General features: G+C 38.4%; 2 long non-coding RNA genes across 2 annotated transcripts; both read right to left on the bottom strand.

The window, feature by feature from the left end:
- Nucleotides 1-22,996: 22,996 nt before the first annotated feature.
- On the bottom strand, nucleotides 22,997-44,463 carry LOC129783940 (uncharacterized). Its single transcript, XR_008746119.1, has 3 exons — nucleotides 44,209-44,463; nucleotides 42,488-42,632; nucleotides 22,997-23,108 (listed from the first exon to the last, which is right to left on the bottom strand). It is a non-coding gene; the product is annotated as an uncharacterized LOC129783940 (long non-coding RNA).
- Nucleotides 44,464-49,888: 5,425 nt separating this feature from the next.
- On the bottom strand, nucleotides 49,889-52,231 carry LOC114012814 (uncharacterized). The gene is made up of 3 exons (XR_003555522.2): nucleotides 51,637-52,231; nucleotides 51,362-51,527; nucleotides 49,889-50,473 (listed from the first exon to the last, which is right to left on the bottom strand). It is a non-coding gene; the product is annotated as an uncharacterized LOC114012814 (long non-coding RNA).
- Nucleotides 52,232-72,089: the final 19,858 nt, after the last annotated feature.

Below are 72,089 nucleotides of genomic sequence, written 5' to 3'. Positions count from 1 at the left end.
AAAGCTCCTTTCCTGGCTCAAGAAAATTGAGTAATATTTCATGTCTACAGTTATTTGTGATGATGAAAAGGAGTTCATCTGCTGACAACCTGTCCCTCATACATCAAGCACTTCTCTAACAGTGAGAGGAGGAAGACAGTTAAGTGTGATTTAAGTAAAAAGAATCAGGTCTTTGTACATCTTAAATTAAGGGTTGATTATAAAGTATATGCATATATGCATCCATAAATCAGTCAACCATAATTAAAACTTCCCCAACAATGAGTCTTACTCCTGACACCCCACAAAAATTTCAGTTTCAACACACCCAAATAGTAGACAAAAATCCCTAAGACAGGTTATACATTCAGCCTCATGAGAGCTAGAATTCAATTATATTTGCTCCTGAGAACCAGGTTCTTTAGTAGAATACACTTGTGAACCAGCACAGCAGCATTTTCAAATCAAAGGTGTCCAGCTTTCTGCTGAAAGCTGAAACTTGCTGTTTTCAGGTGTTTCATTTTTTTGCTAAGAAGTCAAAACTGTCTGTAAAAAGCACACATATCTCACATAGAAAATAATTTTAATAAAGAAAATAGTTTCAACAGAATATTCTGGGCCACTTCTACAATGAATTCATGCTGGTTTGCCTTTTACAAAGCAACAGCATGAAACCTCAAGGTTCAGAGCTAATCCAGCAAAGCAGTCTCAGTCCCACTGAATTTTAATCAGAGTGCACCCACAATGGCTACCCTCACATTATTCGTTGAAATCAACAGTAAAAAAAAAAAAAAAAAAAAGAAAAAAATTAAAATCCTCACTTTTTTCCTCTTGGTGGAGCCTTCTTACATTTGGATGCATTTGAATTACGCTGTTTTATCTCCACTGACAAATCTGTTATACCTTGGCTGCACCAACATCTTAGACACATGCTATTTCTTTCATTCATTTCCCTTGTGCTTTTACCTCAGTACCTAATGCACTGTCAGAATCAGAGAATCCATCCATAAGTATTATGTGATGAGTAACTGCTGTATATGCAAGCACACAGGAGAAATGAGCTTTCTTTTTTTTTTTTTGTTGCAATCATTTACATAGTGAATATGATCCCATATAAATTACTTCTTGTCATCTTTTTACATTTGATCAGCTGAAGGATTCTTCTATTGAAACTGGGGGAAAGAAAGAAAAAAAAAAAAAGAAAGAAAGAAAAACTACCAGCAATATGACACTCCTTTATACTTAGAGTTCGAAAGTTTGTATAGTTTTATATTCAAACTGCTATACTTTCTGATGGTTTCTCCCTTTAGAAGGGGATTCTTTTGATAGTCAAACAACTTCTATCTTATGCCTCCAGGATAAAACCCTCTATTTTCATGACTTCCTTTAGAAAATTAGAATTTCTGTATACCACAACATTAAGTGAAGAGGTGTTTCTTAAGTGGTTACGACCTGACAGAAACATCTTAGCTGTGGGAGAACTGACAAAAAAGCATGCTTCTGGAGGCTGGAAGAACACACAAAGTCTGCATTACTGACATACAGCTTCTTACTATAAATATTTTTCACATTAATATTGGTTTTCAGGCAAGTTCTCCAAGAATTTAACAGAGTCCCACCTTGACAGGATTCATCCTAAATCACATCTTTGTCTACATTTCTTAATACAAAAAAATCCACTTTGCATTAAAGTGACAAAAGGGTATGATTTAAAGTCTTAACACAAGGCAATTCACAGCTGAAATAACTGAGCAGCCTAAAATGTCTTTTTCTGTGCAGGTTTTACAAGGCATCCGAAATCAATGACTAATGTCAAATACAGAGTCCCTTCCATTAAAAAAAAAAAAAAATCATATTTCTAATGAATATTTTCCAATGTCTTTAAGGTGGGAATGTTGGGGGTGGGGTAGAGGTAGCTTTTCCAGTGCCATTAACATCTCTGGGGCTTTCTCAGACAAATCTGCCACAGAAAATGCACTGTCCTGAGATGTTTATAGAAATAATAGAACAGGTTTTGCTTTTGCTTGACACAAATTCAAGAGTCTTCTAATTACTAGTGACAAACAATAGGCCAAATTCCGTTTTACTGTACTCGGTACCATAAGTGGCAGAATTCAGAACATGAGTGCAGCGGCAGGGTATGGCTCATGACATTTTTCATTTTCATGCATCTGTGTGATCAAGATGAGCAGCTCTTAGCACACCACCAGTTAAAAAAAATAATTTTAAAATCAACTAAATTAAGAACATTTTTGTGGTTCTTTTCTACTTGAAGAAATATTCTTTAACTACAACTGACTACTTTTCTGTCCAAGAAAACTAGCTACGCTACAACTCCAGGAGGTTAAAATGTACATAAAATATAACTGTGCAAATAGCCTGAGAACGCAAAGCATATAAGTGGTCTCCCTCCAGACTGTAACAGCATCATCACTAGCTCCTGATTTTAGCCCCTCGTTCCTAAGGTGGAGGGGAGATGGGAAGGGGGGATACAACACACTAATCACTGAGAAAGATTATTCTTGCTTCAGTCATTACATTAAATCTAAAAGTCTACCTGTTTTTCATACAAACATAAATCACTCCTCACAGAAACACAAGCAGAATTGCGCGCTCTACCTAGCTTTCATGGGATGTCTTAAAAATTGACTTTGCAACACAGATGCACAAAGTCAGGTCTCAAACATGCACCTTAGTAGATCAGTGCAGTGTTTTCTTCAAGTTTACATATTATTTTTGAGTAGGAAGCCAACAGCTGAATGGTCAGGTTTGGTTGCACTAGTACTTAAGAGACAGAAGGTGTACCTGAAGTTTGCGAGGCCTGTTTTGAGAAAACAAAATCAGATTGGAAATAAAGGAGCTACTCAATTCCTGAGAGGGATGGGATAACAAAAGGAAAAACAAAAACCAAAAGTGCAACCTTAACAAGCAATGTAGTTCAAAAATGGCATTTTCATAGATCTAACGTCAAAAGATTGAACGATATTCTGAAGGATTCAATATCAGTATCTATTAGTTATGGAAGTGTTCACAACTTTTAAATACTGTTACAAAAATGCTGCAGGTTTTAATACGATTTTTTTCATCATCCAAAAAGGAGCATCTGTTACTTGTTGATTATCCTCTGATTTAAGAAAAATAAACAAACCACCAAGCTTTTGTATTAGGGAGCCATTTCATTGCTGTATGATCCAGCTGGCCAACCTCTACGCAAACATAAATAAGACAAGAAAGTCCAATGAAAGTGAAAAGTTTGGAAGTCCAACACTACGTGAATTAATCAAATTACCCAACAAAATCCTTTAAAAACAGAAAATCTCCAAGGTACATTAGTATTGGCAATTTGTTAAATTTTCTGAGCGTTGAAAGGCCTTGGTTTGTTTTAAAAAAAAAGAGAGTAAAGAAATTAGGTAACTTACTTGAGAGGAATACCATAACATAAAAAGCCGCTTGACTGCAGGAGTATAAACAAAATGTTAAAAGAATTGTTATGCTTTGCCAATCACTATTGCATCTACATTTTCTATTGTGAATCAGGATAGTAAGAAAATTTCATATTATCCTTTTATTTTATTTATGCAATTTATACCAAATTCAGCCATGACCTCCATGGCATTTCTACCATTAAAGGTATTATAGCCTTATTTAAATGTCTTATTTCAAAAGCACACTTTTAGGTTGAAAAATACCACATAAACAGAAGTCCTACATTGTCTTCACAAAAAGCTCTCCTATGATCTTCACTGAAGTAATGTAAGATCAGAAAAGAGATCTATTTCCTTGTAATTTTCAAGATAAACTGCCTTCATATAAAGCAAAATCCCTACAAACCTGTGGCCACTAAACATTTATATTACAGCTTTAAATCAACATTACTTGCAGATTAAACCCTTTGAGTGTAGGCATCAAGGCTTCTTTACAACTAAACACAGTATGAAACTCCCTCTTACAGGGATGCTCCAACACAACTCCTCCAAGGAGAAAGCATGCGTATTCCTTTACAATGCGCTAGAGAAATCTTTGGGTCATATATCTGTGTAACAATATGCATAGCAGAAAGTTTCACAGATATATTTTATAAAAACATACCAGGTTTGTTTTCTCAGCTCTGCCCAACTGATATAACGTGTCTTGACAGGCAAACTAATACAGTCAACTTTAGAGCAAGCTTCCCCTCTATAATTTTTGTCTATTGCAAACAGAGTTACAGATATTTCCCTGCTATCTCTGTTATATATTAGTTGAGAACAAAATGCAGCAAAAGATTGACTTCTGCTTCTTTAAAATGCAAGATTTCTAATTTTACACCTGTTACTGAGAACAAACATAACAAATCTTGTAACAGATACCCCTTACTGCTCACTTTTCAACACTGTTACTGTATTTGTTTTACTGCTTTTGTTATCCTCCTTATCTAAATTATTTGCCATTAAAATTCACATCCTCTCCTACATTAGGTTACATATCATCCTAGCTGGAAGTAGGCTGCTATGACAATCACAGACTTTTTGAGCAGCAGTGGCATGTCTTTGGGCAGAAAAAGCCTGTAAAGAAAAGTATGCACCAGTAGCGCAGCAGACCAGCTCACACACTGAATTAATTTGTGATGAATATCATGCATAGGCTCGTGCAGGCAGTCATGCATCCACCGTACTCTGCTCACCGCTTCCCACAGCCCCTGTCAGCCTTATTTAGGCGGGACATCTTAGGTGATGATAACATCGCTCAACATTACTGGTTTATGTAATACTTTTTTCAAACTATCTCTTTCTTGCTTCAAAAGTAAATCAGTGCAGAGGTTCCTGACAGACCAGACAAAGCAGCAGGGGGTGAGGAATGTGTTTAAACACTGTACCTTTCACACAGTTTTTCAGGTCCCGAGGGCATGAATAGGCCGTAAGGGCCCTGCCCATCTCCCAGGGGTCCCATTTCAGCCAGGTGGTCCCTAGACTGATTGTGGGTCCAGTCTGTCACCAGCCCAGCTGGGGCCCCAGGAGACTTGTGTCCTTCTTGTGCAGGCATCACCCTCAGCTCTGTCTTTTCCCTTAGGCTCAAGTACCTATGTGTGCTTTTTCACTACAACATTTGATAAACCAGAATTGTTTTAACAAGAGACTTTATCCTGGAAAACAGCAAAAATGTTACTATTTACAGAAATTTATTGCTTTCGCTACAAAGGTGTCACTGATAAAAGATAAGAGGTGAAATTTCTGGTCAAAATTGACAAAGCAGTTTCTACACTATTATAATCCTGAATTAAGCACAAGCAGAACTTGAACTTAAGGTTTCTGTATCTCTGACAAGTGGTCAAGTCACTGACACTTTATCTGTGCACGCATACCGATGCTCTCTCACACACACATGCTTTCCTGTTCAGGATTTTTTAACTGTGAAAATGTACATGGAAAGCGGATTTGATACCATAGAGAAGTTTTGTATTTTCAGGGCAGGTTTGGGTTGGGGGGTGATTGGGGTTTTTTTGTGGTTTGGCTTGGGGAGTGGAGCCGATTCTGATGAAAAGGTGGAGTCTTTGCAAAGTTCTCACAAAAGGGAATTGGGGAAAAGCCCTAATATTGGAGGAGCTAGTCATCCCACAAGAAGCCGCCACTGCCCAAAGCTCTGATTTGCCAACTTCTGCCTAGTTAGTGGACTAACAAATAGTCTGAAGGACAAATCAGAGGGAATTCAGGCATATTTCAAAAAAAATTAATATCTTGAAGTCATGCCATCCAAGCTGATCATTGTTGAAATCAAGCCCTTTTCCTTCATATGTTACATTCTTGACAACTTGGCAAATTCCAGTCAAGTAATTTTTCACTAAAAATAGTGGTCAAGGTCCTTTGAGAATTAGTAACGATTTAAGAAAAGTAACCTTTTTATTCACTGACTCATCTTCCATTCCTGCTTCTTGCCATGAATCTATATACATCTGCAAATGTTACTTCTTGGGAGAGTAGCATGGGGACAACCTTTCAGCTACACGCAATGCTATAAAAAGGATGGAAGAGGAGCCAGGACAGCATTAAGAGGATCCCAGCTGAATGAGACATCGATCCCCAGATTGCCATTTGAGAATTGCCATTTAAGAGAATATCCAAGCTGCAGCTGCATCCTTTGAACTCGTAACACTATGGAAAATATTCCAGGCTCCTCCAAGACTACAAAAGTAACAAGAGGTCTATATGATCTATTTACTCTTTGGTCTGATTTACAGAAATAGCTTTTGACAGGAGGCAAGTTGATAATAAAAAGTGAAGCTTTCCCACTCCTCTTTTAAGAGCATCTTCAGATGTTGTCTCTCTCTTCTCCCCCCATTAAGTGATAGATCTAAAGACTAAAAAGGAACTGAAGAAGTGGCAAGATCTAACGCCTGTTGGACTAAATACGTAAATTATGAAATCAAGTCTCAGAACTGGGAGACCTTAAGTCAAAGTACTGGTAAATCAAGAAAGTGATGAAAGCAGCATTCACCATTAGAAAGGGTGCTGATTTTATCTGTGACATTTCTAGCCCTCAGAAGTCTACAATATTTTTCATATAAGATCAAAGAAAATGCATTAATATTTGCATATGGTTTGCTGTATGTTTCCCCCCTTCTATTAGCATCTCTCTCACTCCCTAACTTCAAACACTGGATAGTACTGAAATCTTTAGTTTAAAAGAAACAAAACCCCCTCCACTTCAGATAACTAAAATGCATATTGATATTAATGGGAATCATTTGATTCCTTCCTGTGACAAAATAAAAATCAGACATTTTCTGGAAAAGAAGCATCTTTAATCTCCCAGGTGAAACATGAAAGTAGGGAAGTGTGATTTCTTAATGAAAGCCTTTTTGTTATTCTCACATTTTTCTGCATGCAATTTTTGCAGTGTTTGTTCGTATAACTATGAATTGGCTTATGTTGTATGAATTTCTTAACCAAGCATTTTGCTTATATTGTAATAAAGTTTTATTATAATTAAAAAGAACTTGTCATTTAAATATTTTCTTCATGATTGGCATTAAAGCATCCAATGTGAGGAATTAATGACAGTATTGAATTAAATGTGTCAAATGCATCCAATTTTTAAAACCTCGGCACAACAAACAAAGCACAGAAGTTATTTTGTTGGCATAAATGATGTTCAAAAGTTTAAAGCTGTCTTATTGTAAGGTGGGTTTTAAGATCTGAGGTAGGGTTACTCTTTATAGTATCTTGACTCCATAATAAACCTGCTCCTTTTATTGAGGTGACGTTTACATTTTCCTGTTTGTTCAGAATGAACAAAACCTGGGATGTGTCCTGCAACCATTTGTGAATGCAAGTGGCTCTGTGTCTGTGACTTCAGTTGCTTACCTCTACTTTACAAAAACGAAGAGGTCTTTCCCAGTCTAACTAAACAACTCAGTTGCATTCAAGTCCTTAGTGAGGCTGCACTAACACACAACAGTGACCCCACTTCTCTGCCCAGCCTGGCTTTCCTGCAGAAAAAAAACAAACCACGACCCTTACAGCCCCATTCAGCAAAACCAGAGCCGTATCTAACGATCAAGTACAAGTCCTACATTGCAAGTTATGTAGAAGTATCGCAAGCGTAACAGAGAGAGTCATACACAGAGGGAAAATACTATGATTTCTGAAAGGAAGCACAGCTGCAAAAATCTTCAGTTCTGGTCCACATAGGTTATTAATTTCTGAGTGTTACTGAAAATCCTCCCAAAGATGGGTTGCAGAATTAAAGTAATTTTTTATTGATTTAAATCAAACTCCGTGAGAACAGTCAGGCTTTTTACTTGGTCAGCTAGTTTCTGCCCATCAGAATAACGATTCATATTATTTGAAGTACTGCCCATTTCTCCTTACTGAAGACCCTCAGCAAGACTATCCACAACATAGTATTTCATATCTGCTTCTGAAAAGTAAATGATCTCAAACAGAAGGCAAAATTCTCATGACAGAAAATCCAGCCACTTCTTTCCCTTTTTTTACTGTAATATCGCACATCTTTCTTACTAAAAAAAGAATGTACCTAATGTAAGGAGTTAATAATTTGCAACTGTCTTATGGGAAGACCAAGGATCAATACTTACCAGTTCACAATCAAAAAGGCAAAGGGCTACATTAAGACATTTCCTACATTTTGAACATTTGCTGACCATACCACAGTCATTAACGACTGCAATGCACTGAAATAAAACTACATCAATTGATAACAGAAATAAAAATTTTCAGGCTAAACTTATTGGTGGAATTTCTATGCAAATAAGAACAAAAATACACTGTTTTACCCAACTTCAATGACAGATCAGGAAAAGTTCAAGTATAAGTTTTTCTTTTAAAACTCTCTCTTTTTTTTTTTATTGCACTGCCTTTCCAAAAGCATGGATAACAATTAATGCTTCCTGACATTAAGCACACAGGTTAAACGGAAAATCCTATTACATACCTAGGAAAAAATTAGCTGTGGAATAACGTAAGACACAGCCTTCAGCTCTTAACAACCTAGGAGGTGTTCTTGTTCAACCATTCAGAAAGTCAAAATTGTATATAATTCTACTAAACTTCAACCTTCTCATGAATCTCTCAAGACTTGCTCTCAGGAGACTGGTAAGGAAGCAGGGTCATTGGGTCCCTTTTTGATGTTACAGTAGGGACATCCATGGTAAAGTAAAATAGCTGGCATGACTGATAGTGAAGAAATATAATGGGGACTAATGAAGTACCACATTTTAATGTTCTCATTCCAAATTTGTTAAGCACAGCAAAAAACAGACTGTATGTTCTTTATATATGAATGTATAAAAACACTGGTGTAGTATTGGAATATTTCCTGTTATTTAATCAGTAAGTAATGTTTCTCTTCTAAAAGTTGATAATCTGTAACTCTTTTCAAACTCCGCATTTAAGACTAATCAGAAGCGTGTCATTCTGCAGGACAGAATTTCTCATCCTATATGACTTTGGCAGACAGATATTCTGTATGCACAGATTTAAGGACACAGCTGTATACAGAAGAAAGTTATGTATAAATATAAGAAGGCAGATTTTACACTTTCAAACCTATTTACAGAAAGCTACAGGGGAAAAAAAAAAAAAACAAACACCCAACCTTTCCATCTGCATTATAGGAGTATTGGGCAATGGGAGGATTTAATACATTTATTTAGACGTGTTATTTAACTAACATGCAGCATGAAACAAAAGTCCTGAACAAATAACCTTTTAACCACTCAAAGGTCCTTTAAGGCTACCTACCCTTGCACAGCCATCCAGAACAGGGATGTTGGGCAGGGATCTTGGCAGATGCTTTCACTACAGAAGGGCTTTTAAATTTGAGCGGTGGGTTTCCATGCCCCATGCTGCTGCAGAGCATTGTTATGCTGGAAGGTGTTAATGGTTGCCAGCAAGTATGCCTCTGATCCATGGGAAATCATAGACTTTGCAAGCTGATGTGCATGCTAGCAGCCCTTTGTTCAGAGAAATTAAGATCTTTAATAGAGTAAAACAGCTGAAACAACAGAAAGCCATGTGGGAAGGCCCAGGGGATTGATTGAAAATGTTGGCTCCTGTATTGACAGGAGGTAGATGTGTTGGTACATGTAAAGCAGAAAAACACCAGGATGCCAGAAAAACAGTTGTAGGCTCGGCCTTGAGAACAGAAGCAGACCTCCTTGGGTGCAGGACTGAATGGAAAAATAAGTTTAAAAGTTTGAATTAAGAAAACTGTCCATTATTATTCATTTCTGCTGCATTTAGGAAAAGAGTATAATTGACTGCAAATGACTAGGGACACTCCAAAGAAATGCCTGACAAATATAAGCAGTTTCTCCTTCCCCAGAAACAAACCATTAGAGCCTAGCTAATAGTAGCAAGGAGCTGAAAACAGTTTACAGTGTTCAGCTCACAATGGAAGAATTAATTTCTTTTAAGAGATAGAGGGATGGTTCCATTTCCCATTGCGAACACCAGCCACAACTGCTTGCTTGAAAAGCTGAAACCACTTTATTTTTGATGGTTGCTCCCACAGTGCAAGCTTCTGCCTGGAGCAGTCAGTCTGCTTTCAGAGATACAAGGGCTATGGTGCGGCCCATGAGCTTCCCATGGGCCCACAGGACAAGCACATTGGTCCTCTTCACCTGGCAAGCATCTATGCCACAGAGGTGCCACAGGGTGAGCGGCTGCATCTAGTCCACCATTAGTCACATCCCTGGTACCAGGAACTTGGAGGAAATTTTTAAGGACCCTTTGCAACCGCCTGTACACTACATCAGCCTCTATAGACAGTCAATACTCCGAATCACATGAGAATGCATCTTTCTTGAGCTCTGGAGTGTCTCTCTCACCCCACTCACTAAGCAGCCCATTTTCAGCTCTTAGTGGTCTGTTTGGCACCATCAGTGTTGCTGGTGACCAGGCACAGGCCCAGATATGGACTGTGAACTGTTCCGCTTCTTTGCATTTCAAAAGCAAAGGTCAATCTGGGTGCGAGGCATTGTGAATAGACTTTAGACAGCACAGATAGTTCAAGCAAAAAGAGAGGTCTCATTTATGCATACTCTTGGACAACCCAACAGTACAAAAAAAAATAAATTAAAAAACCCAACAAAACACCAAAAAACCAGAAAGCTGGGTAGCCACTTTTACTTACAACTTCCTGAGGGACCTAGGCATTCACCAGAGTCAGTATTACAGCAATCAGCTTGAACGCGTAATGTGTAGTAGGTACAGCTAGTTCTGCATCTTTCCAAGCCTCCAACACATGCTTGAGAATGCAGGCAGGCAACTGTAGACACCCATTACCGACTGATTAAATCCAACAAGCAGCCTCTTGACTCAGGTACGTGGATACTACACACGTCGACAGGCTGTTGCCTCACACCACAATATGATTTATAAATTGTAATGAAGATGGATTGTTCCTAAATCAAGTCCTACTGAAGGCATTTTCTATGTATGATTTAGGTGTTTGCGGACAGATTTAGGAAAAATTTTCTAAAGGAAGCGGGCCTCGACCTTCTGAGATACTTTCATAAATACAAGTATGGGCACAATGCTTCAGAACATAAATAAGCCACGGCAACTCGGCCCTTCAAATCCATGTTGTCATTTAAAACCAATGGGTCCTAAACAGAAATAAGTTACTACATTTTTTCAAAGTTGTTTCCCATGGATCTAACATATTATGTTTCTCTCTACTACTGTCACATGAAATACTAAAACCAGTAGCAACTAACAGTTAAACACTAAGCATATACATTTGTGCTGTAGTTATTCATACTTGATATGACCATAACCATAATGTCTAATCTAATGCCAGACAATTAATTTGATATTCAAAAACTTTACTTCTCTGTGGTTAGACTCACTGCAAAAAGGGAGGAGAGGAAAGAAAAGACACTGGTAAACCTTACACTGGGTGTATTGTGGACAGCACAAGAACATGTCTATTTTTGTTATTCCTTCTGGTGCTCATTATAAGCACCACACTTTTGGATGAATTATGGCCAAAGTGTCTAGCTATCAATAAAACATGGGTTTACTGAGTCTGCAGCAACATGAGACATAAGTGCAGTAATCTCCTGTTTACTGATGGCATGTTACGTGACATTATTTTTATTCAACACTGACTATTGGAAAATTAAAACAACTTTGATCACTTTTGGAGATTCTGGGCTAAGATTTCCATTTGTAACTATCAATTATTTAAAGAATAGTTTTAAAGAGTTCTTAAAGCTTTTTAAAAAATTACAGTAATTTAAGCAGCAACGGCAAATGATTACAAGTCTTAAGCCTCATATGAAATAAAAAGTTTGTATAAAATAGTCACATTGCCATCTACTGACAGCTCTTTATAAAAAGGCTTTTTCATTAGCTGCCTGACTATATACTTAATGCTCTCTCTCTTGACACACAGTAGTACAAAAAATTAGGAATGTACAATATACGTTGTTCAATACATCCCACTGCAATAATCCTGCTTCTCTTCGAATCCATTCCTATCCGTTCAGGCTTTCACAGTTATATACTGCAATTAGATACGTTTATTAATGGCATTATTGCACTGTATTTCATAGGAGGTAAAACTGTTTTCAAGAAAGTAGCTACAGAAGGGTATGTTAATAAATCTGTGCTACAATCACAGTACATAGGGACTTGCTAATAGGATTTCTGTAATAACAGCATTTATCTCACTGCACATTTTATAAAACCAGCCACTGTTAAGCACAGTATTGTTATTTTACTATGTGAAAAACAGGATTTCATGTTAAGGACACATTATATAGACTAAAACAGCAGCATCACTGATACACCTGTGTATTAAAAAAAAATTTTGTCTCATATTTGTACTGAAATACATTTTAGCCTGAGCCTTAATGTCCTAGTTATTACAGCAGCAACATGTAATTGCACTTTAAAACTGAATCTAGGCCTCACATCAGTTCTACCTTACTGCATCACAGGTCAGTGGATCCTAAAACTGACCTGTAAATGAAGTAACGCAATGCTTTTTCATGAAAGCAAATATACCAAGCTGGGATGTTCTCACCGTTACCCAACCAGTGCTATTAATCTTCTGCACAAACTTGAAGGCCACCCTTAGCTTCTCACTGCTTAATTCCCTGCTAAAAATTTTTGCATGCTCTCTGGTCCACGGCATATGGTGATTTTTCTTCACCCTTGCCTCCTAATTTTAATATTAAAGTTTGAAAGAAGAAAAAAAGAACTGAAGTAGTGACTTGTCAGGTACTGTATAACCTACCGTATTTGTGTCCCGTTTTTCATACCTCCAAATTTGCCCTTCATAAAAGAGTTTCTAAAGCTCTAAATTGTCTTTAGGGCTTCAGTTACTGTCATTTCTTACACTCATTTGAACATACTCCAGCATTTTACCTTTAGCGACTAATTATCTTGGCATACAGAACAGCCCAGAGATGGGGATACCCTAAAGGACACAGGGCATTATAATACCCTGTTGAGAAACTTTACACCAGTGATCTTCATGTGCCTTCTAAGGGCTGGCTCCTTGGCCAACCAAGATAGTAAAGAAACCTACCTCCACGTAGCACAGTAGCTCAGGATCACGTAAATTAATCCAGCTGCCATTCACCGCTCCGTAAGCGTGGTCCTTGCCTAATTAGTCAACAAAAGCAATGTTTTTTAGACAACCATTTAAAGTATCAGCTAAAACAAAGGAGTACCTCACCTACATCCCAGTTACTTTTAAAGTATCAGGAGACTAATAAGCAGACAGAAGCATACAATAAGCTAGAGTGAGAATTTACAGAGATGTAGCTACTGACCATTAACTCCTTTTGTGCTCTGAAAATTAAATAGTCTAAAAGCATCCACAGAAAGAGCCAACAGGAAATCTGTTGAATAGCTTACCCATGGTGAAACAGGGCACAAGCATTCTCAGACCTCACAGTATCCTGAAATCCTTTCTGGATGTCATTTCTTAGGACTAGTATATGTTTATTGTGCATAACCTAGCATACCCAAGTATTTTATTTGGCCTCCTTTTCTAGTTACCCAACTGCTTAAATCTTTTTAGAGCTATTGAGCCATATCTAATTATCACTCGCTCACTGATATATCTGTAATAACTAGAATAACTAAATGTCAAGATAGAATTATTAGTATGCGCACAGTATGAAGAGGAAGGCAGGCCACTGCAAGGTAATACTGTGTTTGGCTGAAATTCATTTTGTTTACAGATAAATAAACCAACTGCCAGATTTACCACTCTGCATCTTTCCATTCTGTCTTCTCATCCAAGGGTTGCTGGCAATAGCATCACCCTGAAGTCACCCTGACATGAAGCTCTTGCAATTCAATGAGTGCAGAATAAACTATGAAAGTCACACTCTTCTCCCCTTGTAAACACTGCAGGTTTTTTAGCAAACCACTATACAGAGCAAATAGAAATACATTGCACAAAATTCATAAAATTTCCCATGGCAATCATTTAAAGACAGCTTTGATGAAACTTGAATGGAGATCAATACTTTAGGAACAAAATAGTTTCCCTGAATAACAAAGCAAAATCAAAGCTGGCATTTGTTTCCAGAATAAGATACCTGCTATCCTAAAACTCAAGGTCAGCATCAAAGCTCGCAAGTTTACCTTAAATATAACCATCCTCTCAACTTCTCTAGAATGAGGATAAAAGTATTTTCACTACTGAGGCAACCAGAAAAACCGACTTTTGAATTTAAATGCAAATATATTTTGAGCAAAACCCATATAATCCTAGTGGGAAAACTAGAATCATTTGTTTCACTTGGATTGTGACTGAAAAGCACAGGAAGATAAAATATGAAAACACAGGAGATGTGTAGTATTTCTTCCCTTAGAGAGTTCAAATATGCATTTCACAACAGGTGTTGAAGGGGTTTTGGTGGCACTTGTTTGTTTGTTTTTTTAAACAGTGTACTGGTTTAGCTCTCAGAAATAAAACAGCTCAAGTAGTGGAAACCTCTTAGCCAAAGACAAACACTACCTGTTGGCTGTATGGGTTTCCTAAGCCGAACCACCCAAAACTGAGCTACTCCTCAAGCTCAGGCTCTGCTCTCCATATGAGAGGATGATCAGCTGAAACGGCCAAGAATATCCAAAGAATGCAAACAATCAACTAGTGCCGTTCAGAAGTGAATTTACTATGTTTGTGATGCAGAGATCATACAGCAACGATAAATTATTGCTTTAACATTGTAACAGCATCTGTTGCGCGCACAGCCTGCGGGACTACGATCTGGCCTTTGATCTAAATCACTCACATTGAACAGAACAAGGTAATCCCAATACCTGTAGGACTCATTTGCACAGCTTCAGAGAAGCTGTAAAAAAACCATACTCTCAAAGAATCATTGTTGTGTTTTTTGGGGTTTTTTTGGAGGGGGCGGGGGAGGGGGATAGGCTGTTTTGTTTTGCTTCAACAAGTCAGAATGAAAAAGTCCATCGAAGGAAGAACTTGCAAGCTGGTATATTTATTTTATGTTTGGCACTGTTTGTTTGCCACAGATAAATACATCCAAATGTACTCACTTAAAAAGCATGGCTGAACGAGGGAAGAAAACAGTTAATGATGGTGGACACAAACTTCTGTGACTGATATGAGTGAACCTTTCTTACACATTTCATTTTAGAACCACCACCGTATACTTAAAAAACAGCAAATTCCACGGTGTCAGAAGTGTCACTTCTGCAGTGCAGAAGGTCATGTCATTCAGCACAGCATCCTGGGAGAGCCTCTGAATTAAGAGTTTGGTCTTTCAGTACCTATAACTCATTAAAAACTAATTTCAAAGTCTTAAGGTTTCAAAGCCACCAAGAGCAGAAAGTAGAAGTTTGGAGAGTAGTTAGGAATGGTACAGCCCCAAGGGGCTTGTGTTCCTGCTTTTGAAGAAAACACTTGATCATTGCCCATGCTTAAAATTAAAAATACGAAATACTATTGCAAGATTAAGCCTTAAAGAATAGTCTCCATAAAGATGTTCCAAAACTCTTCAAGATATACATAGGTTTTACGTATGCCTCTAACGCCTGAATCTGCATAATCAGAAGCAAGAATCCGAAAGAGGCAAATGACTATTTTTCTTTAAGATGTTCACACACACAAAAAAAAAAATATGTAACTCAGCTTTCAGACTCACCCATACTACAGTATGAAATGCCTTTGGCAGTGAACTGAAGGCACAAGTGACAGAATGTGGAGTGTAACTGTCATCCTCAACATCTTATAACACCAGTGGCCAGTGCAAAATATCTTTGAAGGCTGCAGTGGGTGACGAGACACTTTAAGGACAGGAAAATCAAAGTACATTGACTGGTTTATACATTGTCATTGAGTAAACCAAACTTTGTTTGCTTGTAGGGTCAAGATACTTGAATTATATTAAGGGTTCATTAGCACAAATAAGCATTGTCTCTTACAGTGCTATAGGCTGATTTTTCTTTTTGAAGGTCTAAGAAAAAATAAAGCTCTATAGGAAAGCGGCACGTTGGACTGCCAAAAGATCTCAGCACAAACTATGCTCCGATGTCTTTGTTACAACAAAAACACTGCATATTGAGTAGCTAAAGTAATAAAACAAAACTGTTTAGAAAATGTTCTAAAACTGAAAATTTTCAAGTCCACACATTTTATACATTATTTTCACATATATTACATATAATACTTGTAATTATTTGAGCACTAATTATGTACTGGGAAAACTGGCCTTATTTTTCACTATAGACCTTGATCCAGCAAATATCTAATTTTAAGCCTGTGCTTAAGTGCTTAGAAAGCAGTTCCATCTGAAGTACCTAACTCAATTACTGCAGACGCATTCAAGTAAAACATTTTAAACATTTACACATTTTAAGTATGCAAAGACATTCCTAAAGCCTAGAGTAAGGCTAAAAGGCTAAAGTTTGCAATACTATCTTTTAGCAATCTTCTTATGCACCTGGCATACAGGGCATGAATTTCCTTATTCAGCGAGCACTCCAGACGTACTTATTGCCTTTTATTGTAAGAGTGTGTCACTCACACTAACAAACTGCTCAAAACCGCAACCGTCTGCAACAGATTATATTGTTAGTTATGTGACCCACTGTTGCCATTCTGAAATCACAAGTTTGACCCAGACCCAAGGAGAGTATCTGCAACAGGTACAAGTAAGGTCCCTCTGCAATCACCACGCTGTAGTGGTTGTACGCTCCCTGAATGAAAACGTGGTAAAAACCTTTTCACCTCACACTTTGTTGCACATAAGTGGCAGAATAATCTACAGCTTATGAGATCTATCCTATTATTTTTATAAATATGTCATGCTAAGTTTAGAGAAAGAGGTGCAATTGTATGACCAAAGTTGCCCTCAAATAATTTACTGCTCGTTTGCTCTAAGACACTGCAGAGCAGGTGAGATAATGTTAAAGGGGTAAGAGAAGGAGTTATAAATGATAAATGGGACAAAATTCACAGCCATTGGTTTACTGCATCAGCTACAGCCTTAGTCATAAAGAGAGGGGAAAATCATTAACAGACATAATTCATCATCCTCTGTTCACTCTGGTACCCAAGTTGTATCAATCACAATTTATTAAAAAACAGGAAAAAATACAAATTATGAATACGTCCTTTAACAGTGTAGAAAGCATCATGATCATAAACGACTGCTACACAAATCTAAACCCTAACTTTAGAACACTGCATATCTAACAAACCTAAGGTCTAACAAGGTCTATTATTAGTATTATTTGTATTACTACACTTTCTCAGCTGCGTAGTATACCCAGTGCAAATCTGTAAAGTGTAACCCATTTGCCAACACGGAAATCATGTATCTTACATCTTGAGTGCTTGGAAGCACTGGTAGTCCTTATGACAAGTTTTTAATGAAATAATGTTATGCTTGTCAGCAGAACTGAGAAAAAGAATACGTTAGACTGACATATATCTAATCATCCTGCAAAATGTTGCATCCCAGAAGTGGAGGTGGAGAGTTGTAAAAAGCAGACAGCATAATGTGCTTATTTGTGGTCTTGTCCTGCAATCAGTGAGAGCTAGTGTGTTTCTGCCCAGAGGAATTAAAAACACGGGGGTCTGGATAAGTTTACTGTAAAAATATCAAATAATTGCCCACAAATACATAACCTGAAAGTGTTTGTTCCCTATTTATTTCTACAAAATTGCAAACAGCTTTGATTTGTACTGCATTCCAAGCCATGCCAAGAAACACGATGCACAACAAATACGAACCACAGACATGTTTACCCTCTGCCTCTTTATGCTTCCAGATGTCTCCGTTTTATGTGCCAAACCACCTCCTCCTCTTTCAAAATCCTACTTCTAAACTTTTGAAAAGTCTATTTCCTTCCTACATTATTTTTTTTGTCGTGGAATAACACTGTGTTTGGAAGGCATGCTTCAGAAGTACCATTTCCAATTTAAAATTCAACCATACTGTTACAAACAAGAGCTTTTAAGCGTTTAGTAGTAAAAAGAACCCAAATGACAACAATGGCCTGTTAAAATATGGCAGCAATATTGTGATTAATTGTAATTCATAAAAGAAGTATATACGCTGTATACTTCCAAGACAAAGTAGTATGTCTCAGGATGTGATTAGACGCTTTCCTGTGTTAACTCAGGAGAGTGCTAGCTAGCAGCTTCTTAAGTCTGACATTTTAAAAATCAGCAGATTCAGATAACTGAAGTGTCTTAAAAGAACCAGCCAAGCATCTTTGTAGGCTGTCAGTGACTTCTGTCACTTTGCTAAAGCTTCAGAAGACTGAATATACCAATAGGACAAGATGGGGCTTCGCAAAATCCCATAGTAATTATTGGAGTGAAACATTGAGAAGAGCAAGAAATTAACTTCTACAAAGTCAATCCTATGCACAGTTATAACTCCTATGTACTGAAATCCAAAAATCAGTGTCTTGTGGTTTATATCAGTCAGAAGCAGAGACTGATGTTTGAATCGGGGTTCTGGTATGAAATGCTTGTTTACAAGAACGTATCAAATTCTGCTTCTTTAAACACAGGAGAAGTGAAGTGAGCTGCGACAATTACCTCTCACAGCACCAGAAATCTTTCATTCATCCTGTTCCAAAAAATTGCCTTGGAAGAACACAACTCGCATGGGCTCAGGTTGCATAAAATATTCCTTCGCCATTTCCAAGTTCTCTTCTTGCATGAGACAGTTCAGCCACACAAACATACCCCTTCGTGTATCAATAATCCACCAAACTTTCTTCACACAGAACATCTGGATTTCTAAATAGCTGGCTTTATTTTGAATGAAGATACATTTAGTTGTGTCTCACAGCTACCATAAAAAATATGATGGCAATTAACTCCACCAATTCCTACCAGATTAACCCAATTTATGCTATTATATTCTACTTAAAAGGGACTTTGTGGGATAGTGCTAAAATTAATGTTCATTGTTTTCAGTGCATTTTATATTAGTCTAATTGACAAGTGTTCCCATTTCTGCATTAAAACATTGCATCTTTCTAATCAGTGAAGGCACATGTAAAAATTTATTTCTTGAAATGACTTGGCTATAGGTATATTAAAAGCAATCGCATAATCAGGTAACAGAGGCAAAAGACCCCAAGGTTATTTAAATTGAACATGTTGGCAGTGCCGAAGTGCCACGAGCTCAGCTGATGCTCTCCAAAAGAGGTCCAGTTAGTGAAGCTGCAGTGCAGCGGCTCAGGTCTTGCACGTTAATTGTGTCTAATGAACACATAGCTGACTTTGGGAGCAAGAACTGAGCAGCAGTAGTCTTTAACTATCACAAGTTAACTAACTTAGACAACTGGAAGAGAAAGTGATCTGTTTCCACTTCCCACTTCATTTTCTTGTTGCTAGCTCAGTCTCCTTTTGACCTACCTAGAGCAAGTTCTGCTGTCACAGGACTCATTCCAAAACAATCCTGGGGCTGGGGATGCTCCTAAAGCCTCTACATTGCGAATGCAGTATTTGAGAGTATCACATAGACATGCAGCCTCAACTAGAAAAACACTTACAGCCAATGCTTAATGATTTTTTTTCTCCCTCCCCACTTGCAGCATCTCTATCGTCTCGAAACAGAAATTTTGCCAAGGTCCACTCTCTCCATCCTACATGACAGGGTTCCACATAGTAATAATATGAGAATACGGATCACGTCCATCAATTCCAGCAGAAACTCAGCCACTAATCCATAAAACTATCCAGTAAGCAGGCTATACTAAAGTTTAGACTGAGACCCATAAATGAGTGATAAAGAATGGAATTCAACTAATTAAACTCTGTGGAACCCACTGCCATTGTGGACACATAAAAACACCAAGTTGAGTAATATTCTACAAAGACATGAATGCTTGTATGGAAGCAAAAAAGCTCAAATATGCAATCGGAAGGAAATCACCAACTGAAAAAAAACTTCAAAAGGGCCCCAAGTTACTAAGCAGTGAGAGAAAGATAAAGGTTCTCCCCGAGCCATTCATTTTGGATTATTTGATCCTGTACCGCTAAAGACATGAGTGTCTTGCCTTGCTTTTTGCTTAAGAACTAGGGTTTCTTGTACTAAGTTGTTTACTGCTTCCTGTACTCATCATGGAAAAAACATAGCTTGACCATGACTTGCCTTTGTGTCTTTCTCTGCTTTCTCAGAAGTTTTGAAAACGCTCCTTTTAAAAAGGCTAATCCTGTCTTTACATCCTGCAAGTTTTTGGAACATTTAGTATCCAAAGTATTAACAAAAATAGGACCAAATATAACCAAATTCAGGTATGAGAAGACCATGAAAGACTAAAAGTACATACTGACACTCAGCCAAGAACAGCCCAGGCAAATCCTGAAACCCTACATTTGCCATGTAAGTACATAGTCTATAGCCTCTTAGAAGAAATGGCAAAAATCACATAAGTAATACATATACAGCACATATAAATATGAAAGACAAAATGGAACAGACTATGAGGACAATACGATCACACAGACAGAATACCAGTGTTTCACAGACTGTTGGTTTTCTAATTTTAAATCAAGTACCACACTGGCACCTTCTGATGTAGGGCTTGAAGCAAAAAAAAAAAAAAAAAAAAAAAGTAGTAGTGTATAGAGTTCACGTAAGGTTTTCCAAGCATAAAAGACAGCACAGAAGAAGAAATGTGGGAGAAAAGAGCAAAGGAGAGTTCAAGTATGGTACCTTTGAAAGAGTGAATAAGAGACAAACTTATGCAATTTTGAAACAAGTCTTACATTACAATAAAAGGGTTCTCTTTCCACTAAGTGCTTGGCATTTTGACTTTTTATACTTTAACTTTCACAACTTGTTTTTGTTTCCCAAGATCCACCTTCAAAGTAATTTGCTTTTACTGTCCTGGAAAGCATAACAGAACGAGCAATTCCTGCAACTTCCACATTCAGCCACGGCCTCCATGACACCGTAGTTTGGGGTGCTTCTCTTTCGAGGAGCTTCTTTTGGTTGTTACATTGAAAAACCTTCACAGCTTTCCACTAAGTGCTGTAAAACTGACACCCCTCTGAGTGAATCCTCAGCTGTCTACGGAAGCTTTAGAACTTTCTGTTGAATAAAAAGGTGATTATCTGCAAGTATTTACTGAGAGGCTGAGTTCAAGCATACATTATAAAACTAAGGAAACGCAAAATGAACCCAAATTGCTAACATCAAAGATTCCAGTTTCCCCTTTTCTGACAGTAGCTCCCAGTGAGAAATAACCTTCACTGCCAGGTTAGATCTGGAAAGTAGCAGCAATGGGAGGAGGGATGCACATCAAAGCTAATGGCGAGCAGGGCATCTGCATTCCCTTTGAAGTCCTTCTCCATTGTCGTTCTCCAGTCACCCATAAGGGCAAATGAAAAACAGTAAAAGATAGGTGGCATCAAGCCCAGACTGCTAACTTCTGATGCAAAGAAAGAAAATTCTCTGTGGCAAGCACAAACCGAGCTCCATGCTACCAACGCTTTGGGCAGCCTGTGCCAGAGCTTAGCCACCCTCCTTCGGTGCACCTCAATGAAAAGCTGGGACACATTCTTCTGGCCAAGCCCAAGAGACCTTAGCCACTCTGCCACTACACTTGCATGTCATTGATAACAACCTGGAATTCTTCTATGTAAGCATTTACACCTGACAGATGACTTGCTTTATTTACCAGTTATGGCTCCATGACAGACTATTTATTTGTTCTTAATCTGTATGTTGTGCTCAGAAGAACTGAGAGTGGCAAGCTCCTCTGGGGGGGGGGGGGGGAGGAGGGGCTTTTCCTGGGGAGTACGGGAGCAAGCGGAGGAAAATAAGGAGGAGTGGAGCCCAGGGTGAGGCAGAAAGTGGTAAAGGGGAAGGTAATCAGCCAGAAGCCTGAAGCACACAGAGCTTGCGAGTCTGCTGAGAGTGGCCAGGCTGCCAAGGGTCAGCACCCAGAGAAACCACTGGCCCCAGAAAGCCAGCAAAGGCTGAAATCAACCTTGGAGGGAAAAAAACTGCCTGCAAGAACACAGTTGACAAGGAGGGAGCTGTTTACAAACTCATTTTACTTCTAGTCTCTGTTTCACATCACTTCACGATTTCTCTGTTTAGAGAGTGAGTTATTCCAGTTTATATACTAATAAAACATGGCTTTCAGCTTAAAGGTCTTATTGCCTTCTATGGGATGCTCACTACGTAGGAATAAACAAGTACAGCCCAAAGCTCTGGTTGCCGTGGGTCCCGTCAGAAACACTTTCAGCTTATTTAGTTAAATTGTTCTTATAACATTTTTACTTATGCATAAAAGCATAAACAGGTAAGAGCACTGCACGTCAACTCTTCTTAGTTTTCCTAAAAGGGTAAAACGTTTTAGAAAAGTAAATTCCTATATACATGCATTCAGCACTTACATGTTAAATACTGTATATGAACTTTTCTACTGGAAGTTGAGAGCAGAGAGTAAAATAACTCAACTAGATACTACTGACACACCGAAAAAAAACTTGTCACAGCGAGACAATTTTAGATGCCAAAATGGTACCAGCAAAGGAAAAAAAAAAAGGGGGGTTGGGGAAAACAGCAGCTTGTAGGCCATCTTTTGGAAGCTATTGAAACACAAACCATGCCAAGCTTAATGTTTCAATGAACCTGCGTGAAATAGAATCTGACAGCTTTCTGGTTTTAGTACAATTATAAACAGACACATTCCTGCATACTTCTTGGCTAAGCAAATACTAGTACAACTAGTACAAAAAGGAACATCTGAATATCCCTGGACATACACATTCAGTGGGCGTTAAAATATAGGTAGGAATTTATATCACAGGAGAATACAACCAAATATTTTAGACAGCCAAACCTACGCACAGACGGTAAAACACAGAAGCAATGGTCACTAGATGAAAAGATCTGACAGCCCTCAACTTCTGGCTAGTTACATACAGGTAAAGAAAAGAAGCATACAGTAATTTCTCAGAGTATGTGGAAAAAAAAAGGGGGTTCATTACATAGATGGTGGACTTCTCGAATGCTTTCTGTACCCCAAGTTATCTTGCTGGACTTGTATGTCTGGCTTTGAAGGAACAGCATGCGTTTTAAAGAAAAAATTCAACTTACGGGCTCAGCTGACAGAGGAGACCTATTCCGAATCCAGAAAAGTTGTTGGAAGAATCTGTCAAAAAATATCATGTGTTAAAGACAGAGTTGAAAGACATCAAGCAAACATCCACAAAAGTCGGACTGATGTTGCTCTACAAATATGAACTATTATCAAGGAGCAAGACACGCATGCAGCACAGCATCCAGCCATCAGAACTAAACCAAAGTTCAAAAAAGTTGCTTGTTTCACTGACATACGTCCTTCACGCAGTTCTGACAGGAGGTGAAGAGCAGTCAACCTGATCTGAAAGGGTGCAGCAAATGATACTTGCCTTTAGTGAACACTTAACTTATGCAGCAGAGAGCAAAAGTCAAAGCACATCTCTGCTGCCATTTGCAGTGAAATCAACAGGCAATGTGAAACTGATCTGAATGCTGAACTGCACTGGGTGAGCGCCACTTGTTCATGCACTAAGTGGATGAAAACAGCCACATTTTTACAGAGGCTGTTGTCAGACTTCCAGCAACATCACCGTCTCTACAAATATTCCTTCCTGAATGCATTACTTACATTGACTTAGAAATGAATAATAAGTGGTGCATCAGTGGTGTGCTGTGTTTAGGTCATTCAAGAGCAATCAGTAAGCGGCACTGCCACATACGAAAAAGCAGCGTTACAAAGACCACGTTCATGATGCTAAAAAGAAATAAGGCATCAAAACCATGGAAAAAAAATATAAACCGATAGCTGTGTAATATTAAATAAATCTCCGGTTTAGACTTTTGCTCTTGCTTTAGAGTTTGGAAATTCAGAGACATTACGGTTTGATGTCAGGGCAACAGCTCTTCTGTATCTTCCTAACAACCTACAAACCTCCCTCCAAAGACAAGTACTCTAAATTATGAGCAATGACCTCCAGTGGTAATAGAATAGGTTATTCTAGCTGAATATCAGACCTTAAGTGCTAGATTCCCTTGGAATGTGGAACGACCAAGAAACTTTCATAGATTTGAATAACTAGTTTTAAATACAGTGAGGTAGCTGGAAAACATAGGTTCAGGATTACCATTGGGATGAGTTCACTTTGGGTTTGCTTACTTTTGGTGGGGAGTTGTTTAATTCTTTTGTTTGTTCTGTGATTTCAAGATCCAAATTAAAGTGTCTCCATACATAATTTTATGGCAAAGGGACCCAAAAATACATGTGCCTGCACAGTCTACCTTGCAGTATGGAGAAAATTGGAAGAGAGTTGCTTTCTGAAAATGAGCAAAGATGCCCCACTTTTCTCCTTAAAGCTTATTTTCGACAATACAGAGGTTGCTGACATATTGAGACGAGGCAGCGTTGTCTCACTCATCCTGCACTTCCTTGTCTACACGTATCTGCTGCCACATGCACCTACTCAGATGGCTGGATACTTTGGCAGCAGCTGTCCTGCTTTTCTTGTTTGACATTTAACGCCACTTAATTCCTGACCAAACTTTTCAGGTTGCATTTTTAAGAGAGGTATAAGCCAACGGAGTGACCACTGGAAGAAGTGCTGCTCCCACCCCCTTCAGTCGCTCCTTCCCAACAACATGCTTTCACTCTCTCATTTGCAATGGCTTTGGCAGCGTATCAGAATCCTCCATGAGCCAAGAACACCTGACAAGCACAACACAGAAGTAGCTCAACAAAGAAAATGGCAAGCTGATACAGCTTACGGAAGGATCAATTTGATACCAGTGTTGACACAAGAGAGGAAGCAGGACCCAGTACCCAGAAACATGAGAAAAGGGAGGACCAAGCAACACTGGTTTTTGTCCACTCAGCTGTTTGCAACAGTGCACCCTGTACACTGGGATAACAGAAGTAACAATATTAAAGGGGAGAGGTGGGGAAGTAATAAACAAATTGATTTAGGGTTTTAGAAGGGGGAAATTTCCTTAAAAACTGAATGTCAGTGACCTGATTTTGGACATAACCGTGCCAAAAGCTGTACCATGAGTGGTAAACTGTGACCAAGGGTAGAAATGAAGAGTTAAAAAGCTTTTCTACCATTTAAAATGTTCAAGCAACTCAAGAAAAACTTGCCTGGATCACCAAGCATCCTAAAATTCACTTTCATCTTTATCTTGGATAATCTACCTACAAGTTTTTGAGCCAGGTCTCACCTCTTTCTATTACTTGCATGAAAAATTTTAGTCTTCTGAGTCATTACTATCTAAAACAACAACAACCAACCTTAGCCATGTAACATAGTAGCGTATTTATGCTAATAATTCATGCTAATAAATACATAAGCCACGGAGGATGAGTTGGATGCTTCTCTCCCATTCTATCTCTGCTTAGCATGAAGGTCTTCAGCAATCCATGACTATCGCTGATATTTTCCCACTGCTTCAGTTCCAGTTTGTGAAACCAAACTTGGCAAAACTGATTTTCTTAAGCCTTAGTTTACCACTGCTTTAAACTATTTCCATACCAACAGCTCCACGTCAGCATTTAATGGCCCACGTAATGACCGCCCTACCTACTAAGAATGTTCTGGGAACTGCTTTAAGTCAGATATACATTGGCAGACACTTCTGTTGCAGCTAAGTTTGTAAACCTGCAAAACTTCAATGTATTAGGGTGTCCAGATAGTCAACATTCCCAAAATCCCTGGTCATTTTATAAAAAAAATAAACAGGAAATATTCCTTCATTGCAAACGAATAACATGATGAAAACTATTCCCATTGCAATTATGTTGAAATTTAGACTGGATTTGATATGCTGGTACAATAAACATGGTAACTAATGAAGTAAGTATGAACAAATGTCAGATTAGAACAGCAATAAAAATAGCTAGAATTAATGTGTCCTGAAAATCATTTGTAGCAGAATAACTAATACTAATGCATGTTATTATTAACCATTTTTGGTACTGAAACTATCAATAATATTTAGAGACTTCATTCCAATAACAACACTTCATAAAAATTGGAAAGCAAAAATTGACCAGCGCATCAGTTTTCTAATTTACGATTATCTGAATAAGCATAATTTTAGTTGTATCCTATCAGTCAGAATAAAAATTTCCAAGAAAACGGGTGATTTTTATCACCCAAAGCAGAACTTTTGTGCATTTGACGAAAGCTGTTTGTGATTCATTTGGTACATATATTTAGAAGGAAATACAGGCAATTACCAAAATATGGATTGTTTCGTAAGCATAGAAAGCAAACCAGAGACTTATAACATTAACATACTGAAACAGCGAAAGCTTTCTCTTATATTGGATTCGGGCATTCTCCACAGAACATGAAGTCTCCAAATACTGTAACATAGTCACGTACAAAGCCAGCAACCAGTAGAATTTGGTATCTACAGCTTTTCACACATCCTCAATTCCTAACAAAACAATACTTTAAAAGTCCTTGTTTAAAACAAAGTCCAGAATTTGCATGCTCTGGTAAACTAACGTAGCCATAGAAATTGAGCCCTTCCCTGTAATTTATTTTATCTTCAACATTACAGTTTATACAGAAGCCAAGAAAAATATCAGCACAGAAAATTTATTTCATCTGCAGTAGGTATTCTTCCAATCAACAGATTTGGTAATGATTCCATATTTAGGATAAGAGCTTTTCCAGTGGGATTTGTTTTAATATTTTCAACATTTTAGGGAAAGGAGGATTATTATTTTAACATGAGGTGAAACATCTTTCAGTTCTTACAGTCAACTGTCCTCATCATGGTGCCACTTGAACACTGATTTAAAATGTTTGCTTAAAATGTTTGCCATTAATGAAATCAGGAAGATAGTGTTTATAATCTTCCTTTGAACTATTGATTAAAATACATACATAAATAGATATATATTTATATATGGGAGCATTTGATGGTTTTGATCTACACTCTTGACACTTCGACTCCACTTTACTTTGAAGATGGTTCAAAAAAGAAATATCTAGCGTATGCTCCAGTACCATTATTTGCATAGAAGATGCAGAACTACTATCAAAATATGTCATCCTCATACAAAGGGAGACAATTGTTTTAAATTCAGACTTTCACACAAAATGATAGCAATCAAGTGTTGTAAGGTCCCTTAGGCTGCATTGAATTTTTCATGTCGTAGAATCCGTTAAATCTGACAATTCATTGTTTTCCAAAATCATTTTAAGAGGTAAGCCGAGTGGCAATGGTGATACAGGAGCAAATAGTTAAAGTCTTCCCAACTATTAACTTAATGTTCAGTCATTTTCACATACTAAATATACAAATCTATGCATAAGTTCAGATTTTTCTCTAGCACCCGGCTCCAGTGCCCAAATGAAAGATTACTCACATATTTGTGTTTGCTTTTTCATAAGCTGCAGTGTTCAATAAGCTGCATCCCTAAGAACTGCAACCACTGTTTCTGAAAAGCCAACAAGCAAGCCTGACCTCCAACCACTGCCATAAGCTTTCAAAAATGTGATGCACACATTAAAAAGCTGCCTTCTGATAAAACCGACCTTGCCTGCCACTGCTTGAACCGTTTTTAGTGCTAAGACCAGATCTGATATCTGGTCAGCATGAAGTGATTGTGACCTTGTATTCATGAAAACAATTCTGCTGCATAAAAAAAAAAAAAAACCAACAAAAAACCAAAAAAAACCCCCACCCCTTGGTGAATTACTATCCTTTACCTCTGCACATTTGTTGTATGTGACAAGAATAAGTACGTAACAACAAGGAAAAAAATCCAAACGCCTTATGGCTGTATGAAAATATGAAACTGAAGTCAAATCGCTGAAAACTCATTGCAAATCCCCTGCAGGACAGGCTTGTTGGAGCAGTGGGGTGGGGGAAGACTTGATTGTAAAGACCAGCAAGAAAAGAGTTTACACGAGAGTCGAGTCTATCTCAAAGCTTCCAAGACTGTGCTGCAGAACTACTCTGTAACACACCCACTGCCACGTGCTGAGGTATAACCTTTACTACGTGTTCCTGAAGCTTAGACTCAAAGAGGGACAACATCGATTAATGCAAGACTCTGTTGACAGTTTCACTTTTGTAAGACAGCTGTCTTCAGATGTTGTTCAAAGGCTTTGCAAGGAAAAACTTAAATCTTCATTTAATGTTCTTTAATAGTACATTTACTTGGCACTATTTCTAATTTACTTTTTTACATCCCTATTTCCCTTCCATCTTTCTCCAGCTAAACAAAATTCCCAATTTATGCATACGCATGTAGACCATTTATCTCAGACATGGGTTTTTTTCTTCCCGCCCCCCCCCCACAAATGCTATGTGGAAAATTCTTCTAATGACCCACCACAGTAAAAGCAGAGGTAAAGCAAGCCTGTTTTCTCACAGCACGTGCCCGAGCAGTTCTGAGGACAGCAGTGTCAGATCCTTTACAGCTGCTGAGAACTACAAGGCAGTTGTGAATCAGTAACTGTACAGCATCCCTGAGCACAGATCAGTTAAATCTATTTCATTTCAAGCTAACCTACACTATGAAACATGTAATTGGTTACGCCTTTTGCATTATTTCTAATCTAGCTCAGATTTGCATTGTAAACAAATCAATTTGCCACTTTAATTGTTTAGCTCTGAGTCAACGTACAGGGCTGAGAGGGCAGACAAAACATAATAAATGGCTTCGTGTCCGGGTTTTATCACAGAGAGCTGAACTAAATAACTTATGAGCCCAGTCAGTTCTATTGAGTTATGAACTACCTATTTCTCCAGAGTAAATTAAAATTCTTATTGCATACAAAAAGCCTAGTGAACATATTTTATTACTGTTGCAGCGAAGTGCAGAAATAATGGAGGTAGAGCTAAGGTAAATATATAACCTGATGCCTCTCCGGTGGATTGTTTGCTAAACCTTGTAATTTTATGCACTGTGTTTGAATGTTGTATTTTCTGCCTGTGTATTCAGAAGGCTCAGTAGAAAAACATAAGTCGCTGGGACATGGCAAAATGAGAGCTTTGTGATGACAGAAGAAGCTACTCTAAACAGAGAATATGTCCTAAGAGCAATGACAATTTTCTGCTACATTTTCCAACAAGCAATCTCATCCCAGTTCAGGAACAATGGGTATTTTAGTTAGAATTTGGGAAAGGAGCAAAGAACATAAAGAAATAGAAACTAAGTAAACGGGAGAATTATAGAGTTTAGATAAAATGGAAGCTGGCATTTATTCCATAGCACAAATTCCTAGGTTTCGAAATATACACTTAACTATAATAGTACATATGTACGACAGAGGAATACGGACTTTAAATTATTACTAGAGAGCAAGGCCCAAGTCCCTAAATGGCATAAACACGCACAGAAGGGCACGATTGTCATATGCAGTATGAGGGTGAGCTAAGAAAGGTGACTGCACCATTCTGAAGTTACAGGCCAGCAACAGGTTAAAACTCATCCCCCTAGTGGCAAAATTCTTACTAATTTCAGCAGGTCTAGGACTCCACAAGGAAGACAGATTTTGCAATAATTGAAATACATGGACTGAGCGATACAGAGACAGAACAAGCATGAAACGTTACCACTTGCCAACTAAAACTTTGAACACAAAAGAACATATTCCAACGCATTTATTTTTCTGCAATGATTAGATGAACCCGCACCCATCCCCATGCATAAATAACAAAATACATCTTAAGTTACCAGGTCAGAAATTCAACCCAAGTGAAAGACAGAAGTGCCGATTTGAATCTGCAAAAGGGCAAGACTCGTACTCATCTCACAAGTTAAATATTCAACACAGATCTTGGCAGTGACTGGACAGGATTTCGAGTCTCATCTTTGAGGATAGCTCTTGTGAAAAACATTACAGTACTGTGACTAATGGGACTCAAAGACAGATCACGATGTCAATTCAAACTGAGCAACAGAAAATAAGTTACTCTCTGTAGATGACTTCAAAAAATGGCGAAACTGATCAAGAAGAATGCATATTAAATAAAAATATTAAAGCTACATGAGAAATCAAGTTCTACTACATAACTGCAGAGCATACTTAAAAGATTTTTGCAAGTGAAGTAAATAAAAAGACAAATACATTTTGCATATGGAATAAACCCAAGTAAGCCTCAATCTTACAGAAAATGTCAGCATTTAAGGAATTGAAAGCTTGCTCAATTAAGGAGAATATAGAAGCCTATACAACAGAGGACCACCAACCTAAAATGAAAATTAAGAGAACTAAAAAGGGATTTGAGTAATGCCTTGTAAAAAACTTTTAAACAGAGTAAAATGTTTGAAAATACATCAAAGAAAGAAGCAGAGGAGGAATTCAGAGGGACAGTTTGCCAATAAGGTGTGCGAAGTGTACTTGAGTTGGCCATGCCATAGCGGAGAGGCTCAGTGACTGTTTTGCACTTGCTGAAGATGTCGGGGAGATTTCTCACACTCAGCTTACTCCTTGTGCAGGAAAGGTCAGAGGAGCTGTATCAGCTTGGTGTAAACAAACAGTATTAAACTGTTTAATTTACTACTCAGGAAGAACCCGACACCTACACACCTCTGAATCTGACTTCCATCCTGTTAGGACAGTGAATTGTATGATAAATAGGAAGAACATATGAATAAGATGAGTTTATCCAGAAAAAGTCAGCATGTCTTCTGTAAAAGGAAGTCCTGCCTCACTCATGTGCTGAATGTCTTCAAGGGTATCAACAAGCAGGAGGTTGAAGATCATCCACCAAATGCAACATGCCTGAATTTTCAAAAAGTGTATGAAAAGTTTCTACATGAAAGGTTATTTAAGAATCTCAAGTACCATAGGATTGTAGGCTAGCTTCTTTTACAGACTGAAATCTAGTTCAAGACCAAGAAGCAAAAGGTGGCTTTAACTGGTCATTTTTCAGGACGGAAAAAAAGTAGGAAGTGGGTTCCCCGCAGATCATTGCTAGGACTGTTTTTATTCAGCTACAGTTAATAAAATCAACATTAATTTAAACAATCTGTTCCAACTTGTCAGTGGCCAGTTTACCCAGAAAGATTTTATCATCATCAGTATATCCAGAAAGTATTTAAACAGGGAAACTAAACCCTTTCAGCTAGTCGGTCTGCCAGTGGCAAGGAATGCCAGCAGAACCATTGCAAACACAAGTGGGGAAAAAAAGCAGGAAATCAGGTCATCATAGAGGAACGTGTTCAGGGAAAATAGTCTAAGCCATATTTACATGATGCTTACCTCAGAAACGGAAGTCAAAACTCAGAAGGGAGATCTCGAAGTCATCCTTGCCAAATTGTTCTTTCCAGACAAACTGGCCTAAAAAACTAGAGACACACTGGGCATTATTATAAATGGTGCAGGGAACAAAAGAAAGGGATACGTGTCTTTCCACATCTTAATACAGATTGCAATGCTGGTCAAGGTCAGTTCAGAAGCATGCAGCAGAGCTAGAAAAAGTACAGAGCAGGCAACTATAAAGGTTCAAAGAGTTAAAGAGTGAAGAGGCTGGAGAGAAGTCCCAAGGGAGAGATGATAAAGATTTACAAAATCATGAAAGCAATATGCTGAACTGCATTTCTCTGGATGTTTGCAACACCACAACTAGGAGGCACTTGGTAAAACTAGAAGGGGATTAATTACAGAAAGATAAAAGAAAGTACTTCTTCACACAGTGGATATTAAACTGTTGGGATTTGCTGGTATAGGAGATTGTGGAGAAAGACACTATCAGAAAGTTCAGAAAGGAATTAGACAAATTCATAGACACCAGGTGCATAGATCAAGTCTCAAAGGACTAAAAGGATATAAATTAATACTAAAAAGCAGGGCCTCTGATGTCCCCGAAACAACTCAAAGTGCTGAGCAATGAACTGCAGAAAGTATGCAGGCTCACGCACCTTCCCTAGGTAGCGTCTCTTTCAGTCCTTGCTGGAGACAGGCAAAAAAACTTCTTCCCCAAAAGCAAACACGTTTAGAGAAGCATACTTTGTAAATGAATTTAACTTAAATTCTTCTGCATTTTAATGCAAAGGAGAAAAGATTCTGCAATCCATTTAAGGAATTGGAGCACATACTCTGACACAAAGTCTCATTTCAAATTGGGCATTAGTGATATCATCGACACAGCTGAATCACTTGTGACACCAGACTGGTTGATGTTTGGGTTTTGTGGTGGGTATTTCAGAACAAGGCTCTGCTAGCTTTGACACATCCCACTTCAATGGTGGGATGAGAAAGAGCAACCTTCGCAGGCTCTACCGCCCCTCTGCTAAGTGCTTGCATAGTGCTCATCAAACCAAAAGCGAGGAGGCATCCCTTCACCAAAAAAAGAGAATAATCCACCAATTGTCAAACGGTTATACATGACAGACTCAAACCCACAAACAAACAAAAACCAAAATCCCAACAAAAAATAAAAAAAAAACCACCACAAAACCATGGACAGTTGTTGTAGTCGGAGTCCAACTCAATCAGCCTCACACGGGGCACCAATTGTTGCAGCACAATCAAACTATCAGGCTGCAAAAAAGCTTTACTGTCAGTCAGATTCTACTGTCCGTGCTGTTTCTCCTTCCTCCAGAAGCCAGACCACGCTGCTCCTCCTCCATCTGACCCCCTCTCCCACCATCCTCAGGGCTATTTAACCACTTAGCGGAACAAGCTACACCTGCACATCGTCCATGTCCATCAACCCACCGCCTTCGAGGCAAGGCCACAGCTGCATGCTATCAATGTTAATCAACCCTCTGCCTTCACTCCTCTACAGACAGTGACTGACTTGTTTTTTTTTTTTTTTTTCCTGCTGTTGGTCTCTACAGAATCTAGGACTCCATGAGGCAGGGTTTGACTCGGCACACAGCAGCGCAGCACGCTCTCACAAAGGGATTCAGGCAGAAATCAAGGTGCCCGCACAGCCACGTGCACCTCGTGACTGTAGCAGCACAGATAACATCTCGGTTCTGGCAAGGGGTCAGCACTGCCTAGAACCTGCTCATAAAACTGGTCTGAGGAAGTCAGTCTGTAAATGAAGCCCAAGAATAAGCCCTCACTACAGACTTACTACATATTTTTAATCAGCCTGCGCTCTTTCTTCTTTTACAGAATCAAAAAGAGGATACAGCTTTCCCTCTCCCGAAGCAGCTAGGTAGTTCGGAAAGTAGCTCGTGTATACAATCACCTTGTGTCTGCTTACTCAGGAAAAATAGTGCTGTGCTTTCAACACCGCAGTCATCTAGGACTGCAAAGCCCACTCCCTACCAATCATTTAGGTCACTCCGTTTTGGCTTTGAAATTCTCCATGAATCTACCCCTGTTGAGCTGTTTCCTCAATCTTAATAGCTCATCCACAAAGTCACATTAGCCATGCCTGTATTAATTACTTCAGTGCTTCCTAAGAGCTGGAGTAGAGGAAGCAGAGATATTCCTTCAAAAATCCCAGATGCAGCATCCATGGGAAAAATAAATAATTATCTCAATAAGGAAGAATTTCAATTCAATCAGTTTCTATTCAGCCCTTGCTCAGAAAAATTCAGTCTTAAGTAGCAAGCCAACTCCAGGAAATGCTAAGCAATAAGCAGGGATTACACTCTCTCATAAGACACTTTTCAGTTCTCAGGTGGCCCATTAGTCATTCCTCCCAAGCCAAGATTTCATATTTAACTATTTTGAAAAGATCAAAGCAGAAGTTCCTTCATCATTTCCATCTTGATAGCATTTTGCATACGCTAGCACCACAAATTCAGACCTGGCACAAAATGGGTGTTTCTTCCTTTCCTGTCCTCAATTTCCATTTGGCATCAGGTTTTTTCCTTATAGCCACAATCAGGACAAGGGATCAAAAAATGTCACAAAGAGCTGTTGTCCAATCACTGTGCAGCTATTACCAGCATATATTGCATTATCAATAAAAGGGGCTAGCAATAACTGTTATTTTTAAAGGAGAGTCAAATAAGCTCTGTTTATAGTACAGCCAGCAGCAAGATGACTTTACTAATAGGTAACAAATTGCCCCTCTGATTGTAGCCAGCTGTCTAGCGAAAAACTGGAATCAGGCATTGCTGTTTTGGAGCGCTTGCTTTTGTAAAACGTTGGCTGGGTACAGCACTATTTATATGCAGCTCTTGTGTGTGCTGCATTCGAGATGAAGTGATGGCTACCATCTTAAAACAGCTGTAAAGTCATCTCTGCCATCAAATCATATAAACTGGGGGTGGTGGTGGTGTGTTTGATTTATTTTTCTTTTAATTAGGACAGTGAAAACTTACAGTCCAAAATAAGCAGGTATGCTAGTTTACCATTTAACATGCCAGTCTTCAGAAAGACTCGGTCAGCTCTTACATTTAATTCTATTCTCCTTTGATTGGCTCATACCAGATTTGCAATGACAGAAACATGGATGCTTTCTGAGGCTCTCCCATCTTGATGTTCATACAGCCTGATAAGGAGGGCTGGTGGCAGGGAAAGGAAAGCAGAGCAGAAAGGACACTAACTCACTCCTTGCCACTTTCCAGCAGCTCAAGCTGACTGCATGCTGGCAGACTTTCATTTCCCATGTCTGTAATTGCTTGCCCCAGTTTCATCTTTCTTAGGCCATCCTCTTCCCTGCAGATGCCTAAGCAGAGTTATCAGGTTTGAAAGGCAAGTGAAGGGAACAAAAAGCACCAAGTTTGACTTAATATCCACCTGAATGCAGATTTTTATCTATCGGAATATTTTTTTTTTTTAGATCACATTTTTATCTTTGTTATCTACATAAGACTTGCAGGTGCAGTATCCTCCCTCTCTGGAGCTTCTTCATCCTTTCCTCCTGCAAGGAGATAACGGGTTTACTCCGTCCCCATGCAGCTCCTGGAATTCGCAGTCTGATAAAGGATGAGCCATCCTGCAGCAACCTCTCATCTAGCAGGCTAGAACTAATGCAGATACACCTTCATCTAGCAGGAGACACAGTAGCTTCTGCATTTTCATGCAGGAGACCAACAAAACAGAGGCAATACACAGTAAACTTATTTGTCTTTCTCCAGCACTCTACTTCAGGCTTTTTTCTGCTTCCCATTACTCACTTATGGAATTTTGCTTTATAATGTAGATACCTTGCACCGCTTTCTGAATAAGTACACTAAAAATAATTTTAAAAGCTTTGGGAGTGTTCATAGCAGGAATTTCTAGTTTCAGCATATTTATTACATCTGAGGACCAAACCAAGGATATCATCGAGGATCCAGTCAAGCGCATGAGTTAGGGGCACAAGCCTCGACATGAACAGCCCCCTGAAACATGGACACAGTCTCTTAACCACAGCAAAACACCTTTTCTTCAAAAAACGTGCGGTTTGTTGTTTTTGGTTTTTTTTTTTTTTTTTAAATAACATGATATGCAGACATATGTCAGTGACATTACAGGCTTAAATCAAAATGAAAGGATAAGATAGCCTGAAGAAGCCTCACTGGTTTAGTAACTGGTGAGGGTCAAAGGGGTTACAGACATGCTGCTGGCTTTCCACACGTATGGCTCATGTTTGCCAGAGGAAGACAATTCCTGGCAAACCACTCACTTTTAATGAACTTCATTTAAGAAAACAACTGCTCTCAGAAAACATGGCCAAAAAACGGGTTGTCTGCTCACATTATTATTTTGGTATTCACAAGTAAGTTGCATGAACTTAGAGCTTCACATAAAGAAAAGATTTCTTGAGTGAGAAAAGATGGTGACAGTGCTCTGCATCCATGGACCAGACCCTGAGCCCTTGCTTATCTAAATACCCGGCTGCAGCCCACAGTTTTCAGTTTGATATTTACTTACTAAACAACTTCCAGGATAAAAAGAGCACAGTTTTGGAGTGCCATAGCACTTCAAACTCCATTGCCCTCTCCTCCTCTTCTTCCCTTTGATGTCATGATATTGCCACCTTTAATATAACAACTCTTTCAGCACCAACAGAGGCCTGGAGTTTAAAGACACTTGGGTTTTTGCAAGTCACAAAAAAAAAAAAAAAAAAAAAAAGCTGAAGCACTGAAAAACGCAGACAGGCCCAAGGCTAACCAGCCCCGATGGAGATCAGCTAATGAAAAAGGTCCCTCAAGATGTCACAGATAAGCAGTAATAGTTTTGCATATATTTAAGAAAACACAGACAAAGGCCTAGTTAAGGTACAATTTTAAGGAATGTTCACATTCTTTACAACAGTGACAGTATGTATTTGACCGGAAAATTCCCAGATTTCGTAGTGAATTGGCTAGAGTTCACTAAGACTAAAGAATAAAAAAACAACCCTGTTGCTTCTATCGCGTGTTTTACTGGTAGCAGTGAAAGAACAACTAAAGTAAACGTAGTTTAAACCCAATACAGGCCACACACCTCTAAAAAGCAACAGAATATATACGGAGGAGGGGGACAAAAAGGTTAAGAGGCAGCCTTGTGGGCACCTAGGCCAAGGAGGAGGAGGAGGAGCTGCAGGTGCCCAAGCAGGTCATTGCCCTGCAGCCCCCAGAGAGCACCACGCCAGAGCAGTCATCACACTGCAGCCATGGAGGACCTAAGTTAAGCCTGGAAAAAAGGGGAGGAGAGGGGCTGTTTTAATTTGGTTATTGCTTTTCACCATCCAAATCTATTTTAATTGGCAATCAATTCATTTTCTCCAAGCAGAGCCTGTTTTCCTGTGCCACTGACTGACAAGTGACTTCCCTATCTCTAGCTCAACCCACGAGCTTTATCATCTTATTTTCTCTCCCTGCCCTGTTGAGGAAGGGGGCGAGCAAGTAGCTGGGTGGACCGCTGGCCAAGGTCAGCCTACCACAGTGACCGTACGACTGCAACAAGTAATGATTAGGCTTTCCTAAACACCTCTTTCAAACGAGTTACAGATCAATGCGAGAGCTCACAGTCAGTGCTTCTTCCCATTTCGCTTTAAGGACAAGACAACATGGAAAAAAGGGTCTGGAAGTTCAAGGCATCATTAACAACCAATATACCATCCAAGGGGCAAGGAAACCATCTTTTAGCAGGAACATCCTTTTGTTAAAGGTATATAAAGGATAGTGGTGTTAGTGATGTGCGGTCTGACAGCATTTGAGCTGTTTGACTCCACTTATTCATCACAGATCCTTTACAATTCCACCAATCTTCTGTGTACAACTTTTTCTTATATTCACACTAATAATGGAGCCAAACGTGAGCTGTTTTAGGCACTTAAGGAACTTCCTCGCAGCAGTAATATTTGCTGTTTACAGAAGGAAGTGCTAAGTGCTACATTGTTAAAAAATAACGACCTTTGTATTGTTATAACATGGGGAAGTACTTGACCATTTAAAACAAAATTACACAACACACCAAGGACTGAAGTTCCGGAAGGTTAGTCATAATTTTAGGGAAGAACTGTGGAGAAGAGGTAAACTTTCACCCATGATCTTACCATCACTGTAAACACTCTGGATAAGCAACCACAACTTAAGAAAGAAAAGGAGAAAGTAATTACTTTGAAAATATCACTACTTTCCTGAGCTTTTGGGGAGATGTTTATCCACAAAAAAAGCAACAGGGAAATGTCACGTTTCCCCCATACACAAGAGAGGCAAACACAGAAATAAGGCTTCTGCAACAGTCATTACTACAAACATTTAAATGAAAGAAAGAAAGGCTCAGAAGCAGCTTAGTATGTTGTTTGAATCCTTTCTTTCCTGTTCCATTCTTCTTTCCCCCTCCACCGCCATCTTCTACAGACTTCTGCCACTTCTCCAACTGACCCTAAAATGGTAAGCGTTTCTAATGGCTTGATGATAAATCTTGTACTCTCCTGCTCTTGAATTTTGTAGCCTAAGGTTTAAGGGAGATTTTACTCGTTAACAGTAATACATCTAATAACAACATCTAATAAACTATAACATCCTTCTAACCTTCGTGCATCAGTAGCTCCTCCTCAAACTCTGTCACTACCTATCTGCCACCAAGAGACAAGTGACTCCTTGAGATTCATCCACACTGCAATCATCGCACTACAGACATACCTAAACCAGTTATTCACAAGCTAGCTCCAGTTCTGCTAGCAGAGTGGCTGGGATCGGCACAGGAGGCAATACCCAGCTGCACAGGGTCAGGCTGTTAGCTTTCTGCGCTGGCAAAAGCCCTCAAGCTACTTTTTTTTTTTTTTTTTTTTTTTTTTTTTAAGGCAAGCTAAGCATTTCTGCATGAGCAACAGTCACAGTAGGGACTATAATGTAGATATACTCCAAGAAACTGTACCTACAAAGATTTCCCCTCAGAGAAAAAAGCCAATTAATTCCCTAAACCAAAATGGATCCCTGAGGATCTGTGCAGAGGTCAGGAAGTTTTCTCTACTTAAATGCTATCCACAGCACAATAATATCAATAAGGAACAAGTACTCGACAACTGCCAGAGTTTCAGAGGGGTTTGCATGTCATAGCAACAAAGTTCGTAAAACTATTCTAAAAACACGGTCATTAGCAACCCAGCAAAATTTCTGCAGACTGGGAAAGGATGACTGTGTGGAGACCAACTGTTCCACTTCTCTACTGTGGACACTCACACTGGTAGTGCTTTCAAAAGGAGACAGGCTGGAGATGATGACAGAAACATCAGACCTCACCAGTGGGCACCAGCCTCCTTCACAGGGGAGATTTTCGGTAAGTTCTGCTGGAAGGTGCAAAAGGACAAGAGAGGATTTAGTCATGTACCAAAAAGAAAAAGTCTGTGCATTCAAACACTTCTTGAGGACATCACACCTGGTCACACTTTAGCAAAAAAGGTATTTTTTGATACCAAAGGAAACAACTATACAGTGTAAAAAAAAAAAAAACACACACAAAAAACCAAACCCACCTATACTCCATGTAGCGGTCGTTCTCTGTGTTGCTGGAGCCACATACTTCAGTTACCACCATATAAATATCATTAAAAAGAATTTTCCACATTCATAGTATGTATAAAAAAACTGAAAAAAAGATCGTCTCAATGCAGTACAATACAGAATTAACTACAAAGAAACAATTGTGTTTTTCAGCCTCCTGGGTAGTTAACACTGCTTTTAATTTCATCTCTGTCTTTTCATATTATCAGCTGCAGAAGCTCATGGCCAAGAGTTCGCCCTGGTAATAGCTGACTGTTCTCTTTGATATCATCACTCCTTGCTCGTTATGGACAGGCCAATATTCATTGTGATTAGCAAGGGACAGCCCTGTCTATCCAGATTAGTCATGAATACTTAGTAGTTCACTCCATGCATCATCACTAATTGCTGTAAAAGAAAATGTCTGCATTTCCTTTTTAAACAAAAAAGACCATAATTTTCTCTCTCAGGGAAGACAACAATGCTTTGCTTCTATTCACCACAGTTGGTGAGAATTTGTTTCTATCAGTAATTCCAGGAAATACTGCGTTATTGGTCAGCCTCCTTATTCTTCGCCTGAGATTTAATGTTGCTTGAACCTGTGCTAAAATATTACTTTATTAAAAAAAAAAAACAAACAAAAAACACTCAAAAAGGTATTGTCAGTAACTTATACTTATTCCAGTCACTGAGCTGCATGACCATGCGTTCCTAGATGATGATCCCAAGGAAGATGTAGCGACAAGTCCTCCTACCGTGGGAATGAGTGTGGGTGAGAGTATCTGTGCCTAGTCCTACAAAGACACGAAGATACTATTTCTATTCCTAGTTTAGCTCATGTTCTTAAAAGGAAAAAAACAAACCACCACACATTTAAGCAGGATACAGTTTTATCTTCCCCCATATTTGGACGACTTCTCTGTAAGAAATTTATTTTTTCCTCAAAAGTCACACTTATAAAGTTACCAAATATTTTTCTCATTTTAAGAGACATTTTAAAAATGAGTTGGAGTTTTGGCTTTTGTTGATTTTTGTTTGATTGGGTTTTAACTGATCTGTTATTGAAATGTATGCATGCTAATCTTCCTGGGTTTGTTTCTGATGGTAACTGACACGTGTAAGGGAAAATGTAGCCTATTTATACTAAGTAAAATAATACTGAGCTGATACCAATAGTGTTTTAAAAGATTATTTCATAAACACGATATTTTAGATCTTCATTAATTAAAATTTAAAAAATATGCAATATATAAACATTGCATGAATCACGTACATATCATTTTGCCATAGAATAATTTTTTTTTTTCTATCAGAGAATACTTTTTTCCGTCAGATTGTTTTTCCAGCAACGAAAGAAAATTTTATCTGCCAAAAAAGCACTGGTAACTGATACAACCTCCTCCATCAAGGGTTAGTTTTCTATAGGGCAGCACTAGAAATCCCATTACTGAAATTAACAAAATGTAGATGGAACAAAACATAGCAGGTGAACAAATATTTTTAGAAGTCATTGCAGAATCATCAAGGATTTTACAGATTCTAGGTTTGACACAATCATGAAGGCAAGGAAATGGAAAGTTTTATACTAGCTTCAACACACACGCCTTTCTGCCACCCTTCCTTTGCCACAGCTGCCAGATATCACGACCACGCCAGCTCTAGCTGGAAACTCCAGTTCTGGCTAAGGCTCTCATTTTGGGGTTCGTTCTCACATGAAAAGAAACTCTGATCACAGAGCTGACATACCCAACAAATCCTTTCAGTCATCATTTGTGCTCTCTACATCAGCAAATAGTAGAGTCCAGAAAAACCAAACCTGAAGAGAACATCAGTAAGTATTCAGGAAGATCAGTTTTATTTTGCATTGGTTTGTTGGGGGGGTTTAGTGTTTGGGTTGGGTTGGGTTTTTTTCTTCATACTAGCTCTAACCTGGTCCCACAGACTGAATGCCAGTTAATAGCTGGGGCATGCTAGGTGCACTCCTGGACTGCGTCTTCCAGTTTAGGTTCATCCAAAAGGAATCCAGTTCTCACAGCCCGAGACTGCTCTATACCACAAACCAAAGAAGAGCGAGTGGGGACAACTGAGGGACTGCTTTCACGAACATGTTCCTTGTCTAACCTAAAGCACTTTACAAAAAAAAAAAAAAAAAAAAAAAGCGAGCATTTTGTTTCCATGAAAATTAAGTAGATTTATGCACAATATTTCAAGTCAGGAAAGTTTTTTCATTAGATATGAACACCAGTTACTGTATTAGTGATGAGTTAATAAGGCACCTTCTGTCAAGACTTTTTTATCTTAGCTTTCTGTTGAACATCTGGCAGGCACAGCAGAGAAGGGACACTTCTGAAAATGTCCTCAGTCAATCAATACATGAACACCTAAGAACATCTAAGGAGGATTTGTGTGTCCTATTTAAAGTTTTGACCTGAAGCTGTCACCATTTAACATTCACCATAAACCATTTTGAATACTACTGTCAGACTCCACACGGAAGATACAAGCCACGCGAGTAGAATATTTAAGAACTTTCTGCTGCACTTCTGCAAATCTGGTAATGAAATCAATCTGCTAATTAACTGCTAATTCATTTCTGTACAGCCATTAGTATGTTGTCACTCTAGAACCTATATATTATATTAGTTTTCTTGTATTGTTCCTTTGTTCCACGTTTTTCCAGGAGACACATTGTCAACATTATTCCATATTCCAAAGCCTCCATAGCAGTACCTGTGCATACATTACTGTTATCAATAATACACATTCTCTATGATAACAATTTATAAAGCAGCTGGAAAAAACTTAGTAGAAATTCAAGGTATTGAGGTTTTCACAGCTGCTTCCTGTACTGGTTTCAGCTGGGACAGAGGTAATTTTCTTCTTAGTAGTCAGTGCAGTGCTGTGGTTTGGATTTGGTGTAAGAACAGCATACTGACACATGGAGATGGCTGACCACCTGCCTGCCCATGGAAAGGAGTGAATGAACTCATTCTTTTGCTTTGCCTATTAAACTGTCTTTATCTCAACCCACGAGCTTTCTCACTTTTATACCCCTCTGATCCTCTCCCCCATCCCACCTGGGGACACTGAGCATGGTCACCAGCTGGGGTCAAACCACGACACTTCCATATTGATTAAAGTAACATTTTTCTGTACTCTCAGAAATCTTTATTGTTTATACTAGATCTGATATTGAAATACTGGTTGTTCTAGAAAATTGATCTAAATTACATGCATTCTTCTGAGAATATATGCAGAACCTTGATCTGTGTATAGCTACCACTAACTGTAACGGGACATAGAAGTCACATACACAGACCAGTTTGAAGAATCAGGGCCTTAGACTTATTAAGTGAAAGATGATAATTTATATCACTGCCTGTAGCCCCTTAAAAACATTTTTTTCCCTATAAAATCTCTTTTAGCTTTCTAATCTCAGGCATTCCTAAATGACTGTACACGATTTAAAGAGATGAGATTTAAAATAGATTTTGTCTGTCAACCTGAAACATCTATTCATCTGGAAAATCCTAATTAAGGACATATATATTCAGCTTCCTTTTTTTTTTTTTTTTTTTTCCCCCCCTAGCGACTGTGGTGTATGTCCTATTTTAAGGCATTTTAATTGTGAGCATTCTGATCATCACCAGTATGATACACTGTTAATTCAGGACTAAGAATACCTGAAAATACAATTCGGTAAGTAGAGGTCTGCAATGTCACTTCTGCAGTGCTCACTGTAAGCTCAGTCTGTACTTCTTGCAGGACAGCTGGAGTAAACATGAGACATACGCACACTCCTACTCATCTGACACCAGCCACCAGGGCCTAGAAAAGAAAAAAAAAAAACCAAACAAACAAAACACAGGTGCAATCTTTAACCGGTTGTTGACAATGCCACCCTTAGCAGGGCTTAGATCCACTAATGAACACAGACATTCAGAAGCCCAAACAAAGGTGTCATGTTAATAGTCCAGGTGATTTTTACTCCTATCATTCCTCCATTTATAGATGGAAGAAATTCAGTAAGAACAAGTGGATACCCCGGACTGATACCACATTATTCTCTCTCTATTCAATCTGTAGAAATGAAGCTGTGCCTTAACTTCTGATTATACAGGCAATCAAATGCCCAGTGCACCTGTGCTGAGACTATCCCCCTAGCTCTAAGGCACAATTATCCTTACCCTATCATTTCAGATGCAGGCCTATATGTAAAACAAAATGTTTGTTTCCTCTGTGGTCTTTTCATTAGCCACGGTGCAACTTCAGTGTGTTTGGAGCTATAGAGTCAGCATTAGAGCCACAGAGCTCTCTTGGCTGGGAATGTTCACTACGATAAACTCTTTCCCTTCTTTCCTCGCCATGCCTCTTCTTTCTGCATCTGAGGAGAGGTGGCCATCTCCTTCCTGTTGCCTGCACACACAACAAACAATTATTATGTTGAAGACTTCTGAACAGGGAGTACAACCCTCCGTTTGTCTCACCAGCTGACTCTCATGCTGGGAGGCACTGCTCTTTCAGACAGCTCTGGAATCTAAAGGTGATTTATTTTATTTTTTTTTTGTCTCATGTAATAAGATTGGCAAAGAGCCATCTGGCATCCAGAGGCCTGATCTGGGATTTAGATTCCAATTCTTGCACAGTGGGAGAGTTCCAGTAACACTGGTAGGTTAGAAAAAGTCAAACAGAAATCTTTGTAAGTCAATAAATTGCTTGGTCACAGCCTGAAGTAGGAAGGAATACATCCCGTGCAGCTAGTGAGTCTTTCTGCCTCAGTTCCGTAACTCCCGATTTTGGGGCTTCTAATCAAGGCCCCCCAGTAGACCTGAAGATGCAGGTGGGCATCTGGCCCTCACACTTACCCAAAACTCGATTAAAAAAAATCAAGAACCATTAGAACATCTCTGATGCAGTACTGCCAACACATATTCAAGTCAAATAAAAAGGTATAAATGAAGTTACAGCCTCCCTGTATAACTTTTATTACCTATGCTACAGTATGCTTGTACTGACACAAGCAAGAACTGCCAATGACAAAAATGTCACTTCATATTTCTATGGTTCGCTAAAGCGTCCTGGAAGTGAAAATAGATTGTTTCCATATGTAGTCTGAGACCTTTCCACATAAATTGAGTGACTTCAAATTAAATTTAAATAAATACATAAAATAAAAACTTCACAATTGACTCCAGTTTCTCTCAGAGACATCTCATGACTCACCTTAAGTGCCAAAGAAATGTTATCTGCCCCATTACAAAATCCCAAAGGAGACACGATGCTCTAGTTTTTCACAAGAAAAACTAGGCAAGGTCACATATACGGAGAGAATGAGGGCTGGAAGGAGTGAAATATATGGCTATGAGATACTAAGTAACTAATAAAAGAAACTACCAACCCTTACCTGTGCTGTGATTTTTTCCATGTTGGCATATGTCACTTATCTTTCTATAAAAGATGAAATATAAATCTTCTTAATAATGAAGACAGTCTAAAATTCAGTGGGAGTGAGGCACTGTATAGCAATTCGCACTGCTCGCAATAGTTTTAAATATCTTCCTCCAGGTTAGGCTTTCATAATGCACAGCAAATTCACATTCATTCAGAAGTGCATGTGTGACTTGAACCAAGTCTGATTTTAGTGAATTCATTTCTGAGACAAATGACCCAATTGAGTATAATGGCTCTGTGAAGCTGCCTAGAGTAAAACATATGAGTAAGTAAGTGATTGCATGACTGAGGCCCGAGACATTAAGAAACATACTGCTGCTACTCAGTAATAGCATCATTAATGCAGCCATTTATTGGTTTATTTTTACTTAGAACAGGAGAAAATGCATTGCCCTTCTGAGACCATGAGAAATCAATACATTTTCAGCTTTTAATAACATGATCTAAACCAGTTGCTATAGTCTGCAGTGAAATCTGTTGTGGGTATATGATGCCATTCGTTCTCTCCACAATATTATTTGCATTTTAACAGACACAAGCAAAGACTTCAGCGAAGCAATAATTAAACCTATACTACGCTGCCTAAAATAAAAATTATGTACGTTAAGAAGCCTAAAACGCTTTTTTTAGCATTTTCGTTGTTTTCATACTAAAGAAAACTGAGTCACCAAAATGTACGTGTTGTACAATCACCAACTCGGCACCAAATTTCTTATTAACAGGGTGTCACTGACTACGCTTAGGTTGCAAAAATTCCCAATATCACATATACATAAATGCATGCTGAATTAAATGCCATGCATGCTTACTGGACCTGTTGACACCCTATTTTTGAGAAAACCCACTCATATATTAACATTTTCACATGTCATTTTCCCTTGAAAGTATATGGCAAGTAGGAAATGGCAGAACGTAGAACCTTGATGATGACATTAAGTCTCAAGTTCCTGACCAAAGCAGTGGGAACAAGTACTATCTCAGGAAAGGGCCATTATTACGGACCTTCAAAGTGAAAGGGCCACTACTGACTCAGAAGGAGCTCTTTCAGAAGCCTTATCCAGGAGGGAAGGCAGCACTCCTTAAAGAAAGAAAGATAGGGATAAGTAAGGTCAGTGCAAAAGCACCATTCCTGGCCACCAATGCCAAAAGCTTTAAAAAGTAATTTACATTTCATTTTATTTGAAAGTTTTCTTATTCATTATTATTCTCACAAAAAGTTGGCTGGTACTCACAGAACCGTCATGGGTTAATCCTCAGGAGTTCATATGTGGAACTTTGGCTTTGCAGGCATGCAGTTTTAAAACTCACAAATACATCAGTAGTAACTGGGCTCAAGTGGCTCAAAGAATCCATTTGCAATAGATACAATTAAAAATAAACAGTTTGAAGAATGATCATTATTTCACCGACTATAACATAACAGCATTTGCCATGCTATAAGCATTTAGTATCCACTGCTGGCAGTGTTTTATCTTGCTCTCAGCTTTGATTTTTGATTACTGCATAAGACGATATCTCTTTGCTCGCATCCAGTTCGCTCTTCCTTTCAGTCACACCAGATCAAGCGTATAGATGTTTTACTTGTTGTGCCTAATATTTTATCACCTTTTTTAGGATTCTCATAGTATTTCAAGAGTCCAAGAGAATTAAGCAGCTCTTTGGGATTCTCATCTGTTGGGGTTGTCTGAAAGCTCCTAAATTTTTAACATACAGATTCTATTTCCCTTTGTGTCTTATAATTAAGACCTGACATCCAACAGAAGGTAACTGGGCAAGTTCATTTTGACCACTGTGTCAAATTATGAAGTTTCCAGTGCTGTACGCTTCACCAACCAAAAGGAAGTCCATGGGACTCCACACAGGTAGAGATCGTGCTGTAGGAGTCCATTTTAAAAACCGAGCTAAATGGTGTTAGGAAGAACTTGAGCCATGCCAAACACAGTGAGGTTGCTGGTACGCTGCCCAAGCATACATATACTGCTATTATTTTTTCCCCAGACAAATAAAGAATACTTCACACCATCAGTTTACAACTGAACATCACTGAACCAACCAGCGTAGGCAGACATGCCCAGCACACCAGCTTCTGTGAATCTTAAACCTTGGTGGCAATAAGTTACATAAAGGGGATTGCAGCTGACAAACAGTGAACCAACAGGCACTGAAATATCTGCAAATATAAAACTTAACAGGGATGATGGATGCAAGAAAACCAAGAAATCCATCTGATGCTTCTCATTTGCTGATTAGACAGAGGTTTATAAAGATAGTTCCTTTTTTCCACCTGCCTTCACAACTTGACAGTAACAGTGGTTCTCCAGCATGATACTGAATTAGGAGGCATTTTGTTTGTATTGTTACAGCCTTAATTGAAACAGTCAGAGAGAAATGTTTTATTACAAAGAAAGGACTTTTTTAATAAGGCTCTACGGAGACTCAGCTTTAATGATGCTTAACACAATGTTTTAAACCACACAGTACATCTACACACTGCTACTTGTTAAATGTTGGTTATCTAACAACAGGCTGGCACCGCATTGCCTGCTGTGGATAGTTAGGGCTGGCTCATACAAGTTCTGACAGTCTCAACATTGATGAAAGACAGCATCAATTTTAATTCTTACAGTATTTCACTTCTTGACACTTTCTTTCTCAAACTACTATTTATAACAGCTGTTCTTCACACAGCAGTAAGTGTAAACAAATATAATCAGCTGCTAAGCTGTATGTCCTGACATCACCTGGAACACTACATACGAGACAAGGATTATAAAAAGTAAGTACATCTGCTCTTCATAGGTGTAACAATCCATGGTTTTGATATGGATATGAAATACAGATATAAGACTCCAGCCAATAAAACCTAAGCATTACGAGTCAGCTGTTGAAAAGCAAAGCACAATACAGAAAACCAAGTTTAGCACTGTATTAGTAACTTAGCTTACACTTATATGGGTGTTAAGAATAATAAACCCTGATTAGGCAAGCACTTCAAAAAATTATTGAAGTATGATTTGTCAATAAAGTTATTTAGCCACAGTCCAGGTATATTTCAAATCAGTTCACAACCTTTGTTTTTCAAGGTTTTTTTTTTTTCCTCCCTGCTCCCACTTGGGGGAATTTTCACATTTTTACTTAAGATAACGGAGGGTGGTTGGGGTTTTCTGCTGTTGTGGGGTGGTGTTTTGTGGGTTTTTTTTTTTTTCCTTTTCCTTAAAAAAGTACACTGCAGATGCTGTCTTAGATGAAGAAAAGATAGAAATTTTATCTATAGAAGATTAAAATAGAAACAAAATGAAATGTAATCCATTACAAAATTACAGAGCAGTTGAAACTCGAATCCTTCTCCTTCAAAGGCAGAGCTGTGGCAAGCAAGTTTTAAAGCAAGCTGCTCTCAAAAATCAGAACTGTCTTATTGCCAAAATACACTTTTTTTTCTAGGACGTGACAACTTGTATATATACAGGGAATTTGTGACATACAGGCAAAGAAAAGGTGAGAGTTGAAGGAGAAATTGCATGTCATGGGCTGAAAAGCTGAACTACAGATACTCATAACAAGTGACAAAATGCACACAGGGCATTTCTACCCAGTCTTGAACAGAAAGGAATACTCAGAGTTTTACATTAGTTCTGATTTTCCCCCATAGCCCATTTCTAAAAGGCAGGTATGCCCTAAAGGAAATGGCAAAAAAACAAATCAGAAATGTTGATAAGGTGACTCAATCAATCATGGGACATATTAGAAGTGGTAAACAAGGTTGTCTAACCAGAGTGTTAACCTTCAGAAAGGAGGTAGAAGTAATGAAATAATCTAAACCCCCCTAACACATCAGTTGGTATGTAAATCTAATAACCAGTTACTTCATTATTGATGCAGACATTCCTTTTGTTGCTCCAAGAGGGAAATTTGCATTTTGTGGTAGAAGAACTATCTACAGGCAGTATATAAAATGAAGTAAAACATCTAAAAAAATCCTAGCAATTGTCAACGACTTACATAATGAACTAAACATAGCATAGAGTAATGAAAGTAAACATCTCTGCTTACATAACCAAGGTTATAGAAAGTACTTTTTGCCATGGTTTCTGGTAGTTAGGAAAAAAAAAGTTCAGTAACTCATTGAAAACAATTAAATCCTTTCCAGATGACTAGAAAACACATGCAAAACCCCAAAACAAAACTATAAGAAAACCACCCAACACACTGAAGGAAAAATAATAGCCAAACTTCTTTTTTACATATTTCAAGTCTGGAATATTTGTAATGTATGGAAGACCGAAAAGCAATCCCAATCTAGAGGCCCATTAGACCATGTAGCATAGTACTGAACAAAAGCAGTGTTTCCAGGGTCTCAGTAACTGCATCTAGCCAAGTATTTAGCAGGTAAAGACCACAGCTGCCGGGTGGGCCCCGTGTTTGCAGGTGTACACCCAAAATGGAATGAATTCTTACCGAAAAGCCAATTGAAAATCTGACTCGAAGTACATCAAGTACCTGACAATACAAACAAAATACAGAGCAACCGAATTAGGATAAGAATAAACCCTTGTGTTACCACCTTCCAGGCATTCTTTAAGTTAAACGCTTAAAATTTCAGGGAACAACTCCACGTGCAAGACCTATCCTTTTCAAACATTATTCATACTCGCATAAATGCACACACATCACACAGAGATCAGAGATGGTATCACCCAAGGTCCATTACTCCATTCTTTCAAAATGCCTGTCTTTTCCAAGCATTAGAAGATGTGAAGGCTAAAGTAGTTACATATTAAATAATCCCGGCAATGGATTCTCTATAGCTTTTCTGGTGTTGCCATTGCACAGTGTAAAGAATTTAATTTTCATTGACTTTTCTTTTCCCTTCTACTTTTGTTGTTATTCCCTTTCCTTCTGTCTGTAAGTTAATTTTCTACAGTTAATTTAACCTTTTTATTTTCATTTTGTTGCTCTGAAATACATTTTAAATTTCTTCCCTATTCAAGCATTTGAGACTGCTATCATACCCCTTCAGTTATATTTCCCTGACTATGTCTCCTTTTTCGGCTGATGTCCCTCACTGCCTCCAAAACCATATACATAATATTCCATTGAATTTTGCCTGCATGAAAGGGGCACAATCAAACCATTCAATCTTTTCCCCACTAATTGGTCCCTTCAATCTCCAATCTCTTTGGTAGCTTTTTTTCCCCCCTGAATTCCTTCCAGCATATTCACATTTTTGTTGTGCCAGCTCCAACAGCCCTAGCATACATAGGCTAATGCAGGAGTGTTTACATATTGAAACACGTACATGCAAATGTTGAGTACAAAGTAGAATGAATTTAGAACAGACCGTAGACAAAAATCACACACCAGTGCAAAGCCTTTGGAGAACACCAAAATGTCCTGGAATTAAACTTTACCCTAGGAAACAGCTGGAAGTGAGTGTGTGGTACTCTATACCTACCTTGATCAACAAAAGCAGTAGAAGAACTGTTTACAAATCATATGAAGATCCAATGTGAATGTTCCAAAATTTTACAATTACCAGACATGTATACATTTTAGTCGTTTAAGACACTGTCTCAGATATACCCAACATAGAACCCCCAATATTTAGATTTGGAAATTACACATGCGCTGCAAGATGCTCTTGTACCAACATGCATTGGATTTGAAGCAAGCTGAAGGACTCCGATATGTAAAGGTTAAAACCAGCTCACACTGTCTGGTAATAGCCTTCTTGAGAATCAAATTTGACCAATCTGCTGAACCTAGTACAAAATATACTCGGATGAAAACATAGTATACAATACAGCTGACTGGTAAGTGTAAGCCCATCCAGAAAGGACAGTTTGTGGCATCTGTGCAATCCTTTCTTTAAATGTTTTCAGCTTGGACGTACAAAAAAAAATTTTCCAGCTTGGGGTTTACCAGATGAAATCTGGAGCCTAAAACAATCTCTGCTCATCACAGACAGTCTTCATTTCTGCATGTCTGACCTTCTCATCCTGAAAAATTCATTCTGCTAGTTATAAACAACCTTTTTACCATACATATGCTCCACCTTAACCTTGTGGCGCCTCCAGGTAATTCCACATGCTGATTTGTTCTAGTATGACATCTCTGCATGTTGGGATTTAGGTTAACCTTTTATGCTTCCATAACAGATGTTGCATATACTCCAGTCAGGGATTTTGTTAATTGCTTCTCCAATGGTAAGGACATCTCAGCTGCAAGAGATTCAGAATAAAATCAGGAAATCAACAACAGGTAAATTAGAAGTGTATCAGACACTTCCCCATTGGGGGAAGAAAAAAAAAAAAAAAAAAAAAAAGGAAAAAAGAAGAGAGATAAAATAAAAAGTTAATGTAAAAAGCTAAGTTTGATCCTCATGTTCATGCATGCTTTCAAAATAGGATTTGTCAACTGCAGATGCAAAGCAGCTCCAATTTGATATTAGTCACTTTGTCTAGTTTATATTCTGAACCATTAAAGCTGCATAAATGACCTGCCAAGTATTGATGTAAGCTTATTGACAAAACAGAATGCTTCACAGTAAGGGCATCATCTCACAAGGCTCCACACAGTGACTCTGTAATTACTGTTTCAGCCTCTGCATATCAGATCTCTATTATACTGTGCATGATTCACCAAAAATAAAAAAAGAATTAGCTGATGTAAGTAGGAATAACTTATCTGAAACCAATAATCTCTGAGAACTCACAAAAACAGAATTATTCTAAAATGATCAGTTACACTTCTTTCACTAAGGTTTAGAAATAATGGGTAAACTCAGCAATTTCTTTAAAAATTCATTAAATCCTTATCCAGTAGTGCATAGATCCCTACTACATCCTCTAGAAAGCTAGGGCAACACAACAAAATAGCCTAAAAAAAAAGAAGCATAAGAAAACAGATTTGTTTCCAGTATTTCATGTAAAATGAGTATGATTTTGTATTGTGCAAAACATACGTACTTAAAGCCAGGCAAAGATCAGATCTAGCCAAAGCTTCAAATTTGGGCTGGGGAAGGAAGCAGAACTGTTAGTTATTTCACCGGGAGAAGAGAGAAAAAAAACGCAACAAAGTGGATACCAGGCCTAACTAGACCTGCATACCTCGAGTCCATAAGTTATGTCTATATTTAGTTTCTTCTCTTGACTTTGACTGTCATCTTGTATGTTCCTTTTACATTTCCACTTGCCTTCCACCGTCCCTGTCAGTCTACTCTTGCTTAGCAGTTTGCATATTTATTTCATTGGCACCATTTTCATTATGCTATTCCTTGGTAAGAAAACAGAGTTAAAAAATACAAAAAAACTTTACGTTTCTCAGATGATTAAAAACAGTTAACAAGTTGATGCAATCTTTTGGGAGTGGGTATTATACTTACCTTTTCTACCAGAGAAGACAGCTCTAGCAACTGGGTTGCCAACAATCCACGCTTGCCTGGTTTTGGTTGCTTGTTGGTCAGCCCAGGGCAACCTCAACCTACTACATCAATCCACCTCAGACACAAAGGTTACAGTGGCATGAGTTAACGATGCAAAGGTTTCATTCAAGCTGCTCATTATAGGAACCACCACCTTGAAAACGAACTCGGTGGACTGACTTAGTTCAAAAACTGCGCTGTGAGGAATCGCTCCTCTATATATAGAGCAGGCAAAATCTAGAGCATCAATGTGCGTATTTAAATAATCCATCATTTCAGTATCAATGGTATTATTTATTGAATCATGCAATCTTTGTTCAGTTGCTCTATTTCAGAAAGTTTTTATTCGGAATTCCTTCAGGTTTTTACCCCTATTAATATTCATCCAGAAGAATGATGTCTTTAAATACCAATAACTGTCCCACTTCATCCATAATTTATGAACCTCCTCTTAACGCAAAATCCATAGGTATCGCTTTTTGCCCCTTGACTCCAAAAATTAAAGCCAGACAAAGCTGTAGTGAACAGCATAGGAATATAACTGTCATTTTCTGCAATCTCAAAGAAATCTGCAGTTTAAATAAAGTTCATATTTATTTCACATCTGAGACAAAAAGCTATTAAAGGCACCCTGTGGCTTCAAATCCATTTTATTTACTTTATTTACATTTTAACAATGTTTGACAAGGTAAACCTCTTAAGAAATATTGTATCAATTCTGAGAAAGGGTGCTGAATCTTAAGAAAGCAAATATTCTGAGCCATTACATAAAGTACCCTCAAAGGGATATTTTCCTTAAATTACAGCTGTCAATCAAAACCATGACTTTGTTCTTTGTTATGTGGAGACTAAGTTTCAAAGGGAAGACTAATGTAGAAAAATAAGAAAACCTTTACTCAAATAAGGATAAACAGGAGACAGGATAATCAGAAATATTTTAGAGAAAAGATAGAAGTCTATAAATCAGGCTGAGAAATTTTTTGGAAGCATTTCCTAGCACCCACTGAAGTTATTTAGAAGTTAAAAGATATCATTCCTGTTGCTATCTTCCCAATCTAAACAGCAAATTTAGCATGTTATATGATGTGGAAGACAACATTAACTACATGTTAGCAGTAATTTTGTAAGACAAGGAAGGACATTAAGCATGAGAGAATGCGCCTTCACAATTGTAGAAAACAGTGTCTAACTTCAGATTACATATATTCAATCACACATGTAAAATACTAGCACAAAAAAAAAAAAAAAAAAAAAAAAAAATTACCCCTGCATGAACTTCAGCTTTTATAAGTGCAGGTGGTCACAGAGGACTAGAGGACTGGACTCTGCAAAGATTCCTAGCGTGTTTCCCAAAAAAGCCGCATCGGCTCATGTCTACACAACGGAACAAAGGCATGCAGCAGAGATGCCCAGACTGACTGAGACCCAAACAAATCAGCCTGTGCTTTGCAGCCCAAGCAGCACCATCGCCATGTTCTCATAGCACCAAAAACCCGCCTGTAAAGCCCTGCCCCCTGGCCCCATGCTAATGAACGTGGAAATGCCAGCCCAAGCCGGCCCATAACTAACAAAGGCAAAGTTTTCTTATCTGCAAACTTCAGCGCTTCCAGTATCAAATCCAGCGTGGGCAGAAGTGACAGTGCCCACGCGGTGGGGCAGGCACACTCTCAGGAAAGGAGATCTGCCCAGGCTAGTGATGATACTGGGGAAGCACGCAGCTAGGGATCCCCTGGCTGGGGAAAAGGGCAAAAGGAGATGGATGAACCATAAGGATGGACCTATACTAAGGCCTATGAGTAGACAAGCACAAGTGCAAGAGTTTTCTTAAGAAGAGTTTACAGATGCAGTATTATATGCCCACACGGAAAGTTAACCGTTTTAAAACTATCAATATTTGCGCCCATGCAACACGCAACTACTGTTGGCATAAGCAAGCATCGAGAACAATAGTTTAATAGCAACCTGTTCATTTCAGCGACCTTTATTTTGTTATCATTTTAATAGTAGTTACTACCAGGGCATCAGGTAGTGGTTTTTTTCTGAAATTCTCTCATTCTAATATAGAATCGTGACGATCGATTTAAGTCCTGCATCGTAAGTTTACAGGCTGGATTTCACTTTCAGCATGAAAGCTTAACACAGAAATCAGTACATAAATTCAGAATTTGTACAGATTTTAAATAAGTCTAGTCAATGAAATCAACTCTTTTAACTCGGCAACAAAAAGACAGTTTGAATATGGTATAGGAAGGGTAAAAATCCAGACACCACCATTATCTTGCAAGTATAATCAGTATTCTAAACTATTGATGTTCCAGTGACACAGTAAGTTGTTCAGCTTGCTGACCATGCTTCACTAATACGTAAGTGGATAAAGACATTGCACACACACGGAGAACACCTACTTTCTAGTGTAGAAAGTACTTAATATATGAAATTTCAGTGCAGTGAAATTTGATAATTGTGAACAACAGAGCACTGACCAAGAGGATATTTTGTAATTCCGGTGCTATGAATTAGGTATTTGATGGTATATCAATAGGCTTGGATAAGCTAAAAAGGTAGATTTAAATTTTATATATAGACTTTAATTTGCGACAAGGAGTGGCTGAACGGTATAGCCAGATTCCGTGCTTATGATACGATCATTTTAAATGGTATTTCTTTGGTACACCAAGCAGCTGTAGAGTTAGTTTCATCACTAAAATGGCGTGTTTTCTCTGCTGGTGGTTTTAGGCTATCAAACATGCATAACATTCTGGTACTCTGAAGTTTTCTCAGTGTCTCCCCAAAGGCGATGCGTAACAACTTCTTCTTGAAAAGATTAAATGTAACATTTTTCAATCTCTCTCAAGATAATTCTTCTTTGATTTCAGAGATGTAGCAATCTACCTGACCAAGCTGTCAAAAAGGCACACTCTGCAACTCATGCTGAACACAGACAGACCACAACCTGGAAGGCTATCCGTACAGACACACACGCGAAGAAAACTAGCCAAATTGTTCCAAGAAAGCTTGCATGAAGTCAATTTGCATGATGTGCAGTGATACCATATCCTATGAAGCGATTCTGATTGATCTGATGGGTTTCTTTAGAAAGAAAAAAAAAACCCACACAATTTAAGGAAAAGCAAGTATATTCTCGCACAAATTACCTAATCTGAATTTGCCCCAGCTCACACTGTCTATAATGTGGGAATAACGCTTGCAATGTGGATTTGTTACAAGGTTAAAACCCAGCTCTAATTAAGTAGTGTTCAGATCCTAAACAAACAGAATTGCATAGCCAACTGAAATACAACTGGCCCTATACCGGTCTTGCTCACTGTTCATCCATTTACGGAGTCTCTTAAACACACGTTACCAGCACACATAAAATTAATTACTACTTTTGACTGCAAGTCACTTGTTCCTCATATAGCAACCAAAGGAAGAATTTACTTTGCCAGTGTCAACAGGTACAAAGGTTTCTGGTTTCATTACTCTACACTGAAATACTGATATGAAGAATATCTGGTGTTTGCAGCCAGCAGGAAAATTGGTGGGAACCAAGTCAGTTTAAGCGACGCTAATTGCACGGAGATGAATGCCAGTGCTCCAGTATCTCTTCATATAACTTGCTCAATAATTTCAATAGGTGCTATGCAGATTCTGGAATGCATTTGTAGAGGTGCAGATCCATCGTTTCCTCCTTCTACTCTGAATTTTCTTTTCCCCATCCTTTATACTTCTTACTCAGAATGCTATTCTTCCACCCATTATTCTCTCCTTCATGTTTCCCTCAATATTTTTGTAATTTTTTACGGTTTAATTGCATACCATTAGAGACTAAGCCAGCCCCTGAGAGTTCAAGTGGATCTTTGTTTTGTGGGGTTTTTTTTAAATACAGCAGACCCCATCTACAAATTATGTTCAACGCCCAGTAGCATGACCACCACTTTTACACAGGGTCTCTACTACACAAGCCTATGATCTAGAAGAACTTTGTGTCCACCAGGACTGGACTGAGACCTCCAAGTTACACATTCTGTAACAGACCTATTTTTTTTTCAATCACACCCAACGAAGCGGGCCAACTGCCGTTGTTCCCTAGGATAATGTCTCTCTAGGCTCCCAAAAACACTACGTGACTTTAAGACATGGCGCATCTTCACCACAGTCCAGTAGGGAAACTGAAATCTAGCTTTAATCCCAGGAGAATGCAACTTAATAAGCTATGACACAAGGCTGGATACCGGTTTGCCAGGTCTGTTGCATTGGTTAAGTGCAAACATGCTTCGCTTGCACTAATATCAATGCAACATGAATACATCTAAACCGTAACCCAAAAGCACGCCTGCAACGCTTGTTGCCGTATCCAAGCAAAGTTTACTTACCTGGATTGTGGACAAAATTCAGTTTCGATGTGATCTGTCTGAACTGGAAGGTATATAGTCTATGGCTCAGGGTCTCACTGTCGCAATTGCATGCTCTGCTGTGCTGGCCAGGCAGCGGTGGCAGTGCCTACGAGAACTGCAACTACACCTCTGAAGTGGAGCCAGGCTCTGCCTTGTGCTTTGCTGGCTGTTGTGGTGCTAACCTCCCACCAGCTGCCATCATGGCATGCTTCAGTTTGGGAGCAAACAGCAAAGGTCACGCTGCTGGTACTTCCTACTGCTGAGCGCAATACTCATCACAGAGCTCAAAATTTCAGTAAAAAGACCACTTGAAGTTAAGCGATGCCTTGCCCCACCGTTTTAACCTGACCTCGTAATATCCAGAGGATGAAGAAGTCCTGCTTGCAAAAAGTAAAATGTCAGATAAAGGCTCAAGAGGAAAAGCCAAAGCAAACCATATTGTGGCTGTTTTGCTTTAGAATCCAGTTGCACTACAGACAGACATGCATCAACAACAAAGAACTGCAAAAAAAGACTGCTTTCCTCTAAAACTGTAAACCTTATTATCGTTAGTACCAAGTGCTATCTCTAGAACTGCTTTGTTTCCACTCTGTTTCACAGTTTAGAATATATTTAAGTTTCCTCCTGCTCTGGTAAATTGATTTTTGTACAGCATGAGGGGATGTGTTCTGCTTCCGACTATAGATTTAAAGAAATACTACACATCACCTTACACTGAGTAAAAATCAATTTTCTACCTGTAGGTGATGAAACTATTTCTCACCCCTGCTGAGCAGTCATATCTCATAAGGCTTAAAATCATAAACTGGTTCATTTCACCAAGAGCAAAAATAAAAGGTGATCTCTTTAAATATATTATTTTACATGTTACTCAGGTGTTCCTTTGCAAAGGTTATCTGTAGTTTTATCTACCGTATTTAATATTAAGCTTTCTCCTCCTCGCTCTTATATGCTCAGCTGTTATCAAGAGACTTTGGTCTTGGTAAAACCCCAAAACACACTACATCTGAAAAATGCAAAGCAGTTGTCTCTCCCTTTCTCCTAGTGATAAAGGGCGTTCTAGAAGAAGAGCTGCATTAAAAGCTCAGATCTGAATCTGAGCACAACAGAAAGGCAGCTGTTAAGATTTGGCTGTAGACTGCTGCAAAATTATCTTATTTGCAAAGCTCGCTATGTGGTAAGGCAGATAAATGGTAACACCATGAACCAGTAAAAGGCAGAAAACTTTATTCTACACATATCTGGGTCTGACTTCAAATTTCATATTGAATATGCAGCTTTGAACATATATTCATAAACATTCACTCCAAGCAGTTCTGCACATGTAGCATTTTAATATGGGGAAAGCAGTACTAAGCTATTTCCCAGCATAATGGTACAGAAACAAATATTTTAACATTCAAGTGGAATAAAATGTTCAGAAAAGAAATGGCTGGGGAAAAAAAAAAAAAAAAAGAAAAAAAAGGCTCATTTCTGGCAAAGGATGCCTTTCCAGCCAAATGAGAAAAACTCCCTGTCAGTCAGTCAATCAGCACACAGTTTATTTTAAGCTGGTGATAACATGAATTTGGAGATTAGGAAGTTAGTGAGCTACAAAGAAGATGAAATTAATTTTCCTTAAGTGAAAAAAATAAAAACCTTCAACAAATAAGCCCAAAACTTAACCCTATCAAGTTCAAAATGGAAAACCTATTCAGAAACATTATCTGATGTGAGTTTGGTCAGTATCATGAAGCAGAAATAAATGAGCCATCTGAGAAGCAGGAATTATGTACCACGTGTCTGAGCTGGAGGAGTTTATTATCATGGTTTCTTTTGTTAATTGATTAATTAACGGAGCTGTGCAAATACAAAGTGGAGAACGGAAAAATTTACTGCGTAGACAGCCTCAGCCAGAATTTTCAAATCGTAATGCTTAAGGTTAGCTGCCGAGATGCACATTTAGCACTTCAACCAAAGCAGCCTCATTGTGAAGTCGGGTGAACACCCGCAACATGTACAGCTGCTGCACAGGGTGCATGTTCAACACCCAGAAAACAAAGAAATTTCAATCTAGAATTCCTAAATTTGGGTCCAATGTCAAACATCTGTGTTAGACAGATTGGGTCCTCCTCTATCTCCCAGTGAAAAGCAATGGCCACCTCTGCACCCCGTGCAAGCCACTTAGGTCCCCTGCCACCCACCGGGGAGAGGCTGCGTGCCATAAAGGTGATTTAGGAGCAGCGAGCTGCCCCCCATGCACACTGCCTTGCACGCAGAGACAAGGCACCCAAACTTGAGGATGGAAGCTGGTGGAGGGGTGAGGAGAAAGAAAAGTAAAAGTTGGAGTCCCTCCTCTGCCTCTAGTCTCACCTTCTTATGGGATGGTGACCAAGGTCACCAGTCCCAGTGTCCCCCACTTCAGTCTAGCATCAAGCAGCTCCCCAGGGCACACACAAGGACAACGTCTGACAGCTACCTCACGTGTAACACTGCTCAGAGGTGAAACACGGAGTCGCTTTGGCCCAGTATGTTCCAACAGGCGAACCAGCCCAGGAGGATCTCTTGCTATGTGTGCTGCTCCCGTCTTTCCCATTGTGATACAAGAAAATCTTCATTGAAAGCCCACTGAAAGTTCCTTTCAGTTTTGCATTACAAAATGCACTACTGTATTTTTGATCAGCTATATCTTCATCAACACTGCTAAGAAAACATTCCCTTTGATTCCCCAAGAGAGGATCACAGCTAAAATGAGACAAAGATTATTCTAAATGGTGGCACAAACCCCAAAAGAAAACATGCCTTTCAAATAAGCGCAGCAGCTTTTAATTTCTGAATTGTGCAGTCAAGCATACACATCCTTGTCTGATGAAGAAGAATATAATTACCTAAGGGCATGTCAAAAATAACTGTTGCTTTTCCCTTCCTATCTTTTCTTGGGAGAGCAGAGTTTGGTGAGCCAATCAAGAAATTAAAACTGACATTTCACAAACTGATCGTCATGTTGCTATTTATTTATTTATTTTGTTTGACTATTTAGATTGAGTACAGCTATCAGGCAAATACACCGAGAATCTGACACAGCCTTCAGCGGTATCTGAACTAATCCTTAAGAAAATTAATTCCCTAAAAAATAAACCTGGAAATCTCAGGAGGTCATTGTGCTGTCCTACATCTTCCATAGTGAACTGAATGCTTTAAATTCTGGTATAAACTCTGTCAGCCACTTACCTTTCATTTTAATAAATACCATATTCATCAGTTAAAGAAATTTCAAGTTCATCCTGTTTTGAAATAGCAGATTAAGGGAAAACAGCCAAGTTTTGGGGTTTGGTGATTGGGTTTGTTTTTTTTTTTTTTTTTTTCTTTCTTAACTTTAACTTTTATCACCCCTTATCAGCAGAATTAATTCACAATTGTTCCTTACTGCAGAACAGGACGTTCACACACTTCTCTTAAATACAATGGTCACAAATCAATTAGGATTTATTTTATTGACCCAGCATTGCACACTACAACAAAACAATTCTGGGTGTTTTCAATATTCACCACTAAAGTATATTGTACATTCTGTTGTCTTTGTTGTACAGTAGCTTTGTTTAGACAGAGACACAAAATTCAGTGGTCAGCTCCAGAAGTCTTGACCCCTTTGTTTCAGATTTAAATAAATTACTTCAGGTTACGCTGTTGTCACAGCTGAAAATTTGGTTGTGACTTAAGTCAGTTTAATTTTCAGAACAGTTCATTTTGAGAACAAATCTGTGTAAGCAAAACAGTCTTGTCCTACAAATCTTTGAAATATGAGGAATTGTTTGCGCAACTAAATTTTAATCCTTGACACTAAGCCTTAGCATACATGCATTAATACTTCTATTATAAAGACTATCTATCAAGAAGACAAGGGTCTGAGGTAAATATTACTGGTTTTTTCCATTATGAATTATATCTCCCCCAGGGATACTGACAGACTTTCAAAGAATTATAAAGAACCTTTCAAATATCTAAGAAATATGCTTACTAGCAGTCACACTGTGCTATATGCTAGAAAGGACAGTTTTCTGAGTTTTGCTCTCATGTATTCCACTACATATCAAAAACAACAAAAAAAAAAATCGCAAACCCAACAAACCCACACACACAAAAAAAAAAAAAAAAGACCCCAAACACAGACACACACAAAAAAAAGCTCTGAATATCCAGGAAATTCTTCCCATACTTTCATATTCATAAAGTTCATATAATCACAGAATATCTCAAGTTGGGAGGGACGCATAAAAAGACCACCAAGTCAAACTCTCTGTAAAGTTCAAGTAGAAAGTAATTTTTTTTCAAAAAAGCTACCATGAATGAAACAGTATTTCTGTGCCATTAAAGAGAAATTCAGAAATTTGAGAATTGTCTTGGTTGGTAGGTATCAATATTTTCTATACCATTAGATGGTTTGTTAAATTAGTAACTGCACATCAGCAGACTTGCTATGTTATACAGAAGTCACATTGCTAATTACCAAATAAAGACGTTATTGTTTAGAATCTCACTGCAAGATGCATAGTACTAGGACACCTATCAAGATGCTCGAGATCATTTCAAGTGCTAAAGAAACAGCCAAGGTTTTCTTCATTTAGAAACAATATTACTACTAATGACAAGTAAGACTTTTAAATTGGATGTGTAATACTGTGACTGACTTGCTTTAAATTATTACCTTGTGTTAAACATCGGTCGGGTGTGAGTTTTCTGGAAAGAACAATTTTTTTTTTTGAATGACAACTTACGCACACCTAGATATTTTTACTACCATTTAGATTAGTTGACTTAATAATGCTGTCAGCATTCTGGTCATGGTAGTGTGGGTTTTATCGTGAAGTAATTTACTTTCAAAAGGACTTGTTTCACGAATGTTGAATCCATAGTCTATGGCATGATATTCATATTCTTGTTTCTAAGTGATAGAGCTTTGCATTCCCCCTAGTTCCCAGTTCTTTAAAAGAAAAATTTGACCGAGTCTTAGTAATTTCTACAATATTTACAGTATCACTAACCACAACCAAACAGTTCCTGTATGGAATATACATATACATCCACGTGCTTGTGTGTAAATACAGGCGCTCACACATTTTTTCAAAACAAAGATGTATTTAAAAAAATAAAATTAGGCAGAGATTATCTGCAATGAGATAGTTCATTGTAAATATCTCATTAACTTTGGTCAGACTAAAGCAAGTTGGTAGTGACCTCCAACGTAAGAAAATATAACAAGCTTCTTAATGATAACATTCTTGATAAGGTAACTTTTAATTATAATGCATATAATAACCACTTTCCTTAAAGTTTACAGACTCTGCCCACAGTAAGTAGGAAATTTCATCCTGATAGTACTGAATATGTGGCCCCCTAGCACAAGACTGTAGAGAATCAGCCACTCTTTTCTCTCCTGCTACTGAAATATTACCATGATGTTTCATTTCACTGTAAAAATATTTAGAGAGGCATACCTTGCAAAAACTAGATCAAGTGCTTTGGTTTGTACTGGTAGAAATGGAATAGTTTGCCTCACTGTTTTGTAAAACCACAAGTCACACAAGACTTATATCATCTTCCCTCTGACACAAACTCAAAATTCTCATACAACTCAACAGTTAATATTGCTTTGTGTTTCAAAAATCTGATTCACTGAGAAGGTTTCTAAACATGGTAAATAATTCAAGAAACCGCAAAGTCTGCATGTGGAAAGGTTCACATGAACCTTGAAAATTCTTTTGTTGCATTATTTAGTATAGTTATAAATGTCAGGTTACTGTTCATAGAGGTATGTCTGTTTAGAATAGCATTGGCAGAATAATGTTTGCAAAAGTTCGTATGAGTATTCCTCTCAGTGCTTCTGGCAAAGATATGTATATATATTATTTTTTAATTCTTCAACATGGCAGGTCCCTTTAAAGGAGATGCTTCATCTTTGTTCTGTTTTCAGATCTGTGTCCTATGGCAGGTCAAAAACATTGAAGAACCGTATAATTGTAATTGCTATTGTCTGTCTTAGCTGTACACAGAAGCTCTGATCGAGTAACAGGATTCTCCACTAAGCTTTATGCTACATTATTATCATCTTAAAAGAAAAACAAACAAACAAACCACAACAACAAAAGCCCACATGAATAAGCCACAAAACCCAAACCCTCACCTCTACTCTAAGGAGTTTCGACTCACAATATAAGAATAGATGAGGACAGACAGTGAAATACAAGATAAAAAAAAAAAAAAAATAAAATCAGAAGAATTTATTTGCCAAGATATATCCAAATGCCCAGGGGAAGATTTTATTTTAATTAAAAGCACTGAGCATATGGAGTACAATAAGCCAGAACAATCACTCAGGGCATTAGTTTCAAAGTACCTGTCTTCTGTTTTCACTCTGAATTCTTTTTTTAGAGGTGGAAACGATTACTGCATGTCTGTCTGACTTACACCTGCTATTTATGGTCATATAAGGAAGCCTGATTCTTTGAAAGTGCCATCTCAACCACCACAACTTTGAAGTTTAGGTTAAAAAGTGGCAGACCAACAGGAGAAGAACAGTTAAAGAAACCCTAGCTGCTCTTTAGAGATGCTCCACATATTGTTCAAAACATTTGAACTTTTTATAACACAGTTTTTGTTCAAGGGCAGTTACTCCGAACATCGTAAACCATACTTTTATATAGCAACTGATCAGATCAAATTAGGTGAAAAAAGCTTTATTCCCAGGCTGGTATCATACCAGCCAAGCCCATACCTAGAAGAAATTCATTAAGGAACCAGGCATTGAAAATGAGCAGCACTAATAGATCAGTGACCACTTCCCCATGTTCTATGGCACCACACCTGAAGCGTGTGCTGATATGGCACAGCATGAAGTACCAAGAGACAGGGTACCTGCAGCATGCCATGTCTCATACAGATTTTTTGTTACGTTTACGCTGAGCTGGCCCAAAGGATAGATTCAAATATTTCCTAGAATGCAGTTGGTACACAGAACTGAGAACAGGAAACATCTCACTGGACATGCCACAGAAGTAACAGATGTGTTCTTCAAACAACTACACACAAAAATAGGTCAAATCTGGTCAGAAAATCACTGCACCCTAAAACTTTTCTTGTGGAAAGAGCACCACCACTCAGAGTGCCCACAGACACTTCAGCAAAGCTCTTGCTGTGACTGCTGTGTCTACAGGACCATCACCCTGTCTTCCTCCCAAGGCCACCTTTTTCACCAGTGAAAATGCGCCTCCACACATGGACACTCAGCCTGTTTGCAACATGCACAGTGTCTATGAATCTAACTGTCCCAGATTGATTATCCAGTTATCCAATATTGGTAATATCGCAAGTTTTTACAGCAGTCCTATAATACAGCTTCCTTTTCCTCCAAGAAAAATGTTTTTCCCTATACAAAATACAGAACTGTTTCATGCAAATAAAAGAACAAATTATTGTCATTACTTTGTGTTTTTAAAAAACAAAGTAATTTGGAACCTTTGCAGACAAAATATTACAACTTAGGACCTAAGACTCAGCTTAGTTGCTAAGCTATTTAAAAAGACAGTTGATTCCTAGAAGAAAACTAAATTGTCATGTATCGGTCACAGGAAACACTTTCAATTCTAAAATCTGATACCATTCTAAAGCAAACAAAACTGATATTATGCAGTCTTAGAGTTTTCCACTACAGATACTTACGAAAATATATTTTTAGGGATCATTTTCAAGTTTTATCTGCTTTATTTTTCCTACAACTGTATTTCTTCATGACATCTCGGTAGAGGATGGTAATTTAATACATTCCATTTCTTTCATTTAATTTCTGCTATTTCAATAAGTAACAGCTGTTGCCACAGAACTGCTGGAAGTATTTTTTTTTTTTGGTCAAAGTGTTTTCTGTTTATATTTGTTTGCTACAACAAAGCAAATATTTATAAAAACCAGAACAAACCCATTTTCGTCATAAGATCTGCTAAAAAATTTTTTAATCAAAATAACTTTTCCTGATGACAGCTTTTCTAAGGGAAAATCTCTTAGCTATACAACTCAGAATTCATACAGAGAACACAAGACAGAGATATCCTAGGAAGTGTCTTCCATAAAATATTCTGGTTCTGTTTGTTCTATTAAGTGAAAGAAAAGTTGATTTAAATGGCAAAAGCAAACTAAAAATTTTTAAAAATATTAACCATCCTTTAGCCTGGTTTAATCCATGACTGGAAAGCCAACCAAGTCTGTGTGTGATATACCCATCTAATGTAGGTTTGTACTATAAAACATGAACTGTTATCTGCAGAAAACATCTGGAGAAGCAGCAAAGCTCCTAGAAACAAAATTACAGCAAGTAGTGAACGTGAGAAATGCAGTACGGCAAATAAAATTATGTAAACCAAGTTCAAAACTACCAATATTGGATATACTCTTTAGACATTTATAAGTTTCAGCAAATGCAGTCTGACACCAATTCTGCTCCAGAAGTCTGAGCAGGACCTAAGCAGTTAATAAAAGCATAAAATAGTGTGTGTACACGGTGAATAAAAGCCTTTATTCCAACAAGACCCTTCAGCAGTTCACAAACATCACAGCCAAATGCCTTGTCAGGATTTATAATAAATATTTACTGCTTACTCTGATCTCCGTTTCAGCAACATAAAACACCTACATATGTTTATCAAGTGACATATTCCAAACGCACACTGACCAGAATTTGAACCCGTAACACTTTAAGGACATTTTAATCTTATATACTATGGATGTAATTCAAAGTCCACATCAAGCTTCATGAGTATTAGCAAGAGCTCCCCGTAAAGCCCAAGGCAGACCCATGGTGTTCCCTTGAGGATACTGCCATGTAACTAAGAAAATTAACTTCTAAGTCCTTATGAATGCTTTGCACTGTGATTTTGATAGCATTTACAAGATTTAATATTGCATATCATTTACCACACAACCCAACTATTTAACACCAGGAGCCAATGAAAAATATGTGTTTCTGCTGACAAAAGTTTGCTTTCTATTCTGACTACGTCTTTTGACACAAGACATTAAGCATCATCTCCTACTTCATAACATGTATTTATTAAAAACATCCTTAATTTTCTTTACCACACATGATCGTGTACAAAACAGACAGACTAGAGTAAAAGCATCTAAGTGAAGCGTCTGGAGTGTAAAAGATTTAGATCTTGATATAGAAGTAATTCTCTGAAGTCCAAGTGTTAAAGGATTCCTAACAAAGTATGAAAAATCAGTTAATGGGAAATAAATATAGAAAAGCATTAGCTGCTCCTAATCTGTGTACTATTTTCTGTTTTAGCTAAGAAAACAATAGAGAAGGCTGAAGGTGATGCTCACCTTCACCTGCTAGTCCCGGTAAACACTCAAGACTCACAGTACAATAAAAGCTTATGAATAATTTTAAAGTGCTGCTGTTAACATTTAAATATAGGAAATCATCTATTCTGTCTTCCAAAAGACACAATTTCAATTGAAAATTAAACATGAAAACAACAAAATAAATTCTTCTACAGACATATTATAAAATCTTTCTTTGAATGCATCTTACTGTGCCACTAAAATACAAAAAATGCCTTTGTTGAATTGTTCCCAGTAAAAAGCATCACCTATTTCAGAGTGCCCCAAAAGCAGCTGTTTGGGGTTTTTTAATTCATTTTCCTGAAACAATTTCAACATTAAACAAGAAAAAGTCAGCTTCTCCTGAAAGTTATGACACTCCATAAGAGCATTTGAAAACTATATTATTTTTTAGACTTTTTCATTCAGCTCCTGGTCTCTAACACGACACTCGCATTTTCAACCGCTATCTTTCTTCTACTTACAAGATTATTTTTATTTTTTTTTTTTTCTTCAGATGAATACAGTTTCTTCTACCATTATTGACTGCAATAAGAAAAACAGCAAGTTACCACAAAAACTCACTGATAGACTAAAAAGGCTGGTGACACAGGACCAGAGTACCTGTAACAGAAATTTACGTTTACCACATTTTCCCAGCTTCACATTTCTGTTTAAGCTGTTCTTTGCTATAAGTGGAGAATGAGAGAGACCTAGTCTCAGCAGAGCTCCAAAAGGCCTGGGAAATGGAAGTTTCAGTTGAATTGAACATTTTAAAGGTCGTTCTCTATGAACTAAAAAGAAAGCGGTTTGAGTTTTTTCGCCTCTATTCCCTGGCTTCATTACCTCCAGTGCTTTAGATTCTAAAGGGGAGAGGAGAGAAAAATCTTTGCTGTCCTCATTTCCCCCACCCTCTTTAATTTCATCTGTAACTTTAATTATATTTCTTCTCATAAGCTTGTCTTGCCTTTATTTTATTTTTAAAGAGATAAGAGCTTGCCGCACACGGCTCCCTAAAAAACTCTTTCAGCTCTATTTTTAATGCACACAGTGAAGTCAGAAGCATACATTAAAAAATACAAAGAGTAGATGATTATTAATTCCAGTTAAACTGTTACCGAGAATCACTGATCAGAATTATACTAATTAATTTTACATAATCAGTGATTTTCTACAAGAGCAGCTTTGTGAGCACTTACAGTCTGTCAGGCTTTGCTTAATGTTAAATCCTCACCTTTTGTGCTTGCACACTTTACAGCATTGTTGAAAACTTGTCGACAAAAGTAACATTTAAACTTTTAGTGTACGTGTGAGCTAAAAATGGAATTACATCCTTTTGATAATTAATTACTGCTTTGGAATCGCTAAGTAGGAGAAATGTTTATTAATCTATGTACAAAGTTCTCTTTAAGGCTAATCATTTTATCACTTTGCAGCACGATTCCAAAACACAATTCAGCACTTGACAGTTTTTGTTAAGCTTGTTTTTGATAATTGGATACAGAAGTCGCTCGCGGCCATTTGGATGGAACTATTCTAGTTTCACAGAGCTTTTGAAAGTGATCAGACTTAAACACATCACTCATTCTGCTGAGCCAGCTTGACAGTTTTGATAGCCCATTATGGTAGCTTATATTTCATTTCTGGAAGATTTCAGTAGACATGTCAGAAATAGGCTACCTTGGAATCTCAAGTTCCAGTGGGCTCTGACTTTGATCTCAGGTCATCATTACTTAATGCAAATAACCCATAGCAAGTACTTTCATATTAACATTAACATATTAACTGGGAACTTTGCAGCAGCACTCTCCCACTCCTTCTTTATTTATAACCATGTTGGACAGCTCAAGAGGCACCTCTCTGAATCAGAGAGCCATTTCTCAATAATTCGATTAATAATTAGATTGAACAGTAATTAATGGGCATGATATGCATTCGAGCAAAAGCAAGCCAGCAATAGCCTCGTGGAAAATAAAGTTGTTTGCATTTTACTACCGAGAAAGCCAAAGAGAAATGCGTATTGTAAATTCTCTCTGTTCTTTTCTCCTTTGAAACTGTAATAGTGATGCGACGGGGAGAAACGCTGGATCAGGACTAAGCAAATAGGGAGAATGTTAATTGTGAATATTCTATGATGTATAAACCATGTTCTGACTTCGCATTATTCGTGCCCTTCTGTTCTGCTATCTTAAAAATTCATAGGGCCAGTAATGGCAATTGTCAAATGGTAACGCTGCATTTCAATCAATCTGACCACAGAAAGAAGACATGCATTTTTAACTTTCTAAAGAACAACTCAGAAATTAAAGCGGTAGTGTAATATGACTGAAAAAGCAGCAGAAACTCTTCCATTGCCCTAGCCAGATGTTTGAGTGGTCCAGCATTACAAACCTGCTTTATCACCAGCAGTGATCTGACCTGGCTTGCTAAACCAAAGAGCATTTACTACCCTTTCCCACAGAAGAAAGCAAATGCACAAGGAGAATGCAAACGGCTTTCTGTACGTCAGAGATAAAATATGCTTTCTGGAAGTATACTTAATGGAACATAAAATATATTTTTACTTAAACTAAAAACAATCCCACGTGACAATGCGCTCAAGTAGTCCATAGCTTTTGACAGAAACCTTTCTACATTGTACGCACTTGTATTAGGTCTGGCTGAGCCCCACAGCAGCCCCACGGTGCTGTGCTTGCATCGGTAGCTACAAAGGCGGTGACAGACCCCAGCGTTTTGACTGCCGCCGAGCAGTGCTGGCACAGCACCAGGGCTGGCTCTCCAACCTTCCCCCTCCCCTCCCCACCAGGGTGGGGGTGGGCAAGGTCTTGGGAGGGGACACAGCCGGGACAGCTGACCCAAAGTGACCACCGGGATATTCCATACCATATGACGCCTGCTCAGATAGAAAAGCGATGAGAAAGGAGGACGAGGAGGCGGGTGTTGGTTATTTCTGATGTTCGTCTTCTGGAGCAACCACTACACACCCCGAAGCCCTGCTTCCCGGGAAGCGGCTGAACGGCGCCTGCTGATGGGAAATAGAGAATAACATCTTTTGTTTTCCTTCACTTCCACGCATGTGACTGTAGCTATTGCTTCGTTAAACTGCCTTTGTCTTGACCCACAAGTTGGGGTTTTCTTCCCCATCTTATTTTCTCCCCCCCCAACTCGTGCTGAGGAGGGGGAGTGACAGAGCAGCTTGGTGGCCACCTGGCTCTCAGCCAAGGTCAGCCCACCACAACCCTCTATTATGAGCTCTCATCTTGTTTCTCTCCATCATAAAGCACACTCAAATTATTGTCTAATATAGATCAATGCTAATTCGAACAATATGTATTTGCATCAGTTAACAACCCAGCCTCTAGTTTTAAATTACATTCGTTAAGACTGTTTCTTGGAGATACAAGATAATACATAAGTGGAAAATGTGAAGAAGGAACTACTCTGTTCTCCTTAGGATTTTCATTGCAAAAAGGCCTGGAATGGACATTTTTCTCTTTTTTTGGTGTCTTCATAAAAAAATGGTTCCAGACACAAAGACAGAAAGTATCCAATAGGTGTAGTCTATGCAACTGGTTCTCACCTAAGGTACCTGGAACCAAAATATGTTCACACATTATTAAAATCTTTCTGAACAATCTGCAGATTACCCCGGATTCCATACATAAACATATGCTACTGAATAAAATTTCTATAAAATATGGTCAAAGGTTATTTTTAGGCACCCAAGAAAGATGGTCTGCTGCCTTCATTGTTGCTTTTTGTTTTGATTGGGGTTTCTTATTGGGGTTTTGTGGTTGGGTTGGAGGGAGGGGGCAGTTAGGGTGTTTTGGGTTTAAATCTTTATCTTCCCCTGACCTCTCCACCCATGATTAGATTAAATTTAGGCAGGTATTAAATTAAGCCATGTACCCAGAGGTGAAGCTGACACTTTTATGATCCTTGTTCTCTCCTCATCATAAAAACAGTGTAAACCTTATTTAGCGGGATCCATAGAAAGATTATAAAATGGGATGGGACAGTGTGGCCTGGGCCATTCCCCCGCCCCCCATCTCGCTCAGAATAATTGATTGCTACAGAAGTTTTTATGCGTGTTTTCCTCTACCAGGAGGAACACAGGTTGAGTAACATATCTTAGAACTTCTGCAAAGTCATGCCTGAAGTCACTCACTCAATACAAATAAATATATTGCTCAAGGTTGATGAGGGCAACGTGTTACCAATTTGTGCCCTCCAGATGTTAACGCTGCTATTATCAGCACAGGATTCTATATGATTCCACGGGTAATGCTACGAGTAGCAAATCCTGCTTCTCTCACCAGCTAATTAGAGAAATACCATTATAATGCTTTTCTTCTCCATGGTAAATGTAAGGCTCCCTAGTCCTCAATGAGCATTAGGGAATAAAGCTTTACCATAATGATAACATGACAGCCAGTTACTTTTCTCATTTATATATGGAGATAAAGCCCAGCAAAGACAACTGACTCACTCGGTTTCATCTTTAGAAGCTGTGACAGAACCAAAACTAGAACTTTCTCAGCATTTCATTTGAATTATAATACCAGTCATTACTTTAGTTGTAGCATTTACATATACTTTTTCATATATATATATAATTTTCAGCTGAAAAATGGTTTCATTATGTAGTGAGGACTTGGAAAATATGTAGACAACGTGACTGAATGATTAAGGACATCATGTTTTGCTATAAGACACCAAAACAATGAGGCAAACCAGAGCAGCAAACAGATTCAGCATACCATGAAAAAAAATCTTGGCAGTACCCTACTGGAATGTTAATTAAAAGGAAGGGGAAATATAATGACTGTCCCCAAACAGCTAAACAGTATCCATACCAAGAGTGGACTAGGAGAGGGTTTGTCAGCACGCTTTGCAGATTTCTGGTGCAGATCACAACAATAATCTTTTTTCCCCACAAAAAAAGCAGTTCAGAGTAGAGATGACACGGTATTTTCAGCTATGAGGGGCTAGAGTTTGTGCAGGTTTGAAAGAGTGTGAGCATGTGTGCGACTTTTAAATTTTGTTTTCAAATCTTAAGATTCCGTAGACAGTCTCTCAGGTGTCAGTAGTTTGTTCCCATTGTAATGTGTCTGCAGCATGTAACTGAAAGATATAAGTACGCAAAGATGTTACCAATATCAGAAACAAAACCTAAGGGTTTGGGGGTTGGGTTTTTTGTGAAGCAGAAAACTCGAGGGTTTTAGTAAAATGCATAACTATATTGGGTAGGGACATTCAGATAAGTAGACTTTGATGTGCCTAAGATTTCTAACACTGATCGCTAGCATTAAAAACTGGAACTCACAAGCTAGCTGAAGTTGGCAACTACTCACTAGTCCAACACTCCTGCTCAAGCAGAGTCACCTAGATCAGGCTGCTCAAGGCCACGTCCAGCTGAGGTTTTAATATCTCCAAGGATAGAGACTCTACAACTTCTGTGGGTAACTTGCTGCAGTGCTTGACCACAGTGTGGGGAGGAGAAAAAAAAAAAAAAAAAAAAAAAAAAAAAGAGAGAAAAAGAAAAAAAGACAGGGGAATTTTGCATTTAAATGGGATTTCCTGTTCTTACGTTTGTGCCCGTTGCCTCTTGCCATGTCACTGGATAAACCGAGACAAGCTTGGCTCAGTCTTCTTTACTCCCACTGATCTAGTATTTATACACATTGGTAAGATCCCTCCAAGCCTTCTCTTCCACAGGCTAAGCAGTCCCAGCTGTCTGCCTCTCTTCACAAATCTGATGCTCTGATCCCTTCAACATTTTTGTTGCCCTTTGCTGGACTCACTTCAGCATGTCCACATATCTTTTGTGGAGCCCAGCACTAATGCCAGCGCTCCAGGTGTGTCTCACCAGTGCTTTGCAGAGCAGAAGGATCACCTTCCTTCACCTGCTGCCAACACTCTTCCTAACCCAGCCCAGGAGGCTGTTGAGCCTCTTTTGTTGCACAGGCACATTGCTGGCTCATGTTCACCTCGGTGTCCACCAGGAGCACTCGAGTCTTTTCAGTAAGGATGCTTTCCACCTGGTCACTGGTACAGGAGGTTATTCCTCCTCAGCTGCAGGACCCTGTTTTCCTTTGCTGTACCCCACCAGATTTCGGCCAGACCATTTCTCCAGCCTGCTGAAGTACCTGCATTGAATTGCACGTGACCTATGCTTTGACAGACCCTCTTCACATTGCCTCCAGTCATTTCACCAAAACATTTGTTAAGCAGTAACAGCAAACATCACGGCATACACTGTGAAGTTTCCTTATGATAGTTTTGCCAGTACTAAATTACTGTCTACTATTTAAAGTACCCAAATCACTATGTACTGTGAAAACTTTCTGCACCTTAGCTATAGGTCACCAAACAGTTCACCATCTTTTCAAGATCCTTAACAGAAACACAAAACTGTAGAAAGAGTGGGATGTCCTAATCCTCCTTCTCAAGGAATTTTTCTGTAGAACTGCAAAGCCTTTTCCATGTTTATCTTCCAAGTTTCCACTTATCAATCTCTCCTGATTATTAAGTTTGCCAGCCTGGATGACAGCTTTGGTATAAATAATTTTTCAATTTCTCTCACCCTTGCACAGCGAGTTACTCTTACAGTTATTCTTATTGAATCTCTGTTAAATAAAACCAGACGTACATCTCAATACGTGC

The sequence above is a fragment of the Falco peregrinus genome, chromosome 2 (genome assembly GCF_023634155.1).
Source record: "Falco peregrinus isolate bFalPer1 chromosome 2, bFalPer1.pri, whole genome shotgun sequence".
Classification (NCBI taxonomy): Eukaryota; Metazoa; Chordata; class Aves; order Falconiformes; family Falconidae; genus Falco; species Falco peregrinus.
The sequence above is the reverse complement of the archived record's forward strand: the minus strand, read 5'-3'. Positions and strand labels throughout refer to the sequence as shown.